The 72,089-nt window shown below is 36.1% G+C and overlaps 1 protein-coding gene across 1 annotated transcript; it reads left to right on the top strand.

Annotated features, from left to right (window-relative positions):
- The first annotated feature begins 3,827 nt into the window (after positions 1 to 3,827).
- Positions 3,828 to 53,219, top strand: LOC131033254 (cytochrome c oxidase subunit 6b-1). The gene is made up of 5 exons (XM_057964425.2): positions 3,828 to 3,983; positions 26,783 to 27,016; positions 27,610 to 27,701; positions 27,845 to 27,926; positions 52,715 to 53,219. Exons 1-5 carry the CDS (start codon positions 3,948 to 3,950, stop codon positions 52,766 to 52,768), a joined length of 498 nt encoding a protein of 165 aa, XP_057820408.1. The 5' UTR covers positions 3,828 to 3,947; the 3' UTR covers positions 52,769 to 53,219.
- The last annotated feature ends 18,870 nt before the right edge of the window (positions 53,220 to 72,089 follow it).

The following is a 72,089-nucleotide window of genomic DNA, read 5'->3' on the forward strand; positions in this document are numbered from 1 at the left end:
CATCTCATTCTTCAGGACTGCATTCTCTCTAGCAAGCTTCTCACATTCATCTATCTTAGGCTTGATTGCCAAAGCTTTGTTCTTCTTTTTCCTTGAGTTTATCCATCAATTCCTTTCTCTTCTCTCTAGATGTGTTCACTTGTTCTTTGAGAGATTCAATGAAATTTTCAGTTGCTTCCAAACTTCTCCTTAGGCTACTTTTCTCTTTCATCATTGCATCAAGATCTTCAAGTGCCACAATAAGTTGCTTCTGCAAACCAGAGTCCATTGATTCAATCTTTTTGATTTTTCTCAAGCTGTTAGGCTTCTTCTAAGGAAGTAGGCTCTGATACCAATTGTTGGAATCAATGAACACTAAGAAAGGTGGGGGGAGGGGGGGGGGGTTGAATCAGTGTTTCGCAATTCACAAATGAACACTAAGAAAGGGGGGCGAGGGGGGGTTGAATCAGTGTTCCGCAATTCACAAATTTGTTAAATTGATTCTAAAACCATTAGATGCGTAAGAATAAAAGTAAAGTGCAGAAACATAAACCAATCAACCACAAAACAATGTCAGTAGAATTTTTACATGGGAACCCAAAAAGGGAAAAACCACGGTGGGATTTGAACCCACAATATTATTATACTTTTATTACAAGTATGGTAATATTACAAAGAGATGAATGCACTTGCATTCAGGCTCATTTCCTAGAGCTCACTGCTCAAATACAAAAGAGGGCTACAACTCGGAGGACTCACTATCCTACAAATGATTACAAAAGATTACAATAGTGTTTGAAATGAAGAATAACATCTACTAATGCCAAATAGTAGTTTCGTTTAAGCATAATCTGACTGTCTTCCTTTGTTTTGCTTATCTGCTCTATTCTGCTGCACAGTCATATACCAGAGCACCAAATTTGCACGTTGATGCTCATTCACACATCTATTACACATCCACCATATCAAAATGATCATACGAGTTGATCTTATATATCCTCATTAACAAAACAAATCAATTCTCATATCGGCTTCCAAAAACCACATACCACACAATATGAAACGTGTAACCAAGTCGACTCAATCCGTACACAAATCCATATGTGAACCCCCAAAAAATGATAATAGGCTTTACACATGTCAACCCAATCACCAAAATCTTTGGAAGATTTTAGATCACACGTTACATCAAAATAGCTCTATTCTACCTGAATTATTGGATATCAGACCTTCAATCTTGCTCATGAATCAACATCGGATACCGAGATCACAAAATAAACTGCCTTGAACCTTGAATCATCTGCCTCTATCACCGTAACCAAAATTACACAACCCAAATCAAGATCTACACACTGTACTCGTACTCTGTCAGATATTGTATTCTACCTTCTAGCTTTATGCCAAATGATAATACATCTTCTAGTAAATCAAATTTACATGCACCGAATATGATTTATGAATTGAGTTGCCATCAATGACAACTTCTAAGCATTTCTCATTTATCGATCTTCACTAGAACAACGTCTCTTACCAATAGGTTCTCTAAACTTGTTACATACCACATTTGCTCATATTTTGGTAGAGATGGATGTGTCTAAATATCTTCCAATAGAGATCTCTCTCAAATCTTCGAGAGGGAATTGGGTTCAACTGGTGGAATTTGAAGGGGTTCCCTTCATATGTAGGAGATGCTTTTAAATTGGGAATCTTGCTGATTCTTGTGACAAACGTAGAGTTGAGCATCTGACGTATTGGTGGAAGGAAGAGGTTCCTCATTTTTATACGCTAGAGAAGGTGGTGGTGGATCATAGCTCCCCTTAATATTTGAGTGGTGATAAAAATGATGGCAATGAAATGGAGTAAGAGCTCAGGGTATACTTACGCCCATTAAAGAGCGGGGTGATAAAGGAGGGAAAGAGTGGGGATGCTGAAGGAGTGGTGAAAGCGATTCAAAGATGGGGAGTATCACAGGAGTGACTGTTATTGATTCACAAATTTCGGTGGTGGAGGATTCAAATTTGAAGGTATTGGAGGATGCATGAGAAGAAGGGTGGATAGAGGTTAAAAGGAAGAGGAATAAATAGATAAAGGATGGGAGTATCAACAATTTTCTTTGTTCCCAAGAGAAGGTGGAACAAAATCAACAACGTACTCATTGATCTACACCAAGATTATTTTCCTTGGGGAGGGGCTCCCTATTTGTAGCCCCACCTAGTTCGGGCCAGTTCAAAACCCGATTTCTCAAATAAAATCAACTATTACCGACCAAAAATAAATACACACTCAAAACCCTAAAAGATAAAAAAAAGTATGGATAAAAATCACCTAAGGGAGAATAAAAGTTAGAAAAATAATTCCTAATCAAATCTAAAAGAAGTATAGAATGCAACCTTAGAGGCCTACACATAAGTGGGTAGGGTGGGTAGGTTGGCAACTAAGATCTAGCAATCATAAGAAAAAACCTTAGGAGGAGTAGAGTAATGAATGAAAACACACAAAGGAGTAATCAAAGTCTTATAAGAAATTTAGAAATCAACTATGCATAAAAATAGATCTAAAAACAAAGATGTCGTAGGCAAACCCTTGGGGGTTCAATAATTTGGGTTCACCATTTTATATAATGAAATAAATCACAATACACAAATATATCCAGAGTAATAAATTTGCAATCAACGTGCACAAAATTAACTTAGATTTATTAGATTTAAATTTCTAATTGAAACTAACATAAATTTATAGAAAATACATAATAGGATCAAGGGTTGATAACTTTAAAATTGATTATGAAGAAACACTATAGGTACACCGTTGAATTGATTTATCACTCTCAAGAAATTCTTGTCTTTGATTTGATGACTCTCTCAAAATCTATGTGGTATAAGATTTTTTTATAATTTAGACTCAATAGTATGGTATCAATCCCAATCACACACGAAATTGATTTGATTTGTTAAATTGACATATATTTTGCAAGATTATTTTGTTTGAACGCGTGATTAAAAACCTATTCACCTTCATCATCTTCTTATTTGAATATGTTAAGGTGTTGTCTAGGAGCGTCATTAGGGAGATTGCCCACTTGATAAATGAGTGCATTCTTTTAAATCGACCCCTTGGTGAGCTCATCAATGATGATGAGTGATATTGAAGATACTATTTGCTAACATTTCAGTGGATTCTATGCAAATATACTTCTAGTTCTATATTTTCTTCAAGAAATTAAAGTGTGCTCTAATGATTTTCTCCTTGTTTATGAATTAATTGTCCATTGAATGCCATTACATATCATAACACAACAATTGTTGGACAAATGTATATTAGGTTATCTCGTAGTAGAAAGAGATGGAAAAATTCGAACTTTGATTTGATGATTTGAATTTTAAATCCACTACAATATTGTGAGATTGAACTTCTTCAATCCCGAACTACTAAAAAATGAGTCCTAAATTAAAATGATAATTTTGAGACAAAAAAAAGAATTCATGAAAGTAAGTCAGAATGAAATTACAATAAAGATAGGATTAATATATATTTTTTTGATAACTGAGAGTAGAGCCAAACGACCTCAAGCTCACATCATGATAAAAGCTCATCACTTAAGATAAGGCAAGCCCTAAATACTTGGGGTGATGGAATGGACTACAAATAAGCCATAAGACAAACTTAATTGAAATGTGCTAATTTCATCATTACAAATTAATACAATTCCACGTGCCAAATCACTAAAGGACGAGACATCGAATTTACCCCTGTCAAGTTTAATTAGCGGAATTGACTTTGCTATTCCTCCAATCAACTAGTGCCAACTATCTCCTTCTACACACGAGAAGGGTAGATAGCTATTGGCGGATTCCAAACCATCGTTAAATGTTACCAATAAAATCTTTTTTAGTTCGTTGGTCGCAGTTTTCTCATTCGTTCTTTCCGGAACGCCTGCATTGAACCCGAAGGATTGTTTGGAAGCAAAAATGGCCGCCGTTGAAGGAAAACAGTCCATTAGCGAGGTAAATAAAGACAAATGCTCTTTAGGGTCTTTCTCGGTCCTGAATTTGTTTAAAATTAATTTTCTTTGCGATTAATTTAATCTGTTCCCATTTGGGCATTCGAAATCTCACATGTCAATTGGGGAAAACAGCCGTAGTAATTTAGATTAGTCGGCGTCTCGATCTTTGCGCGATCATCGTTTTCGATTTGAATGTTATGGGTGTTTGGGAGGCGGATTGGCCTCTGGGCTGGGATTTGGCATTTGGATCATATACGATGTTGTGTAGTTATTGATACAGTAGAAATGCTGTAGATATAATCCTTTCCGAATGACTGCATATTTCTTTCAAATATTGTGAGCACTTCAATGTTAGGAATCTTTGCCTTAATATGGCTTGAAGGGAATGCAGATGATTATTTTGCAAAATGGTTTCACAGGATCTTATTTATGACGGCTTGATTAGATTACATTTGGGGTTTTCCCATTATGGCTTCAGAGCACCCAACTGCAAGTATTTATCCATTTATAATACACGTCTATACCTAGTAATGTTTATATGTATAGATGATGATGACAACTTATAGCCTTCATACTTTAGAGCCTATCAAAATGTATCATTTAGCTATACAAATTTTGTGTTCTCCGCGTATCACAGGACTCTTATTACCATTATTTCAATAATCCATGTTTCTAATCTCCTAAGAGCTGAAAGTGTTATCCTCATGATCGTTCCCCACATGCAGGCGTACACATGCTCAACTCTCAAGTACATACATGTATATTTCTGTCTATATACACATCCATTGTAAGTTTTTACATATTCTTACTTATAAAAGGTAAAGGTATTTGTACATATGTTTATACAAATACATATATACAAATGATACATATACAACCTATATTTATAGGTATACATATGATACAGATATACATATATAGATATATAGATATATAAATATATATGTGCGTAGACATTGAAATCTTGCATATGCTCTCGTCCACATCATTGTCTCCATCTTGATATCTCACAACATTCATCTATTAAAATATTAACTGATCCAAAATATCAATTTTTTACAACATTCAAATATTAAAATAAATTCGAACTTAAAAAAATTGAATAAAAAACTCACCTCATATAGAGTGGAAAAGATGAATTGCATAAACATAACAAATTTAAACATAATGCAATACCTCTTGACAAATGAATACGCTTTTGTAAATGATAAAAATGTTTGTTGCTTGCTTGATAGCATATACTTGCTTCAAATTGAAATGAGGAAATGATGGATTTTTTTGATGAGATGGATGAATGGCTAGGATTAGATTTTGGATCACGAGTTTACTCTATTAATGGTGAAGTGAATGTGGAGAGGTGGTAGCTATTTTTAGCTAATCAACTCATCTTTTTATTTAATGGAATTATTTAATTATTTTGATCAATTACTCAACTGATTTGATTTGATTTGTTTACTGAGTTGATTTATCATGATTTTTATTAAATTAATTTTGGTATTTAAATTAATTAAATAATAAATTATTTGATTTTGATAAAGTGGATCAATTAAGATAAGATGAATTATGTTAATGAGTGGATGTCGTTAGGTGTTGAGATGGGGGAGTGGTATGGTGATGAGCATATGTGAGATTTCAAGGTCTATAATGTGTATGCACATATGTGACACACACACATATAGACATTTATAGATATAGATATGGATATACCTATAAATATATATGTATATTAAATATATAGAAAGCCATATATATTCTTATGTACAATTGTATGTGTATATATATGTAGAGCAATAAACACACCTTGCAATAAATATTTAGGCTAATAAATATTGCATACAATAACCAAGTGTTTAATCAAAATAACCTAGATAAATGAGCCAAGTCTAGAGAAACTTTTAAACATACACTAAAATAAATGTTAAAATTGACAAAGTGGGATAGGCGTGCTAATTTTTTATGTGACAAGGAATGTTTTTTCATAGCACATACTATGTCGTCTAACTTTGGAACCTTGTATTGGATTTGTGATAATGTAGCTTAAAAAATGCGTAGTTTTATGTCCAAGGTCAAATCCGCATGTGCCTTCTTGATCCTTGTATCTTGTTTAATCAAGAAACTTTTTAGCTTTGTAAATTTGGATTGGGTGGTTCTTAAAGCACCACTAAGACTGCCATCAAGTGGAGGAATCCACAACTTCTCTTGATTGTAGATAGGTATTATGTACTAATTCAACAATGTTTTGAAGAAGATTGAAGATGTGCAAACCAAAATGCTAAATACGTATATTTGTACTTATGTATGTAGATGCTGATGTAATGCTCCTTTGATCGAATAACGTTTTGTAATTGCACTTGAATCTCGTTAAGTGATTTGTAAATGACCTAGGGCCTTATCCTTTTATACAACACCCCATCATTCAAATATGAATATTTCACACTTGAATTGCTAGTTGGGATCAAGTTGGCTTTGCCCCATGATTAAATTTTATTTCTTAGCAGTCTTACCCTAGGTTTAGATGTAGGAAAATTAAAGGTTGGATCTGTACTATGGAGTGGGGACTCTAATAATTGGCAATACAATACTCAAATGTTAATAATTAATGAAATTTGGAAGTATAAATGAAAATACATGATTGTTCAATGCACAAGAACCATTCTCTATATTAACTTGTTAATGAATAACTAGATGTGGAACGCTCTGTACTAGTTGTAACCATGTAAGAAGTATTGTATGTAAAAGATGCATAATTGAAACTTGAAGCAGGTTTTTTGTGCTAGATACCACTGATGTTAAATGTTTGTTATTCTCTGTGTTTGTTCATTCCTTTATCAAGAAGTGGTGGCAAATATCCAATACCCTCATTTTCTTTACTTTTCTTTAGCTGAAATGGCTCAATACTATCATTCTCTTTAAGTCCAAGCCCCCTTCCTTTGTATCCAAAGTGGAGAGAAGAACCTGCACTAGAAGTGCTAGTCTTTGATTCGCTGTCACATACAAAAGCTGCTTTGGAATTTGTAGTAATATCATTCTTCTTTGGTTGCATCCAGTCATATGTAAATGGCTCCATATATAAATGAGGGATATTAAATTCATGATCATCTATCATATGTCGGCCCATGAAAGATGGGTAGATCTTGGCATTCACTGACATAGGAGGCACACACATTTCTTTTGAGACACCAATGCCAATATTGAACTCTTGAGATTGGTAGATCTTGGCATCCATTGCCTTTTGGCCATTGGTGAAAGCCTATCTAAACCCTATGAAATTGGGTAGCTTGGTGACATTTATCATATACATTCTATTGTTGAAAGCCAACCAACCTTATGATATGATTGAATACTTCTTTTGGCAGAGTATGCTTCTTGACTCCTATCATGTTGGAGCAATGATAAGCTTATCTATGAGTGGGTCATAGGTTTTACAATTTCAGTGATCACATTAGGATGAGTGGGACAAGCTACATTAAGAGGATAATTATCCTCTACCTATGCTCCCATAGAGTACCTTTCTTAACCCTAGTTGTGATGCCAAGAAGTTAGCTCCTATATTGATCTCTGTTCAACATTGTCACATTAGAGGGTACAAGAATATTGATCTAAAACATATTGTTTGGAGGGTTTGCAGCCTACTCTAATTAATGGAGTTACATTACCCCAAAGGGATCTATTACACTATACAATTGTTTTATAGGTCTTGGAGTCAATTACTGATTCATAATTAACACACTAAACATCTTCACATGAAACACCTTTCCTCTGAATGTTTACATCTCCTCAAGTGTTTGACACATCACCAATCAAATGTGAATACACCAAGTGCACCTACAAGAAATATTGCCCCCCTTTGCTCCTTGAAATCAAATATTATTTATACATAAACCAATACAAACCCACATGAGTTGGCTTTTATTCAAATATTATACATAATCCAATACAAACTCACAAGAAATCAAATTCCATTCACTTCATTCAATTTTATTTAGAAAGGCAGGGGGCGTTGGCAAAAATGACATAATGACTCATAATAAGGGTTGAATAGCTGAACTGATTTGGAGGATTTTCAAAGAGCCGGAGTCTTTGTGGTCTAAAGTACTACAATGTAAGTATTTGGACACATGTACTCCAGAGCGTATTTTGACGATTGCCAACCCCCCCAATGGTTTTGCTCTGGAACCATATGATTAGGAGCAAGCATGTTATCACTGATCATCTCTTGTGGAGAGTTAAAGATGGGAGGATTGCAAATTTTTGGATGGATTCGTGGAACGATTATGAGAGGATGATTGACATCCTTGGGATGATAGGAATTAGGGAGAGGTTGACTCCACTTTGGGGGCACAAAGTCAGAGGTTACTTGGAGTTTGTTGAATGGAACGGGTTCTATATCACAAGATGGAAAAATTTGGTGATTTTGAGTGAAGATAGTCAGAAGATCCTCAAGTCAGAATTGGACAAGCGACAGGTTTTGATCTTAGACGGTCAAGATCAAATTTTTTGGTGTGCGGCCAAGACAGCGGAGTATTCGACTAAGCTCGGATATGAGGTGCTATGGAAGGATTGGGAAAGATGTGAGTGGCGTACAAATTTGTGCTGGCATCCGAGCATCTTGCCAAAGCTGGAGCCTTCTAATGGATGGCTGTTCAAAATAGAATTTTGACAGGGGAAAGGTTGATGAGTTTGGGTTTTGTCGGCCCTTTTAGATGCTCAATATGCTATAATCATGTGAAAACGATTATCTTTTTGCCCAATGTGAGGTGGCCCAAAGATGCTAGTATTTCTTTTTTGTTAAGTTAAATTTCCAATGTCCGCTACTAGGTAGTTTGAAAGAAATTTTTACTATTTGGCCAACATTGAATAAAGGAGCGATGTGGGGTGGATTATGGTATGCCATTTCGGCTACCATCATCTGGACTATTTGGAAAGAACTAAATTGTAAGATTTTCAATGGCAGGGAGAATAGTACATAGGGAATTTTGGTCAAGACGGAGATAGCCATTTGTGAGCACCAAAATTCATTTGTGGCATCAAGGAAAGTTAATGCTTATTCTTTATGGGATGATTGCATGGTGTAGACATGGCCGCATCTGATCCCTCCAAAAGTGGCGTCAATACAGAATAGCAGGGCAAGATAAGAGGCACGTTGAATTTGTTCTCCTCATGGGCGATTGAAGATGAATTTTTACAGCGCCTCACGAGGAAATCCCGGCCCATCAGGCGCAAGATTCATCGTTTGAAATGACAAGGGAGCTTTGGTGTTGGGAGGATCCATAAAGCTATTGATAGGCACAAACAACAACACAGAGTTTGCTGCCCTCTTGTTTAGTCTTAGGAAATCTTTGGAGATGGGTCTACAACAAAGGTGACTCTTTGAATGTAGTCCAAGCCATCATAATAGGTTCATCGCCAAATTGGAAGTCTCGTATGTGGACCGAGAGCATATTGGTTGTCCTCCGCACTTTCACAGACTTCACGATTAGACACATCTACAAAGAAGCTAACAATGAAGCGAATTTTTTGTCAAATCATGTGATCAACTAGTTAGAGGTCGAGATCATAGCTAGAGATTTGGGGGCTTGGTGTGGTCTGAATCTTGGAAACTTAAGCTAAGCAAAGACAGATCGACATAATAAGCAAGGAACCTGTGAATCCATTTCACCGCTTGGCGGTGGCTAGGCTCTATCTATAAATTGAAACCAAAAGAGGAAATAAGATGAAGATTGAGACAAAATCGACTATGGCCGCGTTGTCTGAGCATGTTAATGTTTCAAGGGTCGAGTGTGAATGTGACTACGGGTTAGTTACATTGCAACTAAAGGATGTTTTCTCCGTTGAAGGTGACGCGGCGGAAGACGTCGTGAGGAAGATCTTGGGGGACCAGATTTTGTCTAGGTCTCATACTCATAACGTTGCCTTATTGGAGCGCTTTATATACAATGTTGTCAGAACCACAGGGGACTTTGCGGTGACCGAGTGGGCAATCATGAGGATGGTAACCCTAGGGTTGAGGGAGGCCACAACGACAGCTTTGAAGGGACTAAATCCCACGACGCATACAAGTTTGGTGGTTGATGCTTTTGATGTGAAGGATCTACTGGAGAATGTGCATAATTTGAGACTATCAAGGTGCTGAGAGAGGGGATTGTGGATAACAATCTGGAAACATATGAGTTCATTATGTGAAACAATGGGAGTCTGTTCCCATCTGCACAGATTGAGAGGTCCTAGGAAGTCATTGAGGCTCTCCGTACTCTGTTGTTCTCTTTGTGCACTTAACTATGTAAATCTCTTTGTTTTTAAAGGAAAGATAACTACCCCTAGGTAGCAATTTTCTTTAAAATTTAAAAAAAAAATGTTATTTAGAAATATATTATTTTTTAGATAGAGATTAAACCCATGGTAGTAGCAGTATCCTAGTTTTGAGTACATGGCATTCCAATCATAAAGCTTAGCATACCATTGATCGCCCAACATGTATAAATGTAAAACACCATATATTATTTTTTAATAAGCACTACTTACCCATAGTTGGGAAGGGCCATCCTAAGGTATTCATTCCCTAACTCAACATAGATCCAATAGCATATTAAGAGTAGGTAGACCATCCATACGTTATAAGAGTTGTTCACACCCATAAATCATAATGGATCAATCCAACATCATCATTAAATGCAAGTTAGTAGGTTTCCATAACTCATTCATAGCCAAGTTGTGGCCAAGTTTATCATGGCTTTACTTCTTGGAAGGATAGACCTCTCAACTGTGTAGGGGCTACCTATCCCTTCTATACATATTACCAGGCTAAGACACAAAGCCATAGGGATTAATACATAGACATAAATTGTTTGAGTTTAGACAAGTTTATGGGCATTCTCCAACATTCACCTCAAGACAAGCCACCACAACAAGTCTGTTTGTGTTTGTGTCCACCGAGCAAATCACCAATAAATCTTCCAGATTTCGCAGCTCTAATCAAAACTTCTATAGCTTTCTTCACAGCCTCTAAATTGTTTAGATGCCCTTCTGCAACATATTTTTATGTATTGGAGCCTTTCTATTTATAAATTCTAACCTCATTTCGAAAGCCCCAATGCCATAAACCAAATACAATTCTACCCTTTCTAATTCAGTGGCCAGCTTAAAAATTCGATTTTCCAATTCCTTATGGAATTTCATTGGCATGCACTGTCTGTGGGTGGCCCCTTATAGCTTTAAGCTTTGCTACTTCTAAAACTTCTTGGAGGCCAAGTCTATACCCAGGTTTGATGTGGAACAACACTAAGGAGTGGATAACATCACAACTCCTTCGAAAGAACTAAAGCTCGAAAACAAATTCAGTGGCTATAACTGAATCAATCTTGTTTAGGTCATTACCATTCATAAAATATTTTCCTAGCACTATTAAAATAGCCTCCAGAATGTCCTCAAAACAAAAATTAAAGACTTTTCCCATCTGAATTATGGAGACTTTTCTTGGTATGAAACTTCATTCCTTCCATTGCTCATGAGCTGTAGAAACAGTGGATAGTTAGGAAAACTCAAATCTGAGAAAAAAGCCATGAATCAAAAAAGGCAAAGATGGATCTCATAGTGTAGGGATGAAAAGCACACCAGCCCAAATTTATCAAGAAATAATGCCAACCTCAGGCAAACCTTCCGGATGCCAGCTTGATGACAGGAGCCAAATGTCCGTTGTTCATCAATTTGAAGAGTTGCTCTACATACAAAATCATGAGCAGTTAATTTCAATGAGTTGCGGGCATCTGTGATCAAGATTACAATGTTTCACAAGGGCAGAAGTCATTGCAAACCTTTCACTTTTGCAAACTGTGTTTAATTTTTCATCATACCACTCTCCAATGAACTTGGAAGAAATAGCCTCTTAAGGCTTGTCAATCTCCAGGTTGGCCAAAGAGTCAGCAATCATATTCAACTCACTATGGCAATGCTGGCATTCAAAGTTGATGAAGGAATCTAGCAATCCCCAGCCTAGCAATACCCAAGACTCTTTAATATATTGTCCAATCTCTGGTTGAGAGCTGATCACCTTTGAATTGCATTGATCAATATCATCGAATCTCTTTCTATTATAATTTATGACAAACTGTTCCGAGAAGCCACAGGTCAAAAACTAGAGTCTGGGTTTCTGCTTTGTTATTAGTTCCCAGATTTAATTTCCTGGAGGTAGCCATCACTACCTTGCCCTTGAAATTGTGGATGATACAGTCTGCACCTGATAATCCTGGATCAAGCACTGCTACATTGAATTTCAATTTCAGAAAACCTGAGGTGGTGGTATGCACTTGATTTTTAATCTGTCTACACAAGCAGTATGAACGCCAAAAGCCCCATGAATGGGAGTTTGTAGAAGCAATTGTTAAAAAGAAAGAAGCGGAAGAAATGTAACTCACTATGCTATCCCTTACTACAAAAATTGATTACAGTGATGTGCCCTGAATTATGTTATCTCATTTCTGTCCTTTGCCTTTAGTTTTAGCCAATGTTATATTACAAGGCATAATAACCATTCACTCAGATGGTATGCAGATGCTGTCGAATTTTCAAGCAACTAAACTTGTTTCCACAACTTTGTATGGGATCAACCAATCAAGATAATAAAGTGCAGTCAGGAATGATCATGTTTCGTTTTATCTTATAAGATGTGAAAACTGCCTGTCTTTTGTATTGTTAGTTGTTTCATTTGTCTGGTCAATTCGTCTTTCCTGAGTATTGGTTTCAACTTTGAAAGTATGCTTCATACAATGAACCGTGCATATTGTAATTTGTGTTTTTGACTTGTGCTATAGTGTGTATTTCTAAGCCCATTTGCAATGGATTTTGTACAGAGAATGTTGAACTAAGGCGAGTTGAGGTTATTGCATTAACAAGAAATCAAGAAAACTCTTAGAAGTGCTTTAGTTTAAAGGGATTCTTAGGGAGTGCACATTTTGAGATTGCTGACCTTTTTCAGTTACACTGATACATTTTGCAAGATGATAATCTTGTAGCATTGATATAGAGAATGATGCCCAGGAAAGATATCTACGATTCAGCTGCTGGTTCAGGACTTTGAGCAAAAAGAAAACTTAGGATCTACAACTTGGACATAAATAATACATCTTGGGGTTCAGTTAATCAAATTTGAACCAAGTTTCAAGCATTTGATAAACTTCTGATGTTTAGGACTGTATGCTTTCATAAAGTCTCTCGTCATTTATTTCTTACCAAGCTGCACTTGGGTCGGTAAAAATAGACTGTGATTTTGGCAATTCATATTGATTTACTGTGTTTCAAGAAAATCCTGGACTATGTAAGTTGAGTCTTCAGAGACTTTAAGCTTTCACAGACAACATCAGTTATATCCTAAGTTGCTGGTTCTCGTATGGAGGATCCTGGTACAGGTTTGTTGGTCTGGCTAACCTTTTCTGGGTATCCATACAAAAACATCAAAAAATTATGCAGCCTAAAAGCATGAATTAAGATTAGAATAACACACAGTATTGTATAAACAACATGAAGTTGAATGTCATTTTAAAATTTAAAACATGCATTGTAAATATTATAAAATATTCATCTTTCAAACTTCAAGTTCAATATTAAAATAATAATGTTAAGTTCAATAATTAGTTTTAAACTTTTAATCATCAAATGGATTTTTAAATCATCAATATCATCATCATTATTGACATTAGATGAACCACAAGCAGTGCCAGTGCCATTGCCATTGCCATTGCCATTGCCATTTGCACTAAATTGTGCTGGCTTTCAAACTCCTCAAATGCTATATGCTGGGAAGTGGAAGCATCCAAGTCAGAATGTGCTGGCTCTATATCTCAAAACTTTGTGTCCCCTTCCTTGTAATCACGTTGTTTGTGTGAAAGGAGATGCGAGTTGGAATGTACATATAGTAAGTTTTTCGCTTTTGGTGTTTCATGTGTTTTAGAAGTCACTTTTACGGTTGAGGAAGAATTCTGGGGTGCACAGCCGAAGTCAGGAAAAAAATAAAAAAAGCACCACTGTGCTAATGGATTTGCCATGGGTTCATCTGGTCATCTCGGGTTTGCACCAGATGAACCTGAATCTAATATGCCACAACCTGCCTGAACCCACAGGCAGACCAGACTGGAACTGGGATTCGGCCTGTCCACAGGTGCACCCCGTAACATAGGTAAAGCATAAATCTTCGGGATAAATCTGTGTGACAAGTTTTCTGATTGATATTTCAGGTCACTCTGTGTCTCATCACCAGGACAGTAGATGGATAAGGTTTCTGTTAGAGTTTTCCAAATAGTTAACTATAGGTTCCAGGTTACCTGTGAGGTACCTTTTCTGAACAAAAATTTAGAATTTGCATGCAACTACTTTATAAATAACTACCTATTGTGACCATTTCACACATCGCCCCATCAAAATGGGGACCCCCTTTTTTTTTGCTCAGGTCCTATTCTCTTAGTCTAATATCTCCCTCTTGCAAGAGAAATGAGTGAGTTCGTAGCTTCTAGATATCATGAAAAGTCAAGTCATCTTGAGTTCAACTGAAGAGTGTGAGAGACTGCTAGATAGGGAAACTTCAAGTGCCCCCCTCCCAGAGCGAATTTCACTCTTGTTGCCTCAAGTTGAGGAAGAAATCATATTCGAGATGAGTTTTGAGGTCTTATAGTAAGACATGAGGTTCAACCAAAAATGCATTTTCAAACTAATTCAAGTGCTTAAGGTTGAGGGCGAAAACTTCAAGTGCTCCTCTTGAGGAGCGAAATTCACTTCAAACGCCCTTAGTTGAGAGTGAACTTCATGTGTATAGCATTTGGAGTGAACTTCATGTGTACCTCTTGTGGAGCGAACTTCATGTGCCCCCTCCCTCAGAGCGAAAATCCCTCGGAAGACTTCATGATGAGCATGACATGACGCATTAAAGTTGAGAGAGTAAGTGTAAGTGAGCGAAGGGGAGTTTAGTTTTGATTTGAAATTCACTTCAGCTGCATGACCTCAGGAGTGAACTTCAGGAGCATCACCTTTGGAGTGAATTTGCCTTAGAAGCCTTGTTTGAGTGCGAATTAGTTATAATGAGTGAAGATAGTGAGCATGATTTCGATTTGAAGATCACTTCAAGTGCTCTTTCTTTGGAGCGAAGTTTACTTCATGTGCTCTTTAATAGGAGCAAATTTTTCCTTTTATGCCTTCATGAGTTAAGTTTGATAGGCTTTCATGAATGAATGAATAAAAACCTAAGGATTGAATTGATGAAGCAATGAAGTGATTGAGGGCGAGCTCAATTTTGATTTGAAATTCACTTCAATTGCATGCAAGTTGAAACGAACTTCATGTGCATGAGATCAAGAGCGAATTTCAAGTGCAGAGGTTCGGGTGCTCCTAAATGAGAGCGAATTTCCTTCATTTGCCCAAGAAAAGATGTGAGATTGTTTACCTTGAACTGATTTGATGTTTGGAAAGAGTAATTTTGAATTAAAAAGATGAAAGGCGAGATTTGAAAGTAACTTCATGTGCACCCAAATCAGAGCGAACTTCATGTGTATGAGAAGTGGAGCGAACTTCATGTGTTGGCCTTCAAGAGCGAACTTCATGTGCTTGGGTTTAGGAGCGAACTTCATGAGATCCTTGTTGAGAGCGAAATCCCTTACGTTTCAATGCACTTTCAAAGACTAATCAAACACTAGTTTGGCGCCAAATATAAAGTTCAAATTAAATGAAAACGTGTTTAATTGTATCAAGTCGGCCAGCAAGGGTAAAACAAACTTAATTTTATTTGTTGATACATAATAGCTTTGGTAAGATAAATGAAGTCTCCCATTCAATCATCTATCTCATCGATAGATAATTTCAGATCTCACTGATTATTCCTTTATCTGATATTTATGTTATAATTACTCTCCTTATTCTGTCACAGCATCTATCAATTATGTTACTCATGCAAACTGATGATTAAATTAAGTGCAAACTATTAAACTGATAAACCGATAATGATTGGGTTTTGTTCTAACCCCCCGATTCATTATCGGGTTACCATTTTAATTGCCACTGTATATATTAATCGGGCTTAAACCAAACATAGAAAATATTAATGTTCTTTCTCCACCTGCAACAAAGAAAAGAAATCAGATTTATTATATTGTGAAATAACATATGCTTGAAAAGAAAAATTACATTGAATATAACTTGCTCTTTGAATTGAAAATTGAAATACATTTACATTATTAAGTCAGGTTGGCCTACTTAGGAAAAGACACAACCTTTCCTTAATTGCCTATAAGAAGGTATTCAAGCATTCATTTCCAGCATCAAATCAAAACGATTCCTCCTATAATTAGCGAATTTAAGAGCAGCAGAGTGTTGGTGTTTGTTTTATCATCTACCAAACATTAGAATAAGATACCTGAAGGTATTCTATCCTCTCCTGAAAAATCACTACTGATTCCAAGGTCTATATGTGTGAACAAACGACTTTAGTGAAATAGCTTCTTGGGTAGTGTATGCTGAAAATCTCAAGGGGGACTTCCATTAACAAATGTCTTTGAACTGTTGGACTTAGACGGATTTAGCAATTTTAGGCTCTTTCTTTTTTAGGTTTTCCAGGGTTTAGACTTTCAAAAAAGGAGAAAAGAGATAGGGTTAAGAAGGCTGATCTAATCCTACGAACTCCAGAGACGGTATCAACTGGGTGCTCTCGGGAAACCACACTTTGCTTCGCCACACTGAGGACAACTACACAAAGTGGGTGCAATCTTCAATGGGTTGTGCTTATGATTGAAATATTGGCATGCACAGAGGATAGGCTCAAACTAACTTTGCATAGTGAAATGGAAATCATCCATTCACCAAAAGTATGAGCAGAGATACACCGTCAATTAACACTTATCAAATCCTTCATTCAATTTAACAACATGAAAGAAAATCTAAATTAACTTTAACTAAAGTGTTGAGGAAATTGAAACCGTGCTAATCATTCAAACAATAGAGATTACGAAGCCTTAAGAGAAAGCGCACATGCAATATTTTATTCGAAAATGACCTTCACGCAACAATATGTCAAAAACCTCACACTCTCCAAATGAGAGGAGGTAGCCTTATATAGCTTTTAAAAATCAATAAACGACCGAGATCAAATAGTGATCAAGGGCCCAGATTGAAATCTACAAACCCTAATTAGGGTTTCCCAAAACTAACTACCCTCGACCAATGAGAAAATTACATTTGAGACACTTGTCCTTGAAAATAGAAGGTTGTTGCATTGTGAAGTGTGTCCTTCTAGAAGCTCCTGGATAAGTCAAGTTCATCGAACTTGGACATGCTGACTTGGAACAATCTGATTGGTTGGAAGATGACAAGGCACCACCTCAACGTGTTGGTTGTCTTCCTTGAATTCTCCAATTTGTGTCAAGAAATTGTCTAAGTATGGAAATTTGATTCCTTCTTGTCACCATTTGTTTCTGCTTGTGAGCTTGTCTTTTTTAATTTCTTCAGGAGATGAAATCCTTCAAGAAGTTGGAAATTTAGCCATATTTTCACCAAGTCTGAGAACTTTTCTTTCTTGATGCCTTGAGATTCTTTCAAGTGCCTCGAATTTGGAGAAGAAATCCCTTAGTGAATTATTTCTCCTACTTAGCCAAATTTCGGCCCTCTCTATGCTTGGATGAACCTTGCTCATGGTCCTGTCTTCAATTTTGAATTTGGCTTGAAACTCCATTTGTGTTTTCTATGACGATCCTGCCTTCAGCTGCTAATTTATGTTGCGTGGGAGGAGGGTAAAAGCTCTAGATAACCCCTTGCAAATATGAAATGATGGGATCAAGTTGTTCAGACATTCGCTGTAATCATGCCCTCCTTCTTGATACCCAGAAATTTGGAGAAGAATTTCTCCATGCCTTCATCATAATTGAGGAAACTGAATTTTTCTTTGTGAAACATTTCCCATACTTAGCCAAATTTTGGCTTATCTTTACGCTCGGATGAACCTTGCCCGTGAACTTGTCCTCAATCCTCCGTTTGGCTTGAAACTCCAGCTGCGACCTCTAAGATGGTCCCGCTTCTACTACCATTTGCGACCTGTAAAACCAAAGGAAATTAAGTTAGAAATCAGAACTTAGATTAAATATTTAGGGTCTTGATGACTAAGTGGTGGGTATTCTCACTCTAATCTTGATACTTAGTCACAAAAAGATGGAATTTTTCACATATAAACTCCACACTTATATGATTTCAATCCAAAACCAGGTCTTATAATCTTGAAAACCCTCATCCCATTCAGTCCAACATGATCTTTCTCACTGAAAATCTGGATAAATCCACTAAAATCATCTCCAACGAATTTTGAAAACTCAGAGAATGTAATAAATCTGCACTTAACCAACTTCACCTTCAATGGGGAGAGAAGAAAAAGACAAGAAGACAGAAAGATCTTTAGAAAAACTCAGAAGATTCGAATGATCTGCCTCCTATTAGCTGGTTATACTCCAAAATCTGTCAGCATTTATGAAGGACAAGGCTGGAAATGATGATTAATGCCTCCAAAAATACGCTCAACCTGTGAAAACCTTCTTTGAACCTCCTTCAACCTGCAAGATAACTCTGAAATTTGCTCTTAATTTGCTCAGAAAGTTCGAACTTTTGTTGTGTAATAATGAAAGGAGGAATGTCTTATTTGGATTAGAGTTGGGTTTCACAATTAGAAACACGCAAATGCACTTCCATTCTTGACTTCAATTTGACCTTGCTTATAGAAGAAGTTTCTAATTTAGTCATTAGTTGGCTTGTCATCTCTTCAAGTTCGAAAATCTTCTTGTTGTTCACAAAGTGCAAGTTTCTAAATTGATTTTTAGTCCATAAATTTGAACTTGATCTTGAGATATCTTCTTTCAAAACTTTCTAATTCTTTCCACAGTTCGAATTTCCTAAAGATTTGGATGACATCACCAAGGAATATTCTCCTTTCCTTAATACTTAACTAGTATTTTTGGCTTCATCTTTGACTTAGGCAGACTTCATGAAGTTTATTTCTCATTGTGTTGCAAGGCAAAGTCGGACTTTTATAACTTTCCTTATGTTTATGTGCACTTCATGTCTTAAATTTATTACATTTCCCTCAAGGTGGACTTTTTTGAAGTATCACCAAGGGCGGAGTTTAAGTGTTGCTTTGAAACCATCTTCTAGGCAGAGTTTGGAGAGATAGGCATCTTCCTTCATCACCTTAGGCGGACTTTTGAGAGGCTTGCACACCACTCAACCATCATCTCATAGGGCGGACTTTGTTCCACTTGATACCTTTGGCACATGAAGGCGAACTTTTAGCTTATGCTTCAAGGGGGGCGGAGTTTCATGACCACTCCCAGGGCGGACTTTGAGACATGACAGCTTGCTTGGGCGGAGTTTTGTGAGTTCACCAAGGATGGCGGACTTTTGGTATATCACCAAGGGGGCGGACTTTTGAAGGCTCTCTCCATGGGCAGAGTTTAGAGAGGCTTTAAGAGGTTTGCACACCATCATGGGCGGACTTTTGACTACCTTCTCAAGGCATAGGGCGGAGTTTGAAGCCTTTCCACCAAGCATGGCGGGCTTTAGAGTGACCTCAACACATGGGGGAGTTTGGAAGGCGTTCTCCATGGGCGGACTTTGATGCCCCTTCCTTAAGCATGGTGGAGTTTTATACTCCCTCCAAGTGGCGGAGTTTTGGAAAGACACCAAGGAGGGCGGAGTTTTGTGCTCCCTCTTCATGGCCTCATCACCAAGGCGGACTTTGAAAGGTATCTCCAAGGGGGCGGACTTTAGGCACCTCTCCAACATGGCAGGCCTCAAGAGGGCGCACTATATATGAAATATAACATTTAAGTTTATGCCTTAAGTTATATTTCATATATATTGTCAGGATGTTTGAGAGTGGACCTCCAGGAGTGATAATGCAAAATCTATTTTTTGGAGGATTCTTCAATTTTCCAGACTTGGTCAAATTTCAGGACCAGGATGGCATTCCAGACTTAGCCAAATTTCAGTTCATTTGAGGATCAGGATGAAATTCCAGACTTTGATGATTTTTCGAGCTGATTATCCTTTGAATGTGCCATGACCCCCTAAATATAGGAACTTAGCTCTTTAGGTCAAAACTTGGAAATTTTCGATAGCTTTCGATGCATGCCAGTGCCACCAGTGCAAACCCTAGGCCCCCATTCCGAAAAAGAAAAAAGCAGACATCCCTAAAAAATAGGGAAAACTTTCTAAAAATAGCCATACCGGGAATTGGGCTAAATATGCCAAAAACAAAGCTTCCTAAAAAATAGGAAAAAGCAAAAAAGCAAACTTTCTAAAAATAGAAAGTTGTTCAAATTCGTTCAAATCAATTGTTTTCTTCGTCCTTTGGCCTTTCTAGGCACTTTGACGGTATCCAGACTTTGTTATCACTTGGCTTGCAAAAACTGACTTTCAATGTCTAGGACTCGAAGCGTTCAAAACTGAGCAAGGCTTGGCAAAACTGAAGCGGAAGGCCACGAGCACTAACAAAAAATCCTAGAAAGAAGGAAAGAAGGGTCCCAATTTGCAATAGGGTGATGTGTGAAAAGGTCACAACACAGAGTAGAAGCAATTTTTTATCATCATCAATATCAGCGAATTACATCACTGGTGCAGCGAAATTCATCAAGAAGGTGGCAAATTAATTCAGCAAGGAAGCATATCATCAGCGAACTTTGACCATAAGAAGGACGGACTTATTCAATAGAGGAAGCATAAGAGGCGAGTTTCATCATCTAGCATCAAAATTCATTTGAAGAGCAGTGAACTCCTTGGCATTATTAGACACCTCTTTGATCAGATTTAAGGTTAAATATCAAGAGGAGCAGAGGTAAGTATTGTGTTTTGACTGATAGAGGATCAGGTATAGGTCTGATTGAAGTCAGATATTGATCTTTTCATTACTAAAAGATGCAGATGGGTGTAAAATCAGTCTTATGTAACATTTAATTTTAGATTCATCAGAATGTAAGATTGATTTAAGTCGATATTGTGGGCTATTCATTATCATTCTCATTAGCAAATAAGTTTAATTACATTAGTATCTTGCCTATCTTTCACCATTATCCAAATTTACACTTCTCTTATAGGTGAGGGATGGCAGCACCTAAACCAAGTGGAACTGTGAACCGTCAAGCGCTCATCAAAGAAGACTCGAGGAGTGGTGCATTAGAAACCAAGATCATGTCTCATTGGACTAGAAAAGGAGACACCAATCTCGGGAAATTTGACACCAAGAAGTTCTGAAGCCCGTTGTACACAAGTGAGCCTACTACTACAACGAAGAAGATGATCGATAGCGGAATTATAAATGCAGCTGGCTTCCCTTCAGCAGTGCAATGCTATGAGTTAATCATTGAATGTGCTCAACACTATGATTCCCCCTCAAGAAGAATAGTGGCGAAGGATGGAAGAGTACTTGCATATCTCTCAGAGACAACAATTAGTGAAGTATTTCATCTACTTGAGCCTAAGGACATGATCTACGCAAGTGAGGAAGGAGCTAAGTCTGCCCATGATGATGATCTAGAAGCTTGTTCAAGGATCATCGACAAGTTTTGGTTATTGAAGAGTAGAGATGGTAAGAGTAGATGCCTCGATAGATTACATAAAGTGGACTTCAAAGATGAATTCAGAGACTTCATCACCCTACTTCATCGAGTGGTTGGTGCACCCAAGGCTTCATATTTTGAGGACTGGATGTTCTACTTCATAGAGACTGTCACTCATGGTAAGAACACAATCAATTGGGCTAGGCTTATCAGCAATAGTATCGATCTATAGCTAAGAAGACTAATGCGCTTGAGGACATTCTACATGAGCTCCTATGTTATATACTCTCTTGCAAGGAATTACGAGTATCTCAAATTGATGTATAGAGGCATAGTCGGAAGAGGACCAGGCGAAATAAGAGTGCATGAGTGTTATACATAGCTTCATCATTTGACTAAACAGCACCATAGGAGAGTGAATAATGCTTTCACTATGCACATCACGAGGTCGCTTTCAGGTGGACTTCAGCAAAGACTCTCTCCAAAAGCTTTACGTATCTCAAAGATGAATTCAGAGACTTCATCACCCTGCTTCATCGAGTGGTTGGTGCACCCGAGGCTTCATATTTTTAGGATTGGATGTTCTACTTCATAGAGACTGTCACTCATGGCAAGAACGCAATCAATTGGGCGAGGCTCATCAGCAACAGTATCAATCTGTAGCTAAGAAGACTAATGCGCACAATGACATTCTACATGAGCTCCTATGTTATATACTCTCTTGCAAGGAATTACAAGTATCTCAAATTGATGTATAGAGGCATAGTCGGAAGAGGACCAGGAGAAATAAGAGTGCATGAGTGTTATACATAGCTTCATCATCCGACTAAACAACACTATAGGAGAGTGAATAATGCATTCACTATGCACATCACGAGGTCGCTTCGAGGTGGACTTCAGCAAAGACTCTCTCCAAAAGCACAAGCATTGGTTCAACAATATGGTGCATGGTTCATCCAATTCCCAAAGTTAACTTATATCAGAATTCAAGGATGTCCTTCTCCTCCCTACATGTTGCCACACTACCCAACAGACATAATATTGCTACTTGAGGTGGTGAGACAATTGTGGCATATGTCAGTGCATATAGGCACAAGCACATAACCAATATCTCTTTTCCTATTTCACTTGAAGACTCTATTGAAGCGGTGTCCTCTTCAAGCAGCTGAGAATGCCGAAAGAGAGGTAGCCCTATATTCACTCAAGCCATTCACTCCTAGAGATCACTTTCATCCATATGACAATGTAAAAGGAATTGTGGGAAAGAAGTATGGACACCAATGGCAGTTAGAAGACTATTGGATGAACATTCAAGATGATGTGGAAGTGAAGAAAAAGATGTATTCTAGGCTACCTCTTGATTTCATTAGGAAGTGTAAGTTGTTTAATGTTGCCGATCAAGTACAGGATAGCGACAAATATCTCCAATCAGCCTATGCCAAAGAAAGCAAGGAGATCCAGTTCAATTGGGCTGACTTGGAGGTCACAGATTTGAAGGAGTCAGTGAAACGAGTCTTGGAATACACTCGCATATGGATAGACATTCAACATTAGAAATTGAAAGAGCAGAATATAACAATAACATTCCACTCAGAAGCAAGGAAAGACAATGAAGATGATGCAAGCGCTAGTGGAAGTGCTTCTCAATCATCGCACTTAAGAGGTTTGAAGAGAAAAGATGATTGTGGAGAAAAGGAGTCATCAAGGAAGAAGCATAAATCAAATTCCAGTCATCCTTCTAGTACTTCCTCCAAGCATGAAAAAGAGTTAAATCAAGATGAAAGACACGAAGAACAGAGAGTGGATAAGGAATTGAGTCAAGGAGCAAATGAATCAATGGAATCCACAGTACACAATGATAAAGGCAAAGAGAAGTCATCACAAGAACAAGAGGATCTCACTCCCCACATTCAAGAGATCAATGGAAATGAAGAAGAAGACAATGATGAGACCACTTCACCACCTAGAGATGAGTAGACACTTGAAGAAACACAAGTTGAAGAAGGGAGGTCATCTATTCTTGAATGGCTTAAGGAAAGGCTAGCCAAAGAAGTGATAGTAGTTGATGAAGAACCAACATATGACTTAGAGATCCTTCTAAGTCGGACTCGAGAAGTCACCGAGAAAAAGAAAGCTACCAAGATGTCTAAGGTGATTAGAGATGATTCGGGTTCTCGAAAGTGGCAAATAGCTACTCCAATGGTCGACAAGTATGAAGATGCAATCACATCAGATGAATATAATATGGAGACTATTGATTTGGGTCCCACTCACCTCCGAGCAAGCCATAGGTGATGCAAATGATTCATTAAAGGCAGATAATGATATGCTTAGAGCAAAAGTAGAGAAGAATAAAAAGTTAGAGGAGATAAGTGTGTGGAGAAATTACTTCCAGCAATTCCAAGAACCGTTGAGACAATAGAGTCCAACAGCTACACCACCTCCCTTGCTTCCCGCGGAATCAGTTGATCATATGGAGAAGATGAGGAATTCAGCACAACTGATGGACACATGGATAGAAGACTCATATACCAAAGTTAGCAAGTTCATGAAGGGTATAATGAAGACACTTGATACAATGATAAAAGTCCTTGGAAGGACTCATGTCCTCATAGAAGCCTACATTTGCTCATACTAGAGACGTCATCATTCTAGTATTGCAAGTAATAAGGAAAACACCCAGGGAACTCTCATCGAGAGAGAAAATAAGAAGAGAAGGATCCACGCCCAACTTTCTACATTGAAGTAGTCGACTTCACACAAAGAAGATCATTTTTGAAGATATTGGAAATGGGTGCAATCAAGTTCAAGATGATATGCATCTTATTCATGATAAGATAGTAGAAGTAGCACAAATCGTTTTGGAGAAGAAGATTGATCCTAGGATGATTATAGAAGCTAGAGAATTGGAGGAAAGAATAAGAGTTATCTTTCATGGGACTGATGGAATGATCACCAAAAGGCAATTGGATGATATGCTTGCACTCCTAGTATTGGCCAACAAAACACAAGAGATCGAACCTGAATAGGAGAATGCTATCGTCAAAGCCTTCGAGGAAGTCATGCACATGGAAGAACAGTTGAAGACTCTACCCAGAAGTTCCGATGACTGAGATAGAGGGCATAACGACCAGATTCATTGAATATGCCAAAAGGGAAAAGGAGAAAGGAAACAAGATTCTAGAAGATAGTTTGTTATGATCCTACGTGGCAATTCATTTTCTCATTGGAGGATGCTTCCTCGATTTCTATGCCAGCACATGTTATTTTCTCATTGGTTGATTTCATGATAATGTTTATCTAGATAGGGTTTCATTTGTATCAAACCCTAATTAGGGTTTAGGTGGCTAAATCCTGGCCCTTGATCTTCATTTGATCTTGGCCATTCATTGTATTTGGGAGTGATATATAAACTCCACTCATTTCATTTGTAAAGGAGTTAGAAGTAATAGAGAATAGAGAGATTAGAGATTAGATATTAGCTATAAGAGATAGAGTTCAAGAGAGATAAGAGAAGGACTTGAAAAATTGTTGTTACTTTGCTTTTTTGGGATTAATAAAACATTGAAGTCATGGTGTTTCTATTCAATCCTTGAAGCTTCTTGCATGGTTTTTCATCCTCTCAAGTCAATCTTTGATATTAGTTTAAGTATTTAGATTGAATGATGGAATGTTGTACTTGATTTATTGTGAAGCTCCTAATCCATACCACTAGCCTCTTGCTGATTGTAAGTGCGCCTTGTGTGGTCAACTGGAATTATTGAAAGTGCTTAAGTTCAATTGTTGCTTAATTGCGGATATGCATTCAAGTGATGGTGTCTATGCTTAGTAACGATTTGAAAATCTTCAATTGTCCTTAGAAGATTGCACTAGTTTTGGTAGAGTTGTTCTTGCATGACAATACTAAGACTAGTAGAGTTTCACTTAAATCATCCTTCATCCATTGATTCCTAGGATAGCTTAGTACCTCTCGACCCTCATCTTTTGCCATTTTTTGATAAACATCTAGTAGTAGTAGAAAAGAACTTCATTGCTTGTCATCCTCAAAGCACTCCATAAAGTCTCCTCGTGTGAAAGGCCCCTCGATGAAACAACAATCACAACGACCACTCGTGCTTATCCACACGTCAAGACCTGACATACCAGAACCTTGGAGTCGTCTCAAGTGATCCTTAAGCTAATCTTCAGCATTTGAGTAACTTTGTTCAAGAGAGGATAAGATACTTTTGGGTATTTTATTCTGTGTTCGCATGTGCATAAAAAACTCATCAACACTACCCATTACAAGTGACTAGCCACATGTATGGTTAGCCTCTACAACTAATTAGTTTTTATAAAGCAAGACAACAAGACCTTTGTGCAATTAACTACCTAAAATACTTTACTAATGACTATAGTTCCTCTTTTTAAAGTTAGTTTAGCACCTGTCTCCAAGTTTGGAATAAAACTGAATTGTCATCCTTGTTTAAAAAATTTGGAGATTTTTCAATTTCTACTACTTTTGTAAGCCTACTTGTATTGTGTTGGTCCTCTATTGCTAGAACTTGGTCTGATCTAAGCAAATGTGGTGTTTAATAGACTCTGATTGCTCCACTATTGCAGGTTTTGTGAATTTTCCAAGTCTTTTAACCAATTCATTCTCCTTTAATTGGTTTGGATGGCTCTCCCCTTTTCTCCAATATAATTTTTTCTACAAGACAGAATGAAGGAAGCTCCACTATCCAACCTGAGCTTCATATATGATTAAATCTTTAGGTGATTTTAGAGTTTTTCTAAGAGATATTTAAGTATACTTTTTGCCCCTTTTCATAAAATTTTAGCAATCTTGTTGGAAATACCCTCATATGGTACAAATGCTTGTGATCGGTTGGTAGTGGCCTCCTTTTGGCAACCTGCTTTTTATGCACATTCTGAAAAGCTTTTGCTATTTGTTTCCTTCTGTAGTCAACCCAATGTTCCTAACAACATCCTCGAAATGTTTTTTGCTCTATTGACATGATCATCATCACATATATGATATATGGATTTCCCTAGAGGCAAGGGTTTTGATAACACCAGCTTTTTGAGAAGGGTGACAGTGTAATTCAGTTGTATCCAGAAGCTTTATTGCTTAATCATATTGACTTTTGTTTGTTTATTTCTACGTAGTGGACTTAAAAGAGTTTGTAAGGCAGGGAATTTGAATTGGGTGCTAGTCGTAAAAATACTGACTTAATTCACTTATACTGGTTAGATGTATCATCTTAAGGAAAAGGAAGAAGTTGTAACTGGTGAAAGCCAGCCGCCTGCAGAGGAGGTTACCAGTGAAACAAGTGCTAATGAGGAGGAAGCAAAAGAAATCCCGACAGAGGAAGAAATTGTTGCAGATACAGAAACCACTGTAGAGAAAGAAACTGTTGTAGATACAGAAACTGCTGCAGAGGAAGAAACTGCAGAAGAGGAAAGTGTAGAGGAGCCACGACTCAAGGTATGTATTACTACTTTTGGGTTTGTCTTAATTTTAACTTTTGCTTTGCACAATGTTGCATTTTTTTCTGTAAAGCTCAAATTGATTGTTTCATGGCATGCTATACATTTTTATTATATTTGTTTTTTCCTATTCTAGTATATAATGCATACAAATAATCTTTGTTAAAAGACAGTTTGTATAAATCCTGTAGGCTCTATAATTTTTAAATGAATTTGGATATGGCAGAAGGCGCCTAGAAATAGAGAACATGAGAGGACAATAGAATACATTATATAACAGGAGAATTCAAGGAGAAAAATGTATGAAAAATAGTTTAGGTTAGCTTTATTCTTGTATTTGGAATTTTGGACAGTTGCATGCTAATGCATGCAGTTTCAGGTTCTAGCCTTGTTTTTATAGTGATATTCACCATTTTGATTATGCCTCACAGTTTGCACACTAGCTGGAAATGGGTTAGAAACTTGGAAATGCCATAGACAGTTTACATCTCTTGTTGTTATCTTGGGGAAATAAGTGCAGACCTTTAAACTTAAACAGTTGTTTCCTTCTGCCAAGGATGAAACTAACTTTTTCAAGTTGTTGAAAATCAGGTAGAAGACATAAAGACTGCTCCTGCTGATTTTCGGTTTCCTACAACTAATCAAACTAGGCATTGTTTTACTCGCTACATTGAGTATCACAAGTACGTGAATTGATTTTTTATTCCGTCTTTGTTTTGTTTGAGCAATAACTTTTGCACATTGTACTTCTACTCCTTTTAGAATGTGTTTTCTTCATTCATCTGTAGATACGGGGTTAGAAGTAAATTACATGTTCTCGTTGCAGGTGTGTAGCTTCAAAAGGTGAAGATGCCAGTGAATGTGACAAGTATGCCAAGTATTATCGTTCTCTTTGTCCTGGTGAATGGGTAAGCATATGATCTGCACTTGTCTTTCCAATCCTGTAGTTTAAGTGTTCTTAATGCCTTCTATTCAAATTCTCCATTTTAATAATTAAAAATATATTCTTTTGTGAACAAAAATATTCACACTCTGTTCTAATTCAGAAATATAAAATGTTGCAACAATTATGGAGTTAGACATTTTGAAGACAATTATAGTTGCAATCTCTGTTCTGATGTGTGCTCAGACTTTTGGGATAGGAGAATTTTGGGGTACGAGAACTTAGTTCTCTCATAACTGTTTTTGATGTAAAATGATGTTGAATTGAGCATTTAGAGTATGTCCATGGGACTGAAATCCTTAAGTGAGGGTGGATCAAAAGGAATACGTTGAATCCATATTACTTACATCTCTGAGTCTTTGATGGACATTGCTCTGATTATTTCTTATCTTCTGAGATTTCATTGGAAGAAACTAGTGCAAAAGTCATGGTTAGAGCTTTGTTTTGCAAAGCAAATGAGGTAATGCACTCACTTCATGAGTTAGTTAAAATGCCCAAATTAGGAATAAAGTAAGACATCAACAACAAATGGCTATTATAGATGTGGATAGATTAACAACAGAAAGATGGAGAGAAGCTCCTACAGGCTGTTAGCTAAGATGGAATGAAATCCTGCCATTGTTGAAGGATTTGGTTTTGTCAAAAACTCACTGTTCTAATGTGAAGATTGAGTTTTATAAGGATACAACACAAATTCAGGAACTTTAATGTATAAGATTGAGGTTTCATTTCCCCCATTATTATACTATCCTATCCCTGGTTGGACTGGTAGGATTGTGGTCAATTCTGATGCATAGACCAGATAGTGACAATAGATTGAAGAAAACTAGGGGTACTACCATGTTATAGATGAGCCCTATTCGGGACCTTATGATTTCAGAACAATGTGCTTTTCTGCCATGAAATCCCATTCAAGATAGAGCAGTTAAGATACATGAAGGTGTGAGATACCTTCAGTTAGGGATGATTATGAGCCATATAAATATATAATATCAGGCAACTTTTTTATATCCTTGAACTTGCTTTTGTATTATAAAAACCCTTTTGGTAAACTAATTTACATAGTAGAATGGGGTAGAATGGTGTAAATGTTTGAATAGGTTTGCGTAAGTTGTTTCATAGAGTTGCTTTTGTGAGCTTCTAAAGGCTTAGTGGGAATTAGAGCATATATGCAAGATTTAGGATGTTAGCCAAGACATTTTTTTTGTTATGCAAGATGTTGACCTTACTATGCAAACCAATGCCTTTGTTGTGCAAGCCAATGCCCTTGCTGCTAAGCCAATGACTTTGCTATCCAAGCCAACAGCTTTGCTACACTAGATGCTAGATTCTATGCTCTTAACCCATTGAATGTATTGGGATATGTGATAACCATGACTCACATAATTCTTAATTTAGTCATTTATTATATTTGAAACATATTAATTGTTAGCTACGTTGGCTGCACTAGGATTAGGGATTGGTATTGCCTGATGATGCCTTGTAATGTCCTCAATCAGACAACCTTAGGAAATAGATGAATTTTCAAACATGTGTAAGCAATATCAAATGTAGGTGCCAATTCTAGTGAAATTAATGCTTATCAGCAATATGTCAATATTGCAAATCACTTGCCAATCAAAATGCAATGTAATGAACAACAAATTCAACCAACCTCAATGCTGTTTATGAAACATGAAACCCTCAAATGCTGAAAATAATCTATTTATTGATGTATGAAAGTTGGAAATATGTACAGAACCTTTGATTATACTTCCACTTGCACCTTGAATATTTAATTAAGGCAGTGCTGACTGTTATGACAGCCAACAATCCTTTGAACAGCAGTTTAGGCAAATAACAAAATTAATTTTACCAGCAATTTTCTCTTGCAAGAGTTAATACAGCTGTAAAGAAGGTTACAAACCCTTGAAATAGGTGCCAAACATGCAATGCTGGAGCTGGAACTGTATGATGACAGTGGGAGGTGCATGAACAGGTCTGAAATCTATCTTGAATGTCAACAAATTGATGATAGCAGCTATTCTAAGTATTAGCTGAACCCTGAAAAACTTGTGTAACAGTAGATCTGTTGTGAGGTATTCACACATCGCCCCATTGCAAATGGGTGACCCCCACTTTTTGCTTTCTAGGGTTAGCTCTTTTAGTTTTGTTGTTGGTCGTTTTAGTGTCTTAGCCTTTGCATTGAAGGGATTGAGTTTCTCAAAGGTCATCAATCCAGGTGGATCTCCTCAAGAGGTCAGGTCAATTGAGTGATTAGGGGTTATTTAGATCATTCCTAGGGTTTTTTGTGTACTATCCGGTCACACTTCAAGTTGCTAAATCAAGCCTTGGTTGAATGCATAATGTCCTCCTAGGTCCCGTCCCTTACATCAAGGTCAGAGCGAACTCGCCTTAGAAGTGTGGAATGTCATCCTGATCCTGAAATGGCTTGAAATGGCCTAAAATTTGAAGGATCTTCCAAAAACTAGATTTTGCATTATAAATACTGGAGGTCTGAAACCACTCTCAAACATCCTGACAATATATATGGAATATAACTTAAAGTATAAGTAAGGAAATGTCACTTATACTTAAATGTTATATTCCATATATAAATCCTGACGAAGAGACTAACTTGTCAAACAACTTCATGTTGGAGCACTTAGGAGCGAACTTATGTTTGAGCATTTCAGAGCGAACTTCCAACTTCATGTTTCACCAATTTGGAGCGGACTTCCAACTTCATGAATCACCGATTTGGAGCGAAGTTTACTACTTCATGAGAGTTCGGGTTTTGGAGCGAAAATTTCCAACTTCGGGAGTTGCAAAAGAGGAGCGAAGTTCTTACTTCTGGAGTTGAGTGAGAGGAGCAAAGTTCTTACTTCATGACCTAAGGTTTTGGAGTGAAGTTCATAATCTTGCAAAGTGAAACGATTTTTAAGAATGAAGTTGGATATAAATAGGAGAAATAATTAAGAGAAGCAACGTCATGTTTCACCAATTTGGAGTGGACTTCCAACTTCATGAATTAAAGTGAAGGAGCGAACTTCATCCTAGAAGGTTTTAGAGCAAAATCATTGCTTCATGAGTTGCACTTCTCAAGCGAACTTCACAAGTTGATGGATAAAAGTGAGATTCAACATCTTTATGACTTGAGCCTTTGGAGCGAAGTTATACTTCATACATTGGGAAATAGGAGTGAAGTCAACAACTTCATGAGTTGAGAGATAGGAGCGAAGTTTGAACTTCATAAATTACCTCCTTGAAGCGAAGTGTGCAACTTCATGTTTAAGGGATTAAGAGTGAACTTCATGTCTAGAGGGAATGGAGCGGATTTCACACAAAAACAATCAACTTCATGAGTTAGGGATTTGAGGTGAATTTCATAATTTCATGAAGATGCAAGGAGATCAAAAGGAATTTCATGCTTGAAGCCTACAAGAAAATAACAACTTCATGTTTGAGCAAATTGGAGCGAAGTCCTCTACTTCACAAATTGCTAGGATGGAGCGAAGTCCTCTACTTCACAAATTGCTAGGATGGAGCGAGATGAACTTCATGATCTCACCAAGAGGAGCGAAGTTGAACTTCATGTTGGAGTGTCTTGGAGCGAATTTCATGTTTCCACCCTTTGGAGCGAAATTGAACTTCGGGAGTTATCATCTAGGAGCGAACTTCATGACTTTACTTCTTGGAGTGAATTTTATCAATGAACATGCATGATGCAATCTTGCATGAGCGAAGTTGAGTTAGAGATGAAGGATGATCATCTTGAGTAGATGCAATGCCAAATGAACTTCATGAGCTGCTGGTTTGAAGAGATTTAATTACTTCATGAGTTGTAGGATGAAAGCGAACTTCATAAGTTCAAGGTTTGGAGCGAATTTTCTACAAGGGTAAACTTCATGACTTGGCAAATTGAAACGAAATCCTTTACTTCATGTTTGAGCAAAATGGAGCAAACCACTAGTAATGAACTTCATGAGTTCAAGAAGGAGACCAGATGTCAACTTCATGAATCAAGCTTCATGAGCGAATTTTAACTTCATGTTTGAGACAAGCAAGCTTCATATAGGGGGGCTTCAATGGAAAATTCCAACTTTACAAACCAAGGGATACAAATGAACTTCAAGAATTAAGACATGAGCAAACTTCACAATTTGAAAGATATGAGTGAAGTCCACAAATTGAGTCTCAAAAGAAAAATTCAAGTAAGTGAACTCCACTTCATGTGTTCTTAGTTGAAGGCGAAGGTGCAAGATTGGTTACATGATTACTACCTTTGAAGTTTACAAAGAATCATTTTAAGTTGAAAGGATGAAAGATGAGAATTCAAAGATCACTTTATGAGAAGTAAGGCGAACTTCATGAGCAGAGGCTTGGGAGTACACTCCAAGAGCTCCTCTTCACGAGCAAAAAGCAACTTCAAGTGTCCCTTCATGAGGGTGAATTCTCTTTATATGCTCTTATTAAGCTTATATATCAAGTGTATTTGATACTTGCTTGTTTTTATTTGCAGGACATGAAGAGAGTCACAAGAGAAAAGGTTTGGAGTTTCAAAGGAGAAAGATAGCGGTGACATTAGAAGTACATCAATACTTCAAAACTAAGTTATCGGTTCCGGTTCGGATTTAGGTACGGATTCACGGATTGGGCAATTTTTTTTTTTTTTTTTTGGTAGGGGTACGGGTACGTCCGCACATATATATATATATATTTTAGTTTTTTTTAAATATATATATGTTCAAACTTCAAACATCAAAATTATATATGTTCACAGTTCAAACACACAAATATGAAACATACAATGTAACTTTCCCATACAATGATACATAAATGATAACAGATAAATCATAAATCATAAATCCATAATTGCCAATGCCAATAAATATTTTGATATTTGATATATCGTAAATCATAAATGTAATATCATATTCATAATTTGCAAAAAAGATAATATTCAAGTTTCAAGTTTCAATTGATTCAAGTTTCAAAATGTTAAAATAAGATTAAAAAAATTGTTTTTTAATTGTTTTTCTTTGTTTTCTAACCCGTGGGCCCCGTTTTTGGGAACTGTTGATGTGTTTTTCATGCACATGCGAACACAGAATAAAATACCCAAAGGTACCTTATCCTCTCTTGAGCAAAGTTTCCCGACTGTTGAAGATCTCGTCGAAGGATCAGTCGAGGCAACTCCAAGGTTCTTGTATGTAGGTTCTCTACTCGTGGATAAGCTCTCTGTGGTATGATGTGATTTTGCTGGAATCAAAAGGGGACTTACACTCGATGACCTGAATGTCTGATTTGTTGGAATCACAAGATTTCACTAGCCTAGATTTTGAAAAAAGAGGAAAAAGATGAGGGCGAGGAAAGGATCTAATTCGAACACTAAGAATGTAGGAGCAATGAATAATCTTTGATGAAATTCTAACTACGTCTTGTTTTGACATCCCAGGATCATCTCCACAAGGTTAGTGCGATCTTCAGAGGAAAACTTTATGATGTTCAGATCATCCTACAGGCATAGACATCATCAGGCTGTTGCATATCAGTGAAGAAGCGACAATTGAAGTTAAGCTTAAATTGAATGATTCCAGTTGACTACACAAGGCAAGTTTGCAATCAACAAACTGCTAGTAGTATGAATATACGAATTTCACATCAATCAAACACATTTCTTCCACTCATCTAATAACATGAAATCAAATTTGAGAAGTATAGAGACCATGCAAATTGTTGAATCGACCCATAGATTTCACCATTTCTTCAATGAAGTTTTACAAAGTCTTTTACAACAACATCTTGGCAACAATCTTTGCCTTCTCTTTCTATTCTACTTTAATTGCTATTCTATCAACTGACTATTCACTATTTCTAACTATTCACCTTCTAACTACTGACTAACTATTCTCTAACTATTAACCTTTACAAATGAAGAGCCAAGGCTTTATATAGGGAGCTCTTTACATTTCAATGGCTTAGATTGGATTAGAATGAATGGCTAGGATTACAAGATGAAAACCCTAATTAGGGTTTGTTACAACAAAACCTTTTAGCTAATGAGAAAATTACATTCAATGCATGAGAACCAATAAGAAACGGGGGTAGGTGCCTCGAAGTTTGTGTCATCATTGATAAGTCAGGTACATTGAATCTAGACATGCTGATGTGGACCAATCCGACATGGAGGAGTGATGACTGGGATGCCACCTTGTCTGGTACTTCCTTTGTGATGACTTTTGCCGATCCTCCATCGTCCTTGATATACTTGATGAACGATGTACCCTTCCTTGACTCTCTTGTGTTTGCCTATGAGATCCTTTTGAAGAGGTCTTCCTTTGACCTTGATGTTGAAATATTCTTCTTGAGATCTTCGTTCCGATCTTCCTCCAACCTGGTGTTTCTGATTTCTTTCTTTTCCTGCTGCAAAACAAACAAATGAACATCAAACACATGATATATAGCTTATACAATCTCTGATTTTATGTGATTTGCAGGTCTGATAGGTACAGGTTTAGGGTAGATTGTCCTTTTCTTGAGCAAATTTGCTCTTGCTATGATGAATTCAGTCCTTCCTTTATTGAATTTTGCTGTTGTTAGGATGTACTCTGCGCCTTAAAGTGACTGATCTCTATAAGACCTGAAATTTGCCTCCTCAATCACCAATCTGTCTAATGAAATCTGCTTTTGAAATTCGCCTTGATGAATTCAGTTGCTCCTCAAATTCGCTCTTGTCGAATTCGGCTTGTGAAGATTGTTGACAAATTTGAAATTTGCTTCTTAACTGCTGAAGGATTTCGCTGTTTGAAGAAGAATGTTTGAAATGAATGATGAATAATTTAAGAATCAACCTCCCTTATATAGGCGCCTTTATGGGAGAATGCACTTCTTTGATGAAAGCCGACTTTGTTTGGATGAATAAATCAATTGTGTTTCCCTTTAGCTGGCCGACTTCTCTTTAAAAAATTCGAATTCGCTTTTGCCGCCAAAGTGAGATTGGTTTATTAATGCATCAAATGTTTCTAGGTTGACTTGCACTTAGTCTTCTCTTGATCTTTTCGATTTTTACCATAATGCAATTGCCTTTAATAGAATTTCGCCTTGGTACCTTAGAGAGGGACATGAGCGAGCTAGGATATAAGTCAAATTTTCATCAATATTTGATGAAGGCAAGCTTAGTTCTCACGATCTGCATGAAGTTTAGGATGCTTGAACACTTGAAACCACCATGAAGAAGACTTACAACACACTATCATTAGCATATTACTCATCCTCAATGCATTTCGCTCCTGTACCTTTGGAAGGTACCTGAGCGAACTAAGGGCTAATCTTAGTTTTCTCGCTCACATACTCAATTTTCATTATCATTAGAAGGCTCATGCTGCAACAAAGACTTAAATTACCTTCAAGAAGGCTTGTCTTGATATCTTGATTAACAAAACATTCCTCTTCAAGAGATTTCGCTCTTGTACCTTCCCCTTCAAGAAGGCTTGTCTTGATATCTTGATTAACAAAACATTCCTCTTCAAGAGATTTCGCTCTTGTACCTTTGGAAGGTACATGAGCGAATTTCTTCCTCTTGACATTCACGCTTCATTCCTATCACTTTGCCTTAGACTTGATTTTTGAAATTCTCTTCTCATTGTGCTCAAGTCAATCTACTCCCAACTTTGCTTAAAACAAGATCCTCTTAGTGCTTTAGGTGAGATAGGAGGTCCTTCCAAGAGATTTCGCTCTGGACCCTTAGAGAGGGACATGAGCGAAATTCTTCTTTTGATTCAATTCCTTCACCATTCCTCAATACTTCACCTTGAACTTAGCTTTTGAATCCTTCTTCCATCATGATCAAGTCGGTTTGCTCCCTAATAAGATCCGTTCAATTGTTGGAGTGAGAAATTAGGACCTTTCAAGGATTTCGCTTCTGTACCTTTGGAAGGGTCGGGAGCAAAATATGCTTCTTGGCTCAGATTCCTCATGTTTTGCTATTCAAACTTGTTTCAATTCAATTTCAAGGCATGCATACATCATTTCCTCTTCAATCACGCCATAGGAGCAAGGATTTTGGTCCAACTTAGAAGCAATGGAGGGCTCTAAGAAAAATTCGCTCCTGTACCTTTGGAAGGGTCAGGAGCGAAAGTGACAATATTGTTCAAATTCTCCAGACTTCACCATTCAACTTGGTTTGAATTCACTTCTAAAGGCACACATAACTCAAGCTTCTTTCAATCAAGCCTCGAAGGCATGAGTTTGGATCCAAGTAAGGAGCAAGAAGGTGTTTTTAAGAAAATTTGCTCTTGTACCTTTGGAAGGGTCGGGAGCGAATTTTATGCTTGTGCTCAAATTCTTAGCTTCTTCTCCAAATTTCTAAGTTCAAGCTTGTTTAAATTTGTCCCCAGAGGTAAGTTCAATTTGATTCCTCTCCAATCAACACTCTAAAGTGATATTTCCATCCAAATTAGAAGCACAAAGAGAGCCTAAGAAGAATTCACTCCTGTACCTTTGGAAGGGTCAGGAGCGAATTTGATGCTCTAGCTCAAATTCTTATCTCTTTCTTCAAATCTTCACGTCTAAACCTCATGACCTTGCTCCTCAAAGGGAAATGAATGGAATTCGTATCAAACAAAGCCTTAAAGTGAAGTCTTCGATCCAAATAGGGGGACAAAGGGAGCCTAAAGAGAATTCGCTCATGTACCCTTGGAAGGGACATGAGCGAAATTTGATAATCTAGCCAAGGGTCTCCAATTTTCTCCAATTTTACATGCTCAAGTCTCAGGAAAACCGGTGATTTTGTCCTCATTTGCCCAAGCAATTGTGCTTAATGAAATTGTCCTAGATTGTGTTGAATTCACTTCTTCCTTGTAAAATTCAGGTTTCCTTTTCCCATAAATCTGTCACTTTCAGCTTGATGAAATCCAACCTGAATCTAATATGGACCAGGTCTGTAGAAATACCCCCAATCTGCTCTTCGTTATTCAAATTAAGATCCTTCTGCCTCAACCTTGAATTAAGCACAGAACTAGGCTTCAAACAAGTTGCTTTTGCTTCATCTCAAGCAGAAATTGACCTCAAATCAGGTCTGATTGTAAATTTAGTGTTGGATGATTATGATGGCTTGCATCTAATTAGGTCTGCTCCTTTTGAATCCTGCTTCCTGAATTAATTTAGGTCTGATCTGCTCTGATTTTCCCGAGTCTTTTATTTTTCACCTGAAAGTAAAAAAAAAAAAACAATTTCAATTAAGAAGGATCAAACAAAACTTAACAACATTATTAGCTTTATCAATCTGGAATTGAATTATCTCTTGGTACTACTGTCTTGAAATATAATATTCTTCACCTTCCATCAGATTGGACCCTGAAAGATGACACTTGGTGAAATTCGCATCAACATGATTGAGATTACCTTCAAAATAAGTCTGATTCACCTTTCCCCCATGCTGGAAGTTAACTACCTTTATCTCTGCCTTGTTCAAATTGAGAGTTTTGTGCTCTTCTGCTGTAGATCATATTCGAGCCTGCCCTGCTCTTCTTATGATTTGATTTTGAATTTAAATCCCCCCCAATGTTTTGTTTATGTGACACATCTTCCACTTCAGAGGCCAGCTTGTTTATTTCCCAAGTGCCACACCTTACATTGTGTTTCATCGTGGCATGTGTTGGGAATATTAGGAGCCAAATAAAATGATGAGGCGGCTGCTTTCCTTTTAAACAAATAAAAATAAAAAATGTCTCAAAAACTTTTTCCTTCACCTTAGAGTTTGGTGGGGCCCAATCAAGGCTACGGTGGTAAAGGAAGTCAAAGGAAATACTATGCCTTAAAACAAGCTTTTAAAATCTCCATTTAAGATTTGTGGGGCCCAAGCAATATGTGGCATGGTATTTAAAAACACTTAAAATTCCCAGGCTAAAGCTCGGTGGGTCCCAACAAGAGTCTTTAATAAAAAGTTAATTCAATTCTCCATTTCGAGTTTAAAGTGGGGCCCAAAAAGGTGATGAGAGGAATGTGAGGGAAGTGGTAAGGGAAGCTGCTACGTGGAGAAAGAGAGGAAATGGGATGTTGGAGGAAAGGGGGACATAAGGGATATAAATGATGGAAGTAGGCGAGGCGTCGGGTTAGGAGGTATAAGAGGTAGTGGATGGAGTTAGGGAAGGTTAGGGAGTAAAATGTAATGGGAGGTATGAGTGGTAATGAAAGGGTAGAGGGGTGTAGGTTATAATGGGATGAGGTTTAGACTAGGGGAAGGAAAGGTGGGATAGATGGGTAAGAAGGTTAGGGGTAGGGGTAGAGGTAAGCTTAGGGAAATAAAGGAAGTGAGACTTATGGGATGTGGGTTAGAATAGGTGATTTTAGGGGAATAAAGGGGGAAAGGGAGTGTGAGATAGAAGGTATGAGGGGAAGAGAGATGTTAGGATAGAATAGGGATAGGGGTTAGGTGGAAAGGAAGTTAGTGAAGGGAGGTGAGGGTGTAGTGGTAGGATTAAATGTAGGTGAAGGGTAGTAGATGAGTATGTTAGGTGAAGGTGATAAAAGATAAAGAGATATAGAAGGCAAGGGATATGGAAGTGGAAAGGGTAGGGTGAAATGGTGATGGTAGGAAAGGGGAAGTGGAAAGCCGATAAGATGGAGGGTTATGGAATGAAGAGAGAGACGAAAGGATGAAAGGGTGGAATGGTGATGGCGAAGGCGAGGAATGGAAATGAGAGTGATCGGGCCTGGGCATCCACGGGCAGTGTTGGGAGAAGTGGAAGTGATAAAATCTTGGCTAGGTAAAGGAAGTGTCGAACCTCGGTTCATCTTAAAGAGACAAACTTGATCAACTTCTGACCTCTTGACCCACTATACCTCTTCAATGCAAAGGTTCATAGCGAAAGACTCAACACTAACCTAGAACTAAGCTAAGAGGACTAATCCTAGAAAGCGAAAAGTAGGGGTCCCCATTCGCAATGGGGCAATGTGTGAATACGTCACAACAAGAACCCACGGGCTTGGGTTCACCTGGGTCCCCCTTGGTTCGACCTGGGTCCCACCCGGGTCCTACCCAGGCGGCTGGGTTCCCTGTGGGTCTTGCGTCGCAGGACCCACAGGGAACCCAGCCGCTTGGGCAGGACCCGGGTGGGACCTAAGTTGAACCAGGCTCGAACCAGGACCGGGCATGAACCAGGACCAGGACCCAGCCATTTTTGGCAAGAACCGGTAACTGAGCTTCAAAACTAAGATCTACACCTCGCACATCTATGATTGAAGCCTACATCGAGCATGATTGAAGAAGCAGACAGTTTCAAAAGAGTTAATCAAAGTTAGAAAATCAAACCTACAAAGGGCAAGTTGGAGGTCGCGTCCCAGTCATCATCCCAGTCACTATCTCTACCAATTAGAGGGATTGCACATCTGCATGTCTTGATTCAATGTACCTGATTCATTAGTTATGGCACAAACTTTGAGGCACCCACCCCTGATATCTATTGGTCCACACTTTCTAAATGTAATTTTCTTATTGGCTAAGGAAAAGTTTGTTGTAACAAACCCTAATTAGGGTTTTCATTATAGAATCCTAGCCATTGATGGAGAATCAATCCTGGCCATTCATTTTAAATGAGCTCTCTATAAAAGCTCAGAGTCTCTCATTTGTAAAGGTTAATAGTTAATAGTGGGAGAATAGCTAAAAGAAGGTTAATGGTGAATAGTTGGTTAATAGCTGGTAGTGAATAGAATAGCAATTAAAATAGCAATTAGAGTAGATTAAGAGAAGGAAGAATTGCTGGTATGACTTGTAAATGAGATACTCTTTTCATTGAAGTTATGGTGAAATTTGTTATTTCAACAAGCCTCATGGTTCTACTTCTCAATTTATTTTCATGTTAATTAGATTAAATGGAGAAGTTGTTAAATGTATTCATGTGGAATTCGCTTAATCCATACCACTAGCCTCTTGCTGCTTGTAAGTGCGATTTTGTGTGGTCAACTGGAATGATATGAGCTTAACTCCGAATCATCCTACACTCATTGCTTATGCGTTAACTTGAATGGTGATCAATGTTTGATGGTATTGATTCGAACATCCTTGAAATGTCCTTAGAAGTTTGCACCAAGCTCGTGTCAAATTGTTCAGTTTGATGGTGAGACCTCGCTTAGTAGGATTCCATCTAGTCATTCACTCATCTTTCTACATTCATAGGATTAGAATAGACTCCCTTAAACCCTACATCTTTCGCTTTTTTTTTTTATCTTTCAATTGAGTAGATAGGACCTAAGTTCCAGCAAATCAAGCATTCAGGCATTTAAATGTAAGTCCCCTTGTGGTTCCAGCATAATCACATCAAACCAACTAAGCTTATCCACATCTAGAGACCCTACATTGATGAATCTTGGAGTCTTCTCAAGTGATCCTTAAGCTAATCTTCATCATTTGAGAGATTTTGTTCAAGAGAGGATAAGATACCTATGGTATTTTATTCTGTGTTCGCATGTGCCTAAAAAACACATCAACAAGATCCAAGGTCTGAAAGGTCTCACAACAGCAGCGATTAATCCAAAAAACCCTAGGCACAACACTTCTTAGGGATGGAATCATCAATCAAATGCTGGTTGCAGCTTTTATGAGGGATAGAAACATTGATTAATCAATTGGAAATCTCAACAAAATAGCAAATCCAAACTTTATGTCAGCAACAACAGCAAACCTCCCTCAAACTGATGGCTGCAAACATAAATTACAGCTGATCTAATGATTGGAATATTCCACAAAAAATGGCAATAGTGTGAAACCCCTTTAAAATCAACAAATCTAACCTTTTCACACTATAGTGATACTGTAGCAACTGAAAATGACTTCAAGTCAGCTGTCAATCTTCAACAATTCAGCACAACTGTGACTCTCGGATGGAATCAGCTTCAATAAATAGAGTGTTTTTATTCTTGAATTTAAATATGGAAACCAAGAGGGTAAGTCTCTAACACCAAGGGTTTTCGTCGTTGAATACTTCAAAACTCGAATTTGAAGGGAAAAGTGAAAGATAACAAAAATTGGTTACTTGGATGTAAGGCTTGACCTCTCCTTTATAGGCACTCAATTTGGGCCCTTTATTTTATTTTTTATTTATTTTTCCCTTCAAGCATTTAAAATTTTTTTTAAATTACAAAAAGATGTTTTTTGAATTACATCATGAATAAAGTGTTAAAAACACTTTTTATATATTACATAGGCTTTATAATAATGTTAAGTTTGCTGCTTTTGAAAATAAAGTGATTGGGCCCACTCAAAACATGTTATTAGTTTTTCTCTTATTTTATCCTTATAATGTCCCTTGTTGCGATCTTCCTGATTTTTGCCCTAAAATAACAATTCCAACTTAAGTTGAAGAATGCAATTCATTTATAAATATAACTTTATAATAATATTATCAACTGCAATGCACTATATAAGATAATCCTGGTTTAGGTCCTACTGACAATGTTAATTAATAGAGATTGATATTCAAAATCATTAAGCAATTGTGATAACATCTAATTTAACAAAGTATTAACATTAAATATCAATATTCCATTATAACGTGTAAATCCCTATAAGCATCATTCATATTTAAATCAAGAGACCTCAATATCATTAATATCTTTTCCATGGCATAGTCCTATAGTCAACCATATTAGGAATTCGTTGGAAATGTTTGTAAACCACAATCTGAAGTGGTCATCTTTGTATTGCGAGAGCATGGGTGGATTCCACGTCCATGTATCTTGGGGTGTACTTAAGGAGGCCCTCAAGCCTAGGGGTATGATTGGATCCTTGATCCTCAACATCCCAGACCCACCAACATGGCAAGATCTCGGGTCCACTCCAATCCTCAACCCACCTTGGAGGCTAGCCATCCTCCTCGATCAAGCTTGGGAGCACCATTTGCCTGCCAACCCACGAGCATAGTAGGACATCCAATTCATCCATCTTAGGGCGGCGTGTTTGATAAGGCATATGAAGACTGCCTTCGTCAACAAGCCTAGGAGTAGTCACTTGCCTCCCAGTCCATGAGCATGGCAGGACCTCCAATCCTTCCATTTCGGGGTGGCGTACTTGATGAAGAAAGGCCGGTACTACAACTCTCGTGAACTCGGAAAGCTGGCCGTCCTTCCTATTTGCAAGACATTTTTAATATATTCAAAAAATATTGCTAAAGGAATTTGCTATTGCATTGCTAATAAATGCCTCTAATAGAGATGCAATATAACTACTTACAAATAGCTGCAATAACTTGACTTCTACAATATATAAATATATCTATTAATTCACAATCTAATATTATTCTAAAAAATGGAATTTTTAATTATTACTCTTTATTGGCAATTAACATTTTACTCACATATATATTTTTATATCTTGATTTCCACTTGATGCCTTCCTCAAATGAAGCTTCCTCTTTTTATACCTTCCAAGGTGGGAAGGGTCACAACCCTTAGCCTTGAAAAGATACATCTTAAGCAATCGCTACCCTTTCCTGACCGCTGCTGTTAAGGATAACAAGGGGTCGCTGCTTAGCATACAATAATTGCCACCGTTAAGGATAAATGATTTTTAATATCTCTCGAGGGAAAACACCAACCAATAATGATTATTATACCTTTGCTTTCCTTGTAATATTTATAAGCTGGCAATCTGTTATTTTTTATTTTTTTATGGTGGGGGGCATGACAATCCCTTAGCCTACGGAAAATAAGTAGGCTACGAGTCTTCAATTAATTTATTTTATAAAGGGGACATGACATGCCTATAAATAAGAGGTAGTGAGTAGTTGTGGAGTAGGGAATTGTAAGACTTTCGGAGGTTCCTTGCTTGAACTGGCTCATTTTGATTGAGTATTTGCATCTTCATTTCAATTATTTTATCTCTTGATCTGAGTAATTTCATTACAATTGGTAATGTAGCATGTTTTTGGCACCTTGAAGATCTGAAAAGGGTAATTTTTTTTTTTTCGGTTTAAGAAGTGGTGTTGTCAGTGTATGTTTCTCCCTTAATTGCTTTTTTTTTAATTTAAAAATTTGGAGGGTTAATCAAGGACATATTAAAGAAGTTACATTCCAGATTTGAGGAAGTTTGCATTGTAAATTTTTTTAAGTGGGACTGTAGTAAATTTTGCTCTAGAATCACAAATTCCATTCAAATAAGAAGTGTAGGATAGTTAGAGGTATAACTTTATCATTAAAAATGCCCTTTTAACAAGATAAACCCCGTTTTAAGTCCTGCAACCACAATCAGTAATATAAATCTCAATTATTCTCATTAAGGTTAGTAATCACACATATGAGTACATATAATTATCCTAATTCATTAGATAGGTCATATCTACATTTATTATTTAGTATTCAATCACAATAGGGTTTGAATGAAGGAACACGATAGGATCGGCCCAAAGGAATCTCACACTAAGCCCAAGAGTGGACCACTCACCCTCTTGGCTCCACGGGGTAGGCACATTGGACAGCCAGCATGGAGTTGTCTACCTAGTGGAACGCTTGTATCTGTACCCCCGATCCATGTTTCCTTCATCATCTTCAAACAATCAACCAATCCACACTATGGAGTCCCTTGGAAAATCATATAAGGCGCCTTGAGCCTATCCCTTCCCATCAAGCCCAAGAGCACAGAATGAACACCTAATCATTCGGTCTTTTGGCCCCACCCGGGGTTGGCGTACATGATGGAGGCAGCGATCCAATAGGACATTCCTTAACAACTCATCCACATTATGGAGTTCCTTGAGAAATCATATAATATGCCTTGGGCTTAGCCCTTTCCATCAAGCCCAAGAGCACGGAATGACAACTGCCATTCAGCATCTTGGCCCCACCCGGGGTTGATGTACTTGATGGAACTCATGTGCTACTTGCAATCTTTATTATGTATTTCATTCTCCCCTCCATAACGGAATGGTTAGTGGGTTAAAGTATTAATGAATCTTTAATATAATTTATGATGCATAATTATCATTATAGAAAAATATAAATATATATTAGCAACAATATTTAATTACTTATCAATCCTACATATTATTAAGTGAAAGACAAGATAACATGTCAGCAAGATCAGGAATCTATGCATTCTGCATCATACCAAACACTTATCAAGTCTGCTGACTATCCTTTGATTAACTCTGAAATCAGATATCCATTTATGATTGATTGCCCTTGCTTGATCTTTTAGATGGTTCCATGCCCCCCGGAATGATGCCTTCATCTTCAATAACCTTCTATCTTGCTGGAGGGTTGTGTCTCTTAGTCGGTTACCCTTTTCTCTTCAAAGAATGGTGTCTCTTCTACGTGTGCCCCTTAACTAATTGTAATTGCTGTTCTCAATTAAATCGTAACTCTTCATGATCTCTGCCTTAACTCAATGTCTATTTTTAATTGATTCCTTCATAACCGCTACCTCTTGATTGCTACTTTAATTTAATCATTTCCATTGCATAATCGTTGTTTTTGCAAATAGTTGTTGTCCTTAAGCATGCTGATTGCTGACTCAAATATGGAATGGCTGCCTCTTATTGACAGAAAATTGTGATGTCTTATGAATAAGACAATTTTCTATTGTTTGTGGAGAGTTATTGATATTGCTTAGGCAGGGGCATTAAAAGTTCTATTATATTCATCTCTCGTGGCATTACAAGTGGTATCAAAGTATGTTCTTGGCAGTTTGAAGGTGATAAAGGAAAAATATCTTTTTCAGTTCAGGAAGTGGTGGTGTCATAATTGCAATTTATTTCTGAAAATATGAGTGATCAAGGACACGTTAAAGAAGTTACATTCTAGGTTTAAGCAAGTTTGAAGTGTTTTTTAAGGAGTGCATTAAAAGTTCTATTATATTCATCTCTCGTGGCATTACAAGTGGTATCAAAGTATGTTCTTGGCAGTTTGAAGGTGATAAAAGGAAAAATATCTTTTTCAGTTCAGGAAGTGGTGGTGTCATAATTGCAATTTATTTCTGAAAATATGAGTGATCAAGGACACATTAAATAAGTTACATTCTAGATTTAAGCAAGTTTGAAGTGTTTTTTAAGGAGTTATTGTGAAATTGGCATTGTCACCAAATTCACTTCCAAGGCTGCAAAACTGAGAATTTTTCGTAACTTTTTAAAAGAATGTGAGGATTGGACTTAAGTAAATTACAATAAATAATTGAGCATATTGGGTTTGTTTTGAATAAATTATTGCAAAAATTAATTTGGTGTCCCCATGGCGGGCATTTCAACTAGAGGCAACCAAAGGAATCTAGTCACAACAAGAATGTTTCTTGAGAAAGAGGATCCAAATAGAAGAGGTGATGTCCCTAAATTGTGAAGCTACCCTAAATGCAACATTCACCAAGGTCAATGAGGAATTATTTTCAGTAATGGTTTCCAAGTTAGACTTAACGGGCTTGGCTTCCAAGTCAAACCTAGTAGGATTGGCAGCAAAGGAGTGAAAAGGGAAAGTTAAGAAATAAGATATCAATGATCTCCCAGGGTTTTTATGAACTCCCTATGGGGAGATTCACATCACAACTCTTGGGATGAAAATGCATCTTCCAATGAAAGTATGGATTCTTGGTTTTGCTTTGATTCAAATCTAAAGAAAGATGGAAATGTGTAAGTTTGATGGGAAGAATCCAACTAACTCTACTAAATGTAACATTTCTTTTTACTTTCATCAAGTGGCAACCTTATATTCGGAACTAGATCAATTCTTTTGGAATTGATGGCAATGGGATTAGAAAAAAAGTGAAGGGTTGTGTTGTGATAGTCTGTTTTTCAAGAGGAACTCACATCCACATTACAACAATAGTCTTATGGATAACTACTTAGCTAGTAGGTATAATTGAGGACTATGCTCAACAATTTCATACCTTATCTTTAAAAGTTGAGCATGTCAGAGAGAAAATCTTGAAGGACCTGTATTAAGGAGGATTAAGGGAGTTCATCAAACATGAGTACACATGTTCAATCCAACTTTTATTTCCCAATACATTAGCATGGCAAGGAAGGTAGTGGAAAAGTTTTTGGCTACGAGGAGACAAGTATTTACTAACATCAAGGGTCTTGACACCCAATTATTGGACTTCCCTTAACTTACTAGGTTGACAGCCCAACAAATTGAAGAAAATAGGCAAAAGGTTTATGTTTTAACTGAGCAAATATTGTTAAGGGACAAAAGTGTGCAGAGGAGGAGCTTTTCTACGTTAAAGGAGCAACAGAAGATGAAGAAGATGTAGAGATAGAAGTGGGGCATCAAAGGAATGAACAAAAGTGCGTAAACCAACATCCTGCGATGCACTATCAGGTATTAGTATCCCACAAACTGTGATGTCCCCATCCTTTATACCTCATGGCCACCAAACTCTTCAATTTTGTGAAGTCTCTGGAGAGATAAAATTGCATCAAAAGATCTCAGATAGGTTATCGATAGTGTGAAATATGTTTGAAAGACAGAAACATCATGCGCACATATTAAGATCGACCAAAAGTGATTGAGCAAAGACTTCATTCTTCGTATGTAATCGATCATCCACATACTATTCAGGAAGTGAAACGTTTGTTAAGAAGATAAATCGTCAAAGGATAAATATTATCACATCATTCAAGTGCTGTAATGATTCTGTCACATAAGTTAACCTTGGTCGTGAAAGGAAGAATCATCTATATTTGGATATACGATTTGCTTACTAGCACCATCATTGGTCAAAAGGCCCGATTAAGACTTGAAGAATAAACAATCAACAGTTTATGCATATCGGTTAAGATGCAAACAAACCATTTATTGTTCCATGGGCATCGTGGGGGATTAATACAATTGCCATAAATGATCTTTGACGTCGTCTGGTTTCAGATTAAGGAGTTTCATATCCCTTGAGGAGCGGATCCTTCTCTAAGGAAACTCACGGAATAGTTTTCTTCTAAGATGCCACTATGGTATAGTCTCCAATGAATAACAAGGTACAAGCAAAGCATGGCATATTATCGTGGCATGGAAAGAATAAGTATAGAGATTAGTGAATAATCTAATATGGTGCGATGCGTAGGGATCATTTTAATATCGTTAAGGATATTGATGACTCAGCAAGGTAATAATCATCTATTATCAGTAAGGAAGTGATTAGTCATGACCATCAATGTGAACAACCGGTTGTTAAGAGATCAGTAATAACCTATTAAGGTGGCAGCGATTACAATCGATTAATTATGGAATAATACAAAGATGAGTTTAGGAAGAGACATCGGACATGTCTCTCGGAGGCATCCAATCTAATTGCAAAGATATAAGGACTAGACTGAAGGTCGATTAGCATGAGAAAACGAAGCGATTTCATATTCCATAAGTGCGACTTCCTGGGAACATTACAATTAAAAGGAAAGATTATTTCATTAGAAAGAGACTTTAATTATCATTGAGAGCAGAGACTTCTTAGAAGTTCATTATCAGAGAGCAGCGACTTAAAACAATGGATCTCAGCGATTAATATCAGTGCTACCCGGGGACGTGTTTTCTGGGAAAAATAAGGCGTCTCGAAAACGGAAACGTCTCAGGGATAGGGGACGACAGGGGACACCTCATGTATTAACTGTTGTTGAAGATATAGCTACGATAGAGATTATCGGCTCCTTATTTATCTCGTCTAGTATCGGCTCCCTAGCTTCCGTTCCTTCCTTGCCTTGTTTACTGTCAGTGACTCTTCATGTTGCAATGGCTATCGGTGAAGGTGATGTGGCTGTCGGTGGAGGTGATGAGGCTGTCCGTGCAGAAGTAACTGTCTGTGCCTTTACCTCTCCCTTCGTGTGACTCTTCATTGAAATTCCGATATGTTATATTCATTATTCTTCCTTGTCTCGTCTTCTTCTTCTTCTTGGGCAGGTTTCTATATCGGCTTCTTCTTCCTTGTGATCGTGTCTGTCAGATCAGAAATAGTGTGTATTTACTCATATTATTATGATTGATAGTATTCTGAGACTATCATCAATTGTATTCTTTTCTGAAATATAATAAAATTAATTTTGAGTGGGCTGGGTTTTTCACCCTCAGGTGGAGGGTTTTCCCAGGATAAGGGCTTGTTCATTTGTGTTTCATTCGCTATTTTCTGTTCTCAGATTTTCTATATTCTGGTTCAAGTTTTAACAACTATTGCATTACATCGTGTATATGAATTTATGAATTTCAACTCTCATTTGAACTCTCAATTCAACCAAATTACTATGCATAATGTATATGATGAATGATTTATCCATGTTATCATATGAATATTTGAAGTTTATCTATATATTTTAAATTTTTCCTATTTTTTATATAGCCATCCTCCGTTCCCAAAAATGACAAAAAAATCTGTCCCAAAAACCCGTTTTCCCGTCCCCCTGTCCCCGTCCTGGAAACTCGGAGTAACATAGATAATATATCACAGCAAATTAATATTAATAACAGCCTCATTAATTATGTGATGGCTGCAGTTTATTATACAAATGAGGTGATTAGAAGATAAGAAATTAGACTGATCGAAGTCAGCAAAAGAGATGATAAGACAGCATAAAACAACGTTGATGATTTGAAGAGCAGCGATTTGTATGAAGGGATGAAATATGACTATAATAAAGAAAATATAATTTGAGGAACAGAGACTATAGTTTGAGGAGCAACAATGATTAATGAGTGAAAGAAAGAAGGTAGCAATTACAAACGTATTGAGTGCCCATGCACATATATTAAGTGCAGCGATTAATAGAAAGTGGTGTGATTGATAACAGCAACGATTAATGCGGAGAAATTATATCATGAAAGGGAGCGAACCATTCATTAAGAACAATCATGCATTAATAAAGGGAAGCAATGAAAATATAGAGGTTAGCAATTCATTCAAGAAACAAAGATTATTTAGACTCAAAGGCAGTGATTATGTTTAATCACAAAGGCAGTGATTAGAAGCGAATAAAGATAAAATTAAGCTTGTTAATGATTAACGAAAGGCAACGCTTAAAGATAATTTTGTAATATAAAACAGTTGGCAAGAATAAAATGAAAATGGGCTAATTGGACGCCTCCTTTTGAAGGATGACTCTTTGGAAAGAGTTCACACCTCTTATGAGGGGCATGTGATAGATATAAAATCACAAGGTGAGAGGGATTGGAAAGGGGATGTTGGTGAATAAAAGGAGGAAAAGATCATGTTAGAAGAATGTAAAGAAGTGCAGCAATGAATATTAATAAGACGAGAATTATATGAAGGCAACAATTGATTTTAATAGAAGAGGCAGCGCATAAGGAATACGTGTAGACCTAAAAGAGATGTGTTGAGTGATATATATACAATGTGTAGATCTAGAGAGATGGATGCAGATTTATGAAAAGAGTACATGCAGATTTATGGAGAGAGTGTGTGCATATTTAATAAAGAGATTGTTTATATCAATTTGTGAAGAACATATCACTTACGAGAAGAGTGTGTTGAATGTACAAAGGCATATCTGTTTATATATATATTATATACACACCAGTTTGGAGAGGGCCTTACATAAGAGAATTATTTCAGATTTGAGGAGAAGATTGTAAAGATTTTATGACAAACTTATAAGGAGATTGTCACAAGTTTTATAGCAGATTTGTAAGGAGAGTAATCAGTTTTATGGGAGATCTATGATCAGCATAAATCCATTGTCAAATCAGAGAAAGCTATTAAGATAAGTTTTATCTTCCGAATTGTTCTTAGAATTTCAAGTTAAATATTATAATGAAATGTCTTAAGATTTGATAAAATTATATTCATAAATATATTACAATTCTCACCTTAACAAATAAATTGTTTTCTCTTGAGCTGGAGCAAATTGGTGATCGAACAAAAGTATGGTTGAGCAAGAGGGAGTTGGAAGATCAATTGGTAAAGCGCAATAGGTTGCAATCATAAAAGAGCGGAGAACTTAGTATATGTGCATTCCAACTTGCGTCTCCTTCACACAAGCCGAATGAATACAAAGAAGGGGATTCAAAGATGTGGGATGAATGCAGAGCATACAGACTTGGATGCTTCCACTTCTCAGCTTGTAGTTGCTTCATTGGAGGACTTGGACAGCGAGAATATTATTGGTGCAGCTGATCCCATTGGCCTTGGCGGTATTGGTGAATCAACTAATGTCGAAGAAGAAGAAGAAGAAGAAGAAGAATAGATGATTTAAACAATTTGAATTAAACTAAGTATAAAGTTCCAATTGTTGCAAGTTGAATTTTGAAACAATGATACTTGAACTTGATATCATCATTTTAATATTTTGATGTTGAACTTGAAGTATATGATGCTATGATGGTATGATCATGATGCTATGATTACAAGTTTATACTTTATGGTGTTTTTATTGTTCATATGATATTATGTGACATTCTGATCTTAATTCATGCTTATAGGCTGCATATATATGTATATATATTACATGTTTTTGTACTAACGAACCCAAACCCCTTTCAAAATTTTGCCGTACTGGTGAATTGGTTCTTCGAACCCGAACTTGAACCCGAATCTGAACCGGCAACCTAGGTTATTGATGCTAGAGTGAATGGAACCTGGAAGTGGGAGATTGGGTTTTTTTTTGTGGTTGCAACTTGCAATCACATATAAGCAAATGCTCCTGAAGCGGTAAAAAAAGGATAACAAGCTCACTCAAATCTACAAGCGAGAATTACCTCCCACAACAAAAATACTTCAGTTTTTCATCTTTTGTTTAAAGAAAGTTATTGGACAATGGATTTTACCACAGATGGTGCTTCTTGAGCTTGATGAAGAGGGAAGAATCATCATGGATCTCAAAGAAATTCTTTAGTCTCACACAAAGAAGCAAAGAATAGGTTATCGCAGAGTACCTCATCAAGTGGAAGAATTTGCATTTGAAAGACATTACATGGGAAGATGAAACTTTCATGCACATGCATTCACATTTGATCCATGTTGCGGACAATGCTTGTCTAAGGGAGGAAGGGGAGAGGGACTGAGTTGGCATGCCACATTTGTAATCCTTGAATCTAGGGTCACATAATTATTTCAATCATTTATTAGTTTTTAAGTATATTTTTTTGTAAATAAGGCCAGTCTCATTGGGATTAGGGATCAATATTGCTCAGTGATGCCCACAACTAGGAGGTAGTGAGTAGTTGTGGAGTAGGATATAGCAAGTTCTGTTCTTATTGTCAAACCTTTGGAGGTTGCCCCCTTGAGCGGGTCATTCTTATCAAGTGTGTTTGCATCTTCCTTTCACTTATATTTATCTCGTGCTAAGTAATTTCTAAATTTCATTACACTGAACTTGCCAAGCAGACTGGCTGGCGAGCTGTCCAAAACAAAGTGACTATTTTGTTGAGCAATATATGTAAGATCAATCACGTAGTCTATAACAGCAGCATTCCAAAAGGAGTTATGGTCCAAAAAAAGGATTTTTAAGATGTTAATGGGTGTTGCAAAAATACCAAAGGATTGTTGAGATGTGTGTTTGGTAGCTGCCAAAGAGAAAAGCTGCACGAACTGAAGATAGATAGAGGACAAATCTGTTTACAAGCTGTCCTTAAAATTGTTTAGGAGTTGTATAGATGTCATTCTCTTTAATATTGTTAAAACAAGATGTCAGTGCTACTATAATTCTATATAGCTAGAGAGTTGTAGTCAACCTAGCCTAGCACTCAGAAATAGCCTCTTTCATTTGCTCAGCAATTCGATTGTTTTTAGAAAAACTTACAGCACCTATCTTTAATCGCTGCTGGTTTGTATATGGTTGATTGAACGATGAGAAATTTATTCCTTTATGAGGACTAACTGTGGTTCCGCACATCAATATAGTGGGGTTGCTCGAGAGGATTGTTGATTGGTTTATGTTTGTTTTATGTTTATTTGTGTTTTTAATAAATGGGCTTGAATATTTAATATTAAGATTGCTGTGATTATCATTGTTCTGATTTTGTGATGGTGATAATTGCTGGGCAATTCGTTATTGGCTGCGTATTTTTGCTATATTTATACACATGCATCTACAAACAAAACAATTATCGTTGCAAGAGTTCCTTTCTTTGAATGATTTGTCCTGACAAATGACAAATTCTAATTCTTTAAGCTTAACAACTTTTCCATAGATCACCAATCCTTTCTTATTGCATTTATGTTTTAACAAATGAATTTTGTTAATAGATTGGTGGCTTCACTAATAATTAAACTGTGTGGACTGTTATTGTACTATGACACTACCTTTGAAAATGAAAATGAAAATGAAAATGAGAGCAGCTTGAAATATGGCATGCATAGTAATGCATTTCTTGTAGTCTGGTTATCTTCCTCATCTTGTTGCTTATTAGAAACTTTTAAGCATACTTGGTTGGGCTTGTTTCGGAGTTTTTTTGTCCATGATGGTGTCGCTTATCATATATGTTGCTTAATAGAAAATCTAATAGCTGATTATTTAATGGATCAAACAATCCAGTCAGCATATTCTGTCTTTAGTTTTGCTTATCAAAAAAATGTACAGCTTTAGAGTTAAATTACAAACTTCTATCATGCATGCCACAATTCACAACTTCTTGAACACGGGTTTTAGCATCTAGCGGTCATCATAATTTGAGCTTTGGGTTAATCTCAAATTTAATATGGGTTGGATTTTTATGTGTAAGCTAATTGCTTGTTTAATGCAAAGTTCTCAGATTGTGAAGATTGTGAACATAGACTATTCTTATCAGAAGATAAAATTGATGATTATTTTTTGAGTTGAATTATTTGCCGAGCATTTTTTTCTGTGCATGCAGATTGAGAGATGGAATGAACAGAGGGAAAATGGGACGTTTCCTGGGCCCCTGTAATGTAGTTACAGTTCATTGTTAATCGTACACAATGAAATTTTCTGTCATTGTGGACATTTTTAAATTCGGCAATTAAGGTTTTATTTGAGGGTACAAAAATGCTTTGCAGATGTCTTTCCTCAAGAGGAGGATGATTTTAGGGGGTGGCCTCTGTTGATACGATCCTCGGGACAACATTTTTTTAGTTATCTCAGAGATTAACAGACACTAAACGCATATGGAATTGGCTGTGTCTCTGTTTGAATAATTCCATTGCAACTGTAAGCATCGGCGATCCTTTCCAAAAAATAAGTGAGCCTTTCCAAAGATGAGTGGTACAATTATCCAATTTATACAGTCATGTGATTGGTTTTTAATAATTACTCCAATAATATAAAATCTTCACCATTTAAGGACTAAAATTACAATATCCTTGATATCTGTAATTGAAATGTCACTCTAAGGTTTATTCTGTGTGGTTTTCAGGTTCATTCTTTCTTTGCATTGTCTTTCTTCAATTTGTATAAAAGTAGGCGTTCACGAGTATAAAAGTAGGCGTTCACGAGGATATAATATAAGATTAATGGAACCCATTAGATTTATATGGTGGCAACTATCAAGATATCTTGAATTCTTTATGGCCAGTCGCATACAGGTTTTTTTCTCCAAATATTGTTTATAGCTTCATCCTTCTATTGGCTTTATTGGACAAGCAATTAATGGCGTTCTAAATTTGATTTGTATATTGCACCAAGGTGTTAGATATAACACATTCAAACCACAGAAAATGTAGATATAGGTAACTTTATATATATGAGATCATCTGTTTTTAGAGCTGGTAACAGTCCCTTTGTTTTTTTAACAGGAAATTAGGGTAAATTTTGTTGTCATATCTATTTTTATTCTCTTATTAGTTATTTGTTAATTGTACATATTTTATCTAAACAATGAATTTCTTTTCTTAATTTAACATTTAATATTTTGATTTAGATAAAATAAGTTAATTTTATATATATTTTTTTTAAGGTGGTAGAAATGTTAAGATAATTTTAAATGTAAAATAAATTTAATTTTGATAAATATGTATATTAGTATATCTATATTTTAAAAATATAAGTAAGATATGTTGAGAGATCAAATTATGAGAATATTTAATATTCATAAATAATAATAAAGAGTTTGGTTTGAAGTGTTTGGTTGAATAGATTGTTTATTTATGAAATGTCATGCACAAAACAAATGAATATTAATAAATCAGCAGTTTTATATTTCAATAATTTTAATAACATTATATATATTTTGTTTTAAAACAATTATGATTTTGAAATTTTTTAGTATGAACTAATAAATTATGAGGTGTAAATAGATGTAATGATAGATGATGTTTTTAAGTGGATATTTGTTTATTTTGGTTTAATGATTGTAAGTAATAATATACAATGCATGAAAGAGTGCCTTTAATTAAAATTGAATTAATAATAATCATTAAGAAAAAGTATGCAATTCTAACAATATAGACATCTCAATTCTTATAGTGGCTTGATAATTATTTATAAAGAAAAATTAGAAGTCAATATCATACTTATTAGATCTATTACAACAACTTTTGTAAAATATTATCAAAATTGAAAATTTATAATTATTGTGGAACAATATTTGAAGAAAAACCACACGTAGTTAATCATAATCATTTATGTGCTAATGATAAGTCTCAGATGACATTTATAAAATAATGTCGAAATAGAATTTAGTCATAGATGCAATGTGTAGCTCTAAAAAAATTATCAAATACAAATATTTTTTGAATTAGTTTAAAACCATTTATGCATTGGTAATAACTCTCCATTTTCAATATCAATAAGAACTCGAACTTTAATTGTGATATTGGACTTCATGACATACAATGCAGGTATTGCATAGTGTGCATGTAACAATCTAAATGATGACTTGACTTGATGCATTGTGAATTTGATTGAATAATTCAACTTAAAAGTAGCAAGCAACCATTCCACAAGTCGCCCTGTGTGATAACTAATTTACAACTGTGTTAGAAAATCTCATAAGCTTCATAGTAAGTTGGTCAAACATTTTCTTTATCATGATTACCATTGGTTTAATAGTGACCTCTCATGATACATCTAGTGAGGTAAAATTATCGAAAGTGTGAGATTTTGCCAAGATCAAGGGCACAATGAAAAACACACGAGAGACAATAGTATGACAAGAACAAAACTATATTCTCATCAATATGCAAATGATCAATTGGATTAACCAATACAATGAATATAGACTTGCATGTATAGGCAATGCCATATGGATATGTGAGCACACAATCATGACATGTGGCTCAATGAGAAAGGGTAGGTAAGAAAAAGTAGGGGTAGGTAGGAGAAATAATATAATATTCCACAAGAAGTGGATGACCCATCGAATGTGGAGTGTAACAACAAGATAAGACCACAAAAGGTGGAATTTATCCTACAAGCTACATCCCTATGTGCACACTTTCCTAAGTGTCATATCCAAACTACGATGAGATGCATTATCCTAAGTTAACTTAAGTAAAGTGTAATAATATCCATGATGAATAATTATTTACACCAACCGAAAGCTCATGGTATAGAGAAATTGACCAATTAGAAAAAAAATATAATCCCAATTTGTAAATTATTGAATTTTGCATCTAATTTCATTTTCACCTTGGATCCATAGAGGAAGTTAAAAGTATAAAACATAATTATCAATTTTTTTTTATTGATTCTTGATCCATTTTTATTAATTTTATTGACCATCTTTTCTCTTAACCAATACATTAAATTCTTCTATACAAAAGATGACATTGTTTGGAAGTTTCTAGTGATACATTGACAACCAAGTGGATGCTCATGTATGCACTTAGTGTGACATTTTGGTGACCTACATGAAAATTATAATTATCTTTTACATTAATAATAAGTAGGAAAAGATAAATATTTTTCAGATTAATTAGGAAATCGTATATATGATTCTAAACTTTAAGCAATTATATGTTATCAAAGTCAATCTAAATATAACAAATCCAAGTCATATTGTAGGAACAATTTTCTCTAAAGTTTAGTTAATTAGATAAATTTATAGAAACTTGTTTGATATAAATCGAATGTATAGAGTTAAACCTGAAATAGATTAGAACAACATATATGTTTCACTTTATTATAACAAAAAAAAGCGATGCAAGTATGTTAGCAATTATTATCATGGTGGAAAATCACACATTTATTAATGATAATTTATTTCATTGTGATATTGTTATCAGGTTTCAACTATGTAGTTTTTGAGTCAAACTCATTGACCCATGTTTCATGAGTAGTGGTTCACAAGAATCCATCTCTCATGAGAATGAATGGAACACTTAGCACTCATTGCATCTAGGTGATGCTCACAGAGGTGACACATCGGGCCTTCTTGAGAAGTCATCGATCCTAGTACTACACCAACTCAAGCGTGCTTAACCATGGAGTTTCCTCCAAAGTTAAGACCACTTTGCTTGCAACCCCATTTGAAAAACCTTCAACAAGTGTCGTGTCTTATAAACCATTCATTATAGGGCCCCTATAGCTCATCAATTGATAAGTAGGAGATATTTTCCATAATAAGTCAAACTGTGATATTGCTATCAGGAATCAATTGTATAGTTTTTGAGTCAAACTCATTGACCCATATTTTGTGAGTAGTGGCTCACAAAAACCCATCTCTCATGAGAATGAATGAAACACTTAGCACTCATTGCATCTAGGTGATGCTCACAGAGGTGAAGCATTGGGCCTTCTCGGGAGGTCACCCATCTCAATACTACTTGAACTCAAGCATGCTTAACAATGGTGTTTCCTTCAAATTTAACTATAGGGGCTCTACAGTGAATGATTCATAAGGCATGGCACTTGTTGAAGGTTTTGCAAATGGGTTGCAAGAAAACTCCATGGTTAAAGTGGGCTTAACTTTGGAGGAAACTCCATGGTTAAGCGCTCTTGAGTTGGAGTAATATTGAGATGGGTGACCTCTCTGAGCATCACCTAGATGCAATGAGTGCTAAGTGTTATAGTTGAATGACTCCACATGCCAAGTATTATAGTTGAATGACTTCCACTTTGCTATTATATAGTCATTATTATGATACATATCTCTTTCTATGTCATGAAATAGTTTGTACAATAATTGTATGCCTGGAATGTGGTATCAGCTTGCAATAGGAGAAAACAATTCAAACACACACATGAAACATTGCATTAGAGGTTAGAAATCCAAACAAAGCAAGTTAATGAATCTAAACTATTTAAAATCGTTCCATGTTCCTCTATCTCCAAGGATCTTCAAGATTCAAGGCGGCTATTAGCTTGGAAGAGCACTTGATTCTTTAAGATGACAACCTAAAGAACGAGATTTTAATGATTCTAAGATCTAAATGGAATGCAACCAAGATCCTAGTGATGATTTAGATATGAAACTAGATGATGATAGGATGCAAGATATTGATATGAAACTTAAACTAGTATGAAAATGATACTAAGATGAAGCTAACATGATATGAGATTAACATGATATATCTAATATTATAATGCTATCAAAATGATCTAAAATTCTATTCTATCAAAAAGAGATAATATGCTTAATGTTATGAGACTATAAGTTTGATGCACAAAGATCTGGATATGAAAATGGAGGAATGAGAGCTCTATTTATAGGAAAATCAGGGCAATGGATGGTCAAGATTGGATAATCTTAACAAGGGCCAAGATTGAAAGTTAATCAATCCATGTTTACAATTCTCACAAATGAAATGGTGACAATTGTCAACATAAGACTGCTTGAGAGGAGATGTAAGAAGCATTAAATGCTTGAGAAGACCTCATGGTTACCCTAGGAGGTAAGGGTTAAGGTTAGGCTAGGGTCATCCATTGGATAAAGCTTTTACCCAAAGGATAAACTCTTGTGCAAGGGTTAAAGGGATAACCAAGGGTAAAGCCATGAGTGCCTGATGAGACCCCTGGGTTAGATGAAGGTTGAGTTAGGCAAAAAGTTTCTAACCATGCCACAAGGGTGAGTTAACCATTAATGGTTTGGAAGACTTTGAGGACAAATTTGTAAGAGTCCTTCCAAATTTGGGGGAACTCAACAAGTTAGCTTGTTGAAGACATAAAGACTTTATTGCTTTTGGAAGACTTTCCTCCAAATTTGAGAAGTGACATCCTCAAATTTAGGGAAAAGAAATGATTGAAGGGTTTAGGCTAATTGATTAGGATTAGATAGGTTCTAGAAAAAATTACAAAGGGGGTTTAGGAGGCAAGTGGGAGATGTAGGATTTTGCAAGTGGGTGGGGAAAATAGAATTTAATTAAAATAAAATTAATTTATTTCAATTGTGGCTGCAACTTGCATTTGTAGGATTTTGCAAGTGGGGGGATTTAATTAAATTTAAATTTAATTAAATGGGCTAGAAGGGGGATTTAATTAAATCTTAATTTAATTAATAGGCGATTAGAAGAATGGGGATATTAATTAAATCTTAATTTAATTAATTGGAAGAATTAAAAATAATTAAATGAAGAAAATTCACTTAATTCATTGTGCAACTTTTAGGTGTCTACATTTTGCCCCTCTTTGAGTCTATATGTGATCACATTTTGATTCAATTTTTTTTTGCCAGATATGCTGTCGGAATTTGTTGATATGATGCTGTGTGTTGAAATGTCGATATGATGCCCTAGATTTGATGATTGATATTGATGATGCTCCAGTCATGAAGAATTCATTTGATATGAAAAGTTGATATGAGACCGATGTCGATATGAAATTGCTATGAAATTGATGTCGAGATTTGATACGATAAATACCCCCTCGGGAGATCGTTCGTGCACTAAAGGCATGAATGATCTCTTGAAAGAAGAAGAATTGTATTTGAAAGATAGAAGAGTGGATAGTGATGACATGCATGAGTTTGATAAGATTGATTAGATTGATTGGATTGAGATTAAGATTAATTAGATTAAGATCAAGTCTGGTTTTAGGTATGACACCTCCTGTATATGACATGGATGATCGAGCGTTTGGTTTCAGAAATGATACCGCCTATATAAGACATGGATGATCGAGTGTCTGGTTTCAAGAATGATACTGCCTGTATAAGACATGGATTATCGAGTGTCTGGTTTCAGGAACGATATATCCTGTATAAGAGCTGATCAAAACATTTGGTTTCAGGAAAGATACATTCTGTATAAGACATGATAGAAGATAGTTTGGAATAATGATGAAGATATGAAAGTGAAGAAAGATTCCATGATGATACGATAGATATGCATGTGATGGATGCAATGATGAATGATGAATTATATGAATTATGTTTCGATATGAGATTCTATGAGGATGATGTGACGCTTAGATAATAATGCTCTTGATTTTGATTATGACGTGAATGTATGATTTATGATGAGTTGAGAGAAAATGTGATGATGTATTGCATTGATTTATGAGATATGAGATGTATCTTGAAAATGAGATGTATGATAATGATAATGATGTGCAACTAAATGCAAGATTAAAAATGTTGTGCAACCTAATGCAAGATTAAGATGATAATGATGTGCAGCTAATGCAAAGCTTAATATGCATTCTCTTTCTCAATGTTGCCATCTATTGTGATCAAAGTTCCAGTGCTTCCTTTGTTTTCATCATCGATCCTTGATTTGTTGAAAGTTGATACACGCATCATGGTATAATTGAACCTTAATGACCTAAGTATAACTTACATGGATTTTGATATTGCAAGATGACATAAGCGTCGAGGTATAATTGAACCAAGATGACCTGAGTGTTGCTTGCATAAACAGACAAGAGTTAACCTTTGTCCCATACAAATACGAAATGTCTTCAGTGATATGTTACCTGATCATGTCGTAAGACAAATTTTCATAATAGAAGGCCTCACTCCCAAACAACAGACAAAGAAAACATCACATTCTTTCCTTTCTTCTCTAGTCATTGAGACATCCTCGAGTTACTTAGAACATATGATAAGCAAAAATTAACAACCATAAGTAAGCATGCATGCTATTTGGAATCTACTCTTGTCAAATAAAACATCTTGCAAATAGATCTTTGTTCAGTTGAAATCAGTTCAAGTCCGTGATGTCTAGCCTTCTTGCATTGTCGTTTGTCATTTGTTGGTTGTTCCGATCCTTGTTGTCTTGTTACGTGTTTGGTCTGATGTTGAAAATGTTGAAGGTGAAATGCCCCTAGCGAGGTTAGGATTTTGCCCCTTGCTATTGATACTACTTCGATATGGATATGTACATTGATCACCAAGCCATGGTGGGATACGATTTGGATAACTGATTCAGATAAACCAAGGACAATGACTACGCTAAGTATGTCCAGGATTGATAAGCCTTTGTGAATTTCTACTGATGTCTCAGATGGGTGGATATGATATGTACAATATGATTTGTGAAACATGTATTGCCATTAATTGATAAAGATAAGGCTAACTAGAATAAAATCTAGCAGTCATACCGATCTATGTCATTGTTTTGATTTGTTCAGTGATTGATAGGAATGTCTGGTTTCAAAGAGTGAGTACCCCGTATAAGACCGATCTGTTTGGTTTTGAGTGTACCTATCCATGTATAAGACATGTTGATGTTGATGTTGATAGATGGATTGATTATCAAGAGTTGATGATTGATAGGAATGTTTGGTTTCAAAGAGTGAGTACCCCGTATGAGACCGATATGTCTGGTTTTGAGTGTACATATCCCTGTATAAGACATGTTTGATGTTGATGTTGATTTCGAGTAATGAATTGATTAAGAAGACATGTGATTAGTTTGATTGCATAATTTGAGAGTTTTTTCTGTTGTTGAATTGATTTGATGGATGGTCCATGCATTCACGCTTTGATTTTCAATTTTTATTTGATTCTGTCAATCTTTTTATTTTTTTATTTTTTGGATATTTTGATATTTTGATTTTTTGGAATACAAGAAAGATGTATTTGGTTGCGCCAATGTATAGCAAGGCAACGAATATTATGAATGGATGATTGAACCATTGAGGTGGAAATGGATTTTTTGTCCATAGTTTTGGTCAAGATCCATGATGGAAAAGGAGACATGCATAGAGATAGTATATGGATAGCACTGGATGATGAAAGCAATGAACAGATAGGATAAAGGATATGTATTAGAGGATATGGATGAGGTGCAGCAAGATCATAGATAGAATTGGATGGTAGAAGCAATGAATAGATAGGATAAATGGTATGGATAAAGCGAAGCAAGATCGTAGATAGCACTGGATGATAAAAACAATGAATAGATAAGATAGATGGTATGGATAAAGCGAAGCAAGATCCTAGATAACACTGGATGATAGAAGTAATGAATAGATAGGATAGATGGTATGGATAAAGTGAAGCAAGATTGTAGATAGCACTGGATGATAGAAGTAATGAATAGATATGATAGATGGTATGGATATAGTGAAGCAAGATCATAGATGGCATACGATGATAGAAGCAATGAATAAATAGGATAAGGGATATGGATTAGAGGATATGGATGAGGGGAAGCAAGATCGTAGATAGAATTGGATGATAGAAGCAATGAATAGATAAGATAGATGGTATGGAAAAAGTGAAGCAAGATCATAGATAGCATTGGATGATAGAAGAAATGAATAGATAGGATAAGGGATATGGATGATATGGTAGGAAGAATAGAGTGGATGAACTTTGCCCCCAAGCATAGAGGTCTCCATTTAGAAAGAGGTGATATGTAAGATTTTCACAGTATTTGGCACCACCCGAATAAGTGTTCCTAAACTTTTCAAATATAGAGACCCAACCCACACTTAGAACCTCTAGAAAAATTCAACCGAACATATCTAGCAACTAGGAAGCATACTTAAAAGGGAAGAAGAATCCCAAACTGGATCAAGGTATTTAGTCTTTGATTACCCATGTGTGTGCAAGTGGGTTCATTCCGGCTCACATGATCATTGTAATCTTCAGAATCCAACATGGCTAGCTACATGAGTTACCCTGACTTCAAAAGCATCCTGGATAGAGCCTCGCTGCCAGCGAGCGTCCATAGCCCCAACAAGGTTATCGTTGTAATCTCACAAATATTGCTCCATTGCCAGTCAGGTATCCATAGCCACGATGGTGTTATTCACATGTTCCCATAGCCAAGCATTTTGATATTGTATTTCATTGCATTTTCTTGATATTTCCTTTTTTGCTCATGCTTTTGATCTTTTGATCTTTTTTATTTATTTGTTTATTTCTTTATTTTTCTTGCATTGGCTTGTAAGTGATGAAACTTACATGGGTCTGATAATTATAGTGGCGTTGAAGCAAGATTTTATATTTTTCACTAGCCATGTCTTCAATTTAAGAGATCACAATGATTTAAGCAATCTATTAAGTGTATGAGATATAGTAATCAAAAGATGTCAGTGCCAAGATACGATTAGTGGTTCTTTTTTGGATTGAGTGTGTATCCCAACCAAAAGAAAATGTTAAAGAGGAACAACCTCGGATTCTGAAGCATTTCATGAATAGATATCTAGGAAAAGGACTGAACATTAGATTCAAGCATGGGCAAGTATGTGACAAAATGACACAAATGCCTGTTTCACAGATGAAAGTTTTATGCAAAGGATTGAATGATAGGGATTGAAGGATAGAAAAGAGGTGTTGGATAATAGATAGAATGTTTGAAGATTTGTGTGAGGATAGATGGAAACGTATTCAGGATGACTGTTGGTACACAACTCGAGAAGTGATGAAGAGATGGAGGAAAATCAAATTTTGGGACATAAGGACCCAAAATAGATAGAGGAAATGATGGAAGAATAGTTTTGGAAAGATGTTTAGATAGATGGTGGAAAGAAGTTTAAAGATGTGTTCCTTTGTTGATCTTTCTTATGGATCATTTGATGTGATGAAATGGTGGATGGATGAAGGCAAGGACCCAAGATGGATGGAAGGGGTGGAGAGTTTTCCTTTGGAATGAAAGGACCTAAGATAGATTAAGAAGAAGAAGAGTTTGACTTTGGAATGAAAGGACCTAAGATAGATTTTGAGGATGAAGAGTTTGAATTTGGAATGAAAGGACCTAAGATAGATTTGGAGGATGAAGAGATTGACTTTGGAATGGAAGGACCTAAGATAGATTTGGAGGATGAAAGGATTCCTTGATCTTGATATTGACTTGGAGTAGGATCATTTGAGTTTGTGATTTCCTCTTGATTTGTAATTAGATTAGTGGAGGAGATGGAAGGGATATCATGCTCTTTCTTAGGAGATGGATGTTGAATGAGACTCTGCTCTTGAGAGAAAAGGGGATCATCATGGATGGAATACTAAAATCTTAGGGGATCATCATAAGATTCTTGATAGGTGGGATCTTGATAAAAAATGGGATTAGATTGGAGAGCCATAATATCTTGATCTTGATTTAGGTTAGGAATCATTTCCTTTGACTGAGTTTCCTTTTTCTTGGTTTGATGATGAATGGTCATACAAATGATCAAATTTGATGTTTTTGATAGGTTGACGTAGAGAAATTTACTCCTTTTGATAAGGGTCCTCGGACTAGGTTATCTCTTCTTCAACTTAGTCTTTTGATGAAGACTTCTTCTCAAAATGTGGGGAGTGGTCATACACAAATGATCAATATTGATGTTGATGTTGGATTTGGATACTTCGTTTGAATATTCAAGATTACTTTATCAAGTAGAGGTTTAGTTCGATTTGCCTCCACAACAAAGTGTGTCAAATGATATGGATAAAGTCTCCTGATATGGAAAATTGATTTGACAACTTGAGGACCTAACAAGGTATTGTTTTGATAGGATCTGTTGGATGGTGGAACCTTTGATCACTGTTTTGATACTCTTTACTTTTGTTGGATGAAGTCTGATCTCAAGCTAGTTGACGATTTGAAAACTCATTCTAAGAGTTCTTTGTTGGATTTGGGAATTTTCTCACTAATGATCCTTTTCGAAGTTTTGTTGCTGGATTTGCTAAAGAACCCGAAAGGGTATTTTAAATTGTTGATACAATTTTCCCAAAGTGACTGATTTTCTCTCTGTTTTTCCCTAATATTGATCATGCGCTAAGACAGAGACCCGATGTGCTAAATATAGTTCCCGAAGCGCTACAGAATGTTCACAATGCGCTATGCTGCCTTCCCTACGCGCTATCTTAAAATGTTTGAAACTAACTGTTCTGGATGGGTTATGCGCTAATATGTCATTAGTACGCAATAATTTTTGAGCTCAAAGCGCTATGATATGTCTCGAATGCGCTAAGCTGGTGTTTGAATGTGCTAAACTGATGCTAAAAGGCGCTACTGAAAATTTCACTAGTATAATACTGGTTAGGCGCTAAATTGTTTGATGAAAGCGCTAATGTTAGGTTGAAATGCACTATAGAATGGTTGCTATGCGCTAGGATGTTGCTCCTATGCGCTAATTGTCCCGATTTCTTTGTTTCTATTGTTTTTGAATTTAACACTTGTGATTTTGATGGATGATTTTGTTTTGGATACTCAAGCTTACTAAGTCGAATAGATAAACTCTTGATCACTTGGTTTGATAGTCCCCTAATCTTGTTGGATGAAAGTCTTTCCTAAAGATAGTTGAAATGTTATTAACCACCTCAAAATATGTTTTGTTGGATTTGGAAATCTTCTCCACTTTATGATTTTTCCTTGTTTGAATTGACTTTTGATTTTGATTGTTGGATACTTTGCAAGATATTTTAACATTTGTGACAAGAATACATAGCACACATGAAGAAAATGGTCATCCTAATGCTAAACATTGAGTGTATGTTCTTTTTGAGGATGTGTCCAAATCCCCGATGTTATCACTAGTTTTATTTACAACAAAAGACACATCAGATAGACTTTTTATTCACAGGTCATTGACAATATCATAGCCCACTAGTCTCGATACTCCGTCAGCTCAAACAACCTTGTCACCCCCTAGGGGGCTCTTGTTGTTTTGTCTTTTGCCAGAAATTAACTCAAAGTGAATTGCTTCACAATTGAGTAGTTATCTTGGGAGATATATGGTGAGTGATCTTGGGGGCAGATTCTTCCCCACCCTTGCATTATGATATTGCCAATGTTTGGTGACTGACTCTGTTCAAAGTCTCTAATGCTAAGGTTCATAATTAGGCTTCCATTTGTTCTTCAATGATAAAATCCCTTAGGAGGCTTCCCAACCTTTAGGACAAAGGCTTTACGTATCTTAAAGATACTGGGAGAAGGCTAATTGCTGAGCAAAACCGTTGAAGGGGACTTTCGTCAGCCTCCACATTTGATTATAGTGGGTTGGAACACTTGGCGATAAAGCTGTTTCCCACTTAGGTCGTTCCCCTCTCACCGGCCATTAATGACACTCTAAGAGCAGCTCGGGAGGGCAGGCCTGCTAAAAGATTTAAAATTGCTTGAAGTTAGGAAAGCTTTTAAGAGTGGTTTGACTTTTTGGTCACCCAGTTAAGGGGAGAGCATATACCTTCCACTTTCGAGACAAAGAAAACAATCTTCTTTTTAACCTTCAAGGGAAAGTGTGTATTTCCAAAAGCTTTGAAAAACAAACCTAGTCAACAAAGTAAATTGTGATGTTGGTCAACAAAAGGAAAACCGTGAAGTCAATCCTTAATGAAAACTCTTTTTGCTTTGCACAAAACAATGAAAGTGAGAATCTTTTTATCCTTTTCTAAAAATGAAGTGAGTTTGTTTTATGCACCAAAGGAAAATGTGATTATTTTTACCCTTTGCAAATTGAAAAAGCAAGTTTGTTGTTCTTTTTAAGCCCAAATTGAAATGTTTTCCCTAATATTGCAAGAAAGAAAAGTGTTTGATTTGTTGTTCTTTTTACCTTGCAATGAGATTCTTTTTAAGCCTAAAGGAAAATGTAGTTGATTTTAAGCCTAAAAGAAAGATGAGGTTTTTTTAGGCCAAAGGAAAAATGAGTTCTTTTTATCCAACTTTAAAAAGCTAGAAATAAATCACAAATCCTAATTCTAACTCCTCAAACCTGCAAGAAACTGTTAAAACTTGCAAAGAAAGAAGTTAGTGAAAAATTAAAACCTTTGGTGGCTTCCACAAGCCTAATCTCAAATCTTGGTTACAAATTTTACAATCCTGATCCTGAAATGCCCTGAAATTTGACTAAGTTTGAAATTTGGAGGATCTTCCAAAAACTAGATTTTGCATTATAACTCCTAGAGGTCCAAAACCCCTCTCAAACATCCTGACAATATACATGGAATATAACTTAAAGTATTTCTTATACTTAATGTTATATTCCATATATATTGTCCTCTAAAAAGCCTAATTGTTTTACTTCTGCTACAAATTTTTGCTTCTGTCAGCTCTATGCGCTAAACTATCGCACAGATGCGCTAAAGAATGGTTCAAAAGCACTAAGAAAAAGCACCTATACGCTATTATGTGGCCCAAATGCGCTAAAACAATGCTCCTATGCGTTTGACAAGTAGAAAAGGGTATGCGCTAGAAATGTTACAAAATGTGCGAAAGAATGGTCTATAAGCACTAAACAATGCCATGGATGCGCTAAAGTTTAGCACAAATGCGCTACATAAATTTACGGATGCACTATTCTGGTATTTTGGCGTGATTGCTGTCTTCTACCTACATGAAAAATGATGTTATTTTTGGGGACATGCCCCACGGTGGGCGCCAATTAATGTATGCCTGGAATGTGGTATCAACCTGCAATAGGAGAAAATAATTCAAACACACACATGAAACATTGCATTAGAGGTTAGAAATCCAAACAAAGCAAGTTAATGAATCTAAACTCTTTAAAATCATTCCATGTTCTTCTATCACCAAGGATCTTCAAGATTCAAGGTGTCTCTCAGCTTGGAAGAGCACTTGATTATTTAAGATGACAACCTAAAGAACGAGATTTTAATGATTCTAAGATCTAAATAGAATGCAACCAAGATCCTAGTGATGATTTAGATATGAAACTAGATGATGATAGGATGCAAGATATTGATATGAAGCTTAAACTAGTATGAAAATGATACTAAGATGAAGCTAACATGATATGAGATTAACATGATATATCTAAGATTATAATGCTATCAAAATGATCTAAAATTATATTCTATCAAAGAGAGATAATATGCTTAATGTTATGAGACTATACGTTTGATGCACAAAGACTTGGATATGAAAATGGAGAAATGAGAGATCTATTTATAGGAAAAAAAGGGCAATGGATGGTCAAGATTGGATAATCTTAACAAGGGCCACGATTGAAAGTTAATCAATACATGTTTACAATTCTCACAAATGAAATGGTGACAATTGTCAACATAAGACTACTTAAGAGGAGATGTAAGAAGCATTAAATGCTTGAGAAGACCTCATGGTTACCCTAGGAGGTAAGGGTTAAGGTTAGGCTAGGGTCATCCATTAGATAAAGCTTTTACCCAAAGGATGAACTCTTGTGCAAGGGTTAAAGGGATAACCAAGGGTAAATCCATGAGTGCCTGATGAGACCCCTGGGTTAGATGAAGGTTGAGTTAGGCAAAAAGTCTCTAACCATGCCACAAGGGTGAGTTAACCATTAATTGGTTGGAAGACTTTGGGGACAAATTTGTAAGAGTCCTTCCAAATTTGGGGGAACTCAACAAGTTATCTTGTTGCAGACATAAAGGCTTTATTGCTTTTGGAAGACTTTCCTCCAAATTTGAGAAGTGACATCCTCAAATTTAGGGAAAAAGAATGATTGAAGGGTTTAGGCTAATTGATTAGGATTAGATCGGTTCTAGAAGAATTTAGGAAGGGGGTTTAGGAGGCAAGTGGGAGATGTAGGATTTTGCAAGTGGGTGGGGAAAATAGAATTTAATTAAAATAAAATTAATTTATTTCAATTGTGGTTGCAACTTGCATTTGTAGGATTTTGCAAGTGGGGGGATTTAATTAAATGGGCTAGAAGGGATTTAATTAAATGTAAATTTAATTAAATGACTTAGATAGAAGAAGGGTATATTAATTAAATCATAATTTAATTAATAGGCGATTAGAAGAATAGGGATATTAATTAAATCTTAATTTAATTAATTGGAAGAATTAAGAATAAATAAATGAATAAAATTCACCTAATTCATTGTGCAACTTCTAGGTGTCTACAATAATAACTTTGATAAACAAAAGCCAATCTATCAATTTGAGTCACATGGAGTAATGAATAGAAACCTAGGGATAAATTTGACGATATATGCACTTTGACTCGAATATCATTTGTTGTCTCTTTTTTGTCTAGGATTATAAATCCATGATCTAGCTATATTCAATGAGACACCTAGAGAAAAAGGCTTTGTTTGTGTGGGGTGGGAAGCAATAGTTTAAATTATAGTTTTGTTTTTGAAAAGTTCAGTCCAACTCATACAACCGGCCCATAAATGGCACCATCAGAAATAAGTTTTACATGAAGGCTCTGACATGAGCAGTTTAAGCAGTAAATAAGTTGTAAACTACTAATATTGTATGGTAAGGATATGGAGAAATAAAATGAGAAGTTGTTATATTAAAAAAGATTAGGAATAATTTGGAGGGCATATCATATGACAATTTTCACTACCTCTTTCTATTTTATACACACACACACACACACACACACACACACACACACACATCTATGTGTATGTATGTATGTATGCATGTATGTATGTATATGTATGTATGTATGTATGTATGTATGTATGTACATACATACATACATGCATACACACACATATATGTATATATGTACATACATATATGTATGTATATATATACATACATATATGTATGTATATATATACATATGTGTGTGTGTGTGTGTGTGTATGTATGTATACACGCACACACACACACACACATATATATATGTATATGTATATGTATATGTATATACATATACATATATATGTGTATGTGTATGTATATTTGTATGTGTATATATGTATATGTGTATGTGTATATATACATATACATATACATATACATATACATATACATATACATATACATATACATATACATATACATATATGTGTATGTGTATGTATATGTGTATGTGTATGTGTATGTGTATGTGTATGTGTGTATATATATATAAAATCGCTTCTCAATTGGATCATTTTCTTGGGAGATGTATGACGAGTGTCTTGGGGGCAGATTCTTCCCCACCCTTGCACTGTGATATTACAAATGTTTGGTTACTGACTCAGTTTGGCTTCTATGCCTAAGGTTCGTAGAAAGGGTTCCATTTGGTGCGTCAAAGATAAACTCCTTGAGGAGGCTTCCCAACCTTTAGAACAAAGGTTTTTCACATCTCAAGGATACTGGGGGAAGAATATCAATGCAAAACTACCATTGGAGATGATTTTTATCACATCCACATTTGATTATAGTGGGTTGGATTACTTAGCTTTAGCCGTTTCCCACTTAGGTCGTTCCCCTCTCACTGACCTTATGGGCTTCTTGGGAGGGCAGACTTGTTAAAGGTTTTAGCCTAATTGCAATAAAGGAAGAAAGCATAAAGAGTGAGTGTGGCTTTTTGATCATTCAATTAAGGGGAGAACATATGCCTATCACTTTTGAAACACAGTAGACAAAGATTGTTCTTTTTAACCCATCATTGCAATGTGATCTAATTTCTATTTGGAAATATTGCTCCAATAGTCATGGTGTTCTTTTTAACATAGATAGCAATATTTGAATGTCCTTTCTAAGCCCAAATAGTGCAATAATAAACCATTTGCAAGATACAAAAGAAAGCAAAACCCTTTGAAAAGTGTTAGTCAACATTGTGGGCTGACAAGCCTAGATTTTCCTTTGGTTTACAAAAAAATTGCTTGTTGTCTGTGACTGATATGTTGGAAAAACAAAACATTAAGAACAAAATATCATAAATATCTTTGAAAGTATAGAACAGAAAGTGCCTGAACATATCTAGCGAATGCAAATCATCCTCTAATCAAATACGAATTTCTGTCAGATCGAATGCACATCCTTGTGTGATCGAATGCAAATTTGTGTCTGATTGAATGCAACTAAGTGTTTGCTCGAGTGCGGATTAATAATAGATAGAATTAAAAGACAAAAGAGAAATCTGTAAAACATAGGGTTAATCCAAAATGATATTGCCCATGACCTCAATGTCATCGAATATGTCAAAAATTTCCAAGTATTTATGCACAAGGCTATAGTATTTGGATAGAGCAGCTAATTCTTCTAGGTATTGGAGTCTCCTTTCTGCCCCGAGTATTCAATGATTAGCCCTTTGTTATCTTCTATCTTCTGCTTTCCTTCTTGCCTTTGAGATCTTGAATCTGACCTTCCTTGCCATGAGATCTAATGCATCTTTCACAGAAAAATCATATTTTCTAGATTTACAAAATATTTATGGGTTAGAAGCACAAATAAATAAGAAACAACAACTGACAAAAGAAACCAAGAATGCAATTAATCCCTACGAATGCAAATCAATGTTTGGGCAAATGCGAATCAGGGTGTAAGTGAATGCGAATTTATATCAACTCGAATGCAATGTTGTTGGTAAACGAATCTGTCACTTCAAAATATTCTACTATGTGCTCAATGGAGGAGTGAAAAAAGGTTCCCAACAGTTGGATATATCGTTCTTTGGACACGATCTTCCTTTGTGTTTGAGAGGGGCAGCTCCCTCGTATGAGAGGGATATTTGTGTTTTTTAAGTATAATTAACTTGAAAAGGAAAAGGGGAAAATAACTATGAGTGAAATTTAAAGAAATATACACAACAAACATACGATTGCCATTCAGATTTAATTTACTTCTAACCTTTTCACTATCAACTCTAGACTATGCATAAGAAGGTAGTGAAATAAACATTAAAGTTGCATAACACCTATATACTCCAAGGATACCAAATAAGTCTATAATGTTATATGACCATTGTCTTCATGAAACTGGGAAAGTAATTTGCAAGCTTGTTATTTCAATATCACATGATAGTTACATAACATTGAGCAAATGAATACTTAACAACCATGGAAACACTTCCAATCTGCTTTGTATTCAAAAGATGGAGTTATACAATCCAAAATTTTAGCTGTCCCAAAACTCACAAAGTCCAAAAAGTCCTTCTAACATCTATCTTTTTAAAATTTATAGCCTCTCAAAATAACTACCTCATAACCAACTTTGATTATGAGTTAAAAACTAACTCATTTCTGCGCAAATTACAATGAGTTAATAACTAGCATATTTATGCACAAAAAAAGTCAACCTACTAACCTTGACTCTATGAGATAGAAGATCACAACTTATATAATGAAACCGAAAATAAACTCGAGACTAACTAAGCAAAACATGACAAAGGAGAATATACAAAGATATAAACATGGTGTTAATTTCGATATCATGGAAGAGCATGCTAGCTGATTATTTGTTTATGCTGAATTGGTGTTTTAGCCTTGAATAACTTGTATGCTTTGAGCGCATCTACCATGAACTTGTACCTGGGAATGATCACATTATCCATTTTTAATTTGGCAGTAGCTTGGCCATCCTGAATGTTAATCAAATCATGATAGTAAGAAGGCATGTCACAAGCATCTAAGGTAACTGAAATGACACTGAGTCTCTTCATTCTATTTGCATCTGACACCTATACATTTGCTAATTCAATGTTGACTATGTCGTGAAACTTGCTTAAGAGAAATTGCTCTTTTACTGATATATCACCAACGATATTCATTGTATCTTCTAATACCTTCATTTTTGTTTGTTCACAAGTTATCAAGAGTTTTTGATACTCATCCGAGCATCGCTTGATATTCTCCAATTTCCAACTTATACTCTTGCACCATATACTGGATTGATTTTCTTCTTTATGAGAGAAGACCTTTTCAGCAATGATTACATTCATATATGTTTTTGCTATCCTTTGAAATTCTTTCAAAGTATCCTACCAAGACATCTCTTGTTCTTTGGCGTTCTTCAATTCTATTGCAATTTCCTATTCTTGTGCATCAAGTTTCATATGAACATCCCTGGCCTTCTCAATGAAGTCTAATGTTTTTGACTTCATTTGATTAATCCACTCCTCTAACATCCTACTCTGTTTCTTGCATTTGTGTATATCTTCCATCACCTTTTTTTCAATAATTCCTTCAGTGTGTACCAATGCCGAAGTTGAGGCTAACTCCAATTGTATATCTGAAGAATCCACAATAGATTTGATATAGAATGAAAGAACCTATATTTGCTTGTTAAGTTGATCTT

This window comes from Cryptomeria japonica, chromosome 10 (genome assembly GCF_030272615.1).
Source record: "Cryptomeria japonica chromosome 10, Sugi_1.0, whole genome shotgun sequence".
NCBI classification, from domain to species: Eukaryota; Viridiplantae; Streptophyta; class Pinopsida; order Cupressales; family Cupressaceae; genus Cryptomeria; species Cryptomeria japonica.

What these genes read in the sequence shown, in the direction of transcription:
- LOC131033254 (XM_057964425.2), top strand. Translation starts at nt 3,948, where the DNA reads ATGGCCGCCGTTGAAGGAAAACAGTCCATTAGCGAG. An exon ending in TAGAGGAGCCACGACTCAAG is followed by an intron (nt 27,017 to 27,609) that starts GTATGTATTACT and finishes GTTGAAAATCAG; the next exon opens with GTAGAAGACATAAAGACTGC. An exon ending in CGCTACATTGAGTATCACAA is followed by an intron (nt 27,702 to 27,844) that starts GTACGTGAATTG and finishes TTCTCGTTGCAG; the next exon opens with GTGTGTAGCTTCAAAAGGTG.